At 47.5% G+C, this 70,926-nt stretch overlaps 2 protein-coding genes and 2 long non-coding RNA genes across 4 annotated transcripts; all 4 read left to right on the top strand.

Moving 5' to 3' along the window:
* Positions 1 to 18,768: 18,768 nt before the first annotated feature.
* LOC311204781 (hydrocephalus-inducing protein-like) lies at positions 18,769 to 26,243 on the top strand (the record flags this gene model as incomplete). Its single annotated transcript, XM_084281140.1, has 5 exons — positions 18,769 to 18,891; positions 19,816 to 19,980; positions 23,510 to 23,662; positions 24,807 to 25,045; positions 25,967 to 26,243. 5 exons carry the CDS (start codon positions 18,769 to 18,771, stop codon positions 26,241 to 26,243), a joined length of 957 nt encoding a protein of 318 aa, XP_084137266.1.
* A 2,251-nt stretch (positions 26,244 to 28,494) lies between these two features.
* On the top strand, positions 28,495 to 30,079 carry LOC311204783. The gene is made up of 3 exons (XR_014618115.1): positions 28,495 to 28,597; positions 29,095 to 29,232; positions 29,958 to 30,079. It is a non-coding gene; the product is annotated as an uncharacterized lncRNA (long non-coding RNA).
* Positions 30,080 to 34,140: 4,061 nt separating this feature from the next.
* LOC311204780 (hydrocephalus-inducing protein-like) lies at positions 34,141 to 37,625 on the top strand (the record flags this gene model as incomplete). Its single annotated transcript, XM_084281139.1, has 5 exons — positions 34,141 to 34,194; positions 35,469 to 35,646; positions 36,120 to 36,250; positions 36,925 to 37,058; positions 37,454 to 37,625. The coding sequence occupies 5 exons, from the start codon at positions 34,141 to 34,143 to the stop codon at positions 37,623 to 37,625; spliced, it is 669 nt and encodes a 222-aa protein (XP_084137265.1).
* An 858-nt stretch (positions 37,626 to 38,483) lies between these two features.
* On the top strand, positions 38,484 to 39,376 carry LOC311204773. The gene is made up of 3 exons (XR_014618113.1): positions 38,484 to 38,530; positions 38,647 to 38,868; positions 39,302 to 39,376. It is a non-coding gene; the product is annotated as an uncharacterized lncRNA (long non-coding RNA).
* The last annotated feature ends 31,550 nt before the right edge of the window (positions 39,377 to 70,926 follow it).

Genomic DNA, 70,926 nt, shown 5'->3' with positions numbered 1-70,926 from the left:
ACTGAAAAGGGGCTGTCCATTTCCCCCTGTGTCCCATACTTCAGATACTTACTTAGAATTTCTAATTGACCTAATGGAAACACTCTAAAAAGAAAAAAATCTTTTCTGAGAATATTACTGATTTCTTTTGGTTTTCATATAAGAAACAAAAAAATGCTGTCTTTTGGAATTATAATGCAGTAGGGATAATAAAAGAGAACTGTAGCTTAGTCTACTAATACTCAAAGTGTTACCCTCCTTATTTTATTTGGTTTGTTAGTTCAATGTGACATTAATTTAGAAGATTATGCAACTTTAATATTTTTACACATCTCTTTTTTTCAGTCACTGTTAAAGACATTGAGTCAGCATTTCTGTTTTCAGTTCTGTTATTCAAGGATCAAAATGGCAAAAAAATTGAAATAAAATACCCCAAAGTCCACAATTTTAAACAATAAATAGTGGGAAAAAAACCCAAACCCAACAGTACCAATATCTCAATAATGGATTGAGGAAGATATTGGTACAGTAGACATTTTTCCTGTCTGACAGACAAAAAATTTCATCATGATCATTTGGTGGTGGGAGGACCTATGTTCTCAAAAGTCCTAAATTAGTTAATTGCCAAATGTTTCTGACTTCCCAAGATCATAATTTTCCCATGTTTTCCCATTTCAATTCTTATTCAGCTGTTAATATTTGTCAATGGGAAGTGATGTTATGTGGTTTGAAAGAGACTTGCAGGTGCCATGAATTAAATTTGGATCATCCAGATGATTGACATTTCCCCTTTCAATGGTTTTGGTCTCTGGTAAAAGCATCCCGAGTTTAGCAACACAAGTCAGCTTTTATCCTGGAAACTAACAGCCACTGCAGTTCTTAGTAAGACATCTTGAGTACAGGGCATTACTATATGCACGTGGCTTCCAAAAGGGATCTTGCATACATCTGGCTGAGTAGAGGCTTGGTGTCTGTGACTAGGCATTCTAGACTCCAGTAGAGTTAGATCATGGTACCTTGGTACAACAAGGTGCTTTGAGTAAAAGGATAACGTCACTTTATCTGACAAATAGGAAAATATTTTCATTAGGCTTTGAAATTGCTGATGTTGAATCTTATCATGGTTCTCTTTCAATTCTGTCTGTCTGAAGTTACTCTGCTCTTACACAAGTTCTTCATGTTTCCGAATTGTTTATCAAGATGAGAACCATCCCCCAGAACCATATTATGACCTTTAACATATACAGAAATTTACCATTTATCACAGGTTTTGTTTTCCCTCCCTTAGTCAATTTTTTCATGATATTGTGTCGTGAAATTCTCACAAAGGCCTCAATTAGTTTAAATGGAAAAAAAAAATAAATTGCTTCCATGAAATAGATTTTGAGCACAGAAACAGTCACAGTCCTCCTGTTAGAGATCCTCCTACTATATTTTCAGATTTTTACAGGCAGAGGGAAGCTTCAGAAATACCCCCCCTGAAAAACAAGTTGCACAGGTATGACTAAGGAGCACCCAGTAATTGTATAAAGAAGGCTTTTGTTTTTTAAAATACAGTAATTGCCCATTCACGGGTGATGATTAGTCAGGAGAGACAGGTGCTGGGGAATTAGAGGAGATGCATGACTTTTGAGGCATGACAACTGTATGGAGGGACTAAGATCTCTAATATCTTAAAAAACCACTAAGTACTAGTCAGTGTTCTTGACTTATAGAAAATACGTTTTAGGACCTTTACCAAAAAACCCCCATATATCTTTTCTTTACAATCCTGTAAAAACAAAAAATCTGTAACTGTGGGTGCATGGTGATTTTATCTTGAAGTCTTTCAACTGATGAAGAAAGAATTACAAGTACAATTAAAATAAACATTACTATCAGAAAAACTATGATATTTTAGGAAAAACTAAAATTTCCTAGAACCTCTTACAATTACAATATGATCAGCTGATACAATCCACAAAACATTTCATTTTCATCTACACTCAAATATTTTCGATAATGCCCTGTGATTAAAATGATAAAAAACACCCCCAGACAGTCTGAAGACTATCTGAGTGACAGCAGGTCAAGTCAGGTGGCCACAGTCAGAAGCAACATGGCAAAGACAGATTATGAAACAGTAAAGAAATCTTGACTCCAATATAATTTGAGTTAACTTTTTGGAGGTCTCATGGTTGTTTGTATATTTTATCTTATAAATTTGAGGCATGAAGTTCAAAGTCATTTATATAATATTGAGGCCTGAGTTGAATATTGGATATTAGCGGAATTATATGGTTAATAAAACCCTAAATACTATGTGGTCTTCTAACCAAAACATCAAATAAGGTCTTGCTCATTATTTTTTTTTCAAATTAGTGAAAACATTTCCTTCATTGCTGCCTACTGCAAGCATCACTGGGGTTTGTGTAATTTTTGTCCTTGCCATTGCTAGATTCAGGGACAAAGAAATACATTTTTTATCTGGGGATAAAAAAATGGATAAAACCCAAAAAATATTTCAAAGTAATTACTCTGAGCTAATCAGATTTGATCTGTAATCTGGAATACTGTCTACTTGTTACAGATATTCTCCTCTCATTGAGCTAACTCTACCACAGTGAAAAAGTTATGAAAACTAGGTTAACACTAAGGACAAAATGGCTTCAACCCTGAATAGCGGCTGAACTTTCAGCCATACATCAGATTGGATACTATCAGCAAAATAATTATTTAATTAAAAGAATTTGTGTAGCTTTTAACAGCAACTCAAAACCCCAAGTTTCACACTGCCTGAAATAAAGGCAACAAAATAAAGTGCCTAGTTTCTAGTAAAGAGAGTATTCTCTCACTGACACAATGCATTTCAGTAACTTTTAGGGCTTAACCTTCACCCTATACTGTACCACAGCGTAGTGAAACACAGAGATACAGAGAAATGTGGCTAGCTGAGAAAAGACAAACCCTTTTCCAGAAAACTAAGCTTTAAATAGCTTCTTACCCTAGAAGCTACAGAAATGCATGAATCAGACTAATATATGCATAATGGACTAAAATTCATGTGAATTCATTCTGCAGAGTTACATTGTGTGTACCTAAACAGTCTTTGAGACAGAAGTATCAATGTAATTTAAGGAAGTTTCCCATTTACTGTGTTTTGTTTTGCATTGTGAAGACTTCCTAGAAAGTTTAAACTGGATTTTTGTAACAGGGGTTTTTTATATTAAACTGAAGTAGAAGATGGAATCACGTAATGCACTCCAGCTGCAAACAGGCATTGGGTCTTTGGAACCAGGCTACAGGGAGTCTGAATTTAAACAAAATAAAATTTTATGTGTATTGTGTGAAGACCATACGTGTAAGTATGAATTTTAGGAACATCTTGAGAAACCTAAAAAAAGTTAGCAATACTGTCATATTAAGGTCTAATATTTGAACTAGTCTGAAGCCAAGTGTAACTACTACATTCCCAATGTCATAAAACAATTTTTTAAGTTGATAGTTCACAAAATGTCAGATCTTGAGGTTTTTTATTAACCTATGAGTAAATGTTCTCTCTTGTATCCCTGCCCAATGTCATTGAGAGCAGAGGATTCCAGTTAGGGAAGGAATATGCCAAGGTGATGGCTTAATCAAATTATAATTATTTAAAAACTGCTCAGAAGCTTGAAATTGTAGGAAACATTTCTATGGAATTACTGAACACAATTCATATAAGACAAAATGAGTGATAAATACTTCTCAATTAACTAAAAGAACAAGTCCATATCATTTGTGCAACAAATATATATGTAAATATATTTACATTTAAAGATACCAAACTGGATACATTAAAATGGTTAAAAGATTTGATTCCGTCTCAGTTCTTACCTATGTGGGTATTTGTTTTTCTTAATGGCTATGAAAGAAAATATTGGAACTGAGTTCATATATGATAAATTAGATTCTAAATAAATAAGAACTGGGTTTAAACTTCTATCTGATTTCCTGAATTCTTGAGGAAAATGAAACATTAATTGTGCATTATTGATTCAACAAGGAAGTGCAATCATTCAAAATCTATAGACCTGCATATATCCAGTGAAGTATCTTGCTCACTACCTTCAAAAGGAAATGAATGAATATAGAGTAGTTTCTAAACCTCAGACTAATTCTATGAATGAATGTCCAGAAGTTAAGCCAGTCTTCACCGGAGAGTCTAAACATCTTCCTACAAACACACAAGAGCGCATGAATGTTCATGAAGCAAACACTCAAATAAGAAAGGGATATTTAACAGTGCTTGAGATTCTTCTGAGATTCATGCATTCACTTCCAGATCTCCCTGTGTTTTCTCTGGAAGTCTCTTTATGTTGGAGAAATATGTAGTTGATAGCTAAGGGAAGGTCTTACTGCAGGCATGTCTTTCATGTCTGAGAATGAAATGAGTACAGAGACTGGAAAATATGTAATCTCTCTAGATAGTGCAAAAGAAGGGGGGGAAAAAAAGTCCTTGACTTCAAGAGCCTTAGTAAATGATCACTTGCAAAGCAAGATATGCGTACAAGATAGCTCAAAAGAAATTGGTTATTGGTAAGTAACTTTCCCTTTCTTTGTTATCAGTGCACTTTTCAACTGGGAATAACCACGACGAGATGCTGACTCTAGCTATATTGCTTTAGCATTCTTTTAGTACTGATGTAGTGTCACTTTTTAAATCATTCCAGGCTAAAATAAGCACCCAACTTCTCTGGCTTGGAAAAACTGGCTCCACCATCTTCATCTTGTACCTGAGCTGGGATTTATGTAGCTTTTGGCAAGCACAAATGAGGCTTCTCACCCAAATACCTGAACATATATTTAAGCCAATCACATGCACACATACACACATATTTGCCAAATACCATTGATTTTACTGGCTCATTGTACAACAAGATATATAAAATTTGGTTTCATACCATTTTACTTCTTTTCATGCTGTGTGTATAAAAATCCACTATTTAAAAATATTTCTCACTTCAGAATATATTCTTCATGACATTTATGCTTGTCCACCTCTCCTCAGATATAATATAAACATGATAAATTTCCCATATCCATTATTTGCAAACCTGTATAACTTGTACTGATCTTATACACTTAGCTAAAAAGTTCTGATTTAGAAAGTTGAGGTTTCTTGGGAATTGTTTTACTGCTGACCTATTGCCTAGTGAGAATCTATGCTAAGGGGTACCAGAGTGACCATCCATTTTTTGTTCATGCTGATTCAAACACTTTAATGTGCATTATTTTACTTCTAGAGCTCACTGGGGTTCAACTACCACTGTTGAACATCTAATCTGCACACTTGATGATTTCATTATCACTAATTTGTACACAACTATGACCTTCAGTTTTACATCAGTATTTTCTAATGATTAATTTTTAAAATACATTTTGTAGTTTCTAGAAGATTCTGGGAAGCAGTGATCAAAAAGGGAGTGTAAATGCTCCCATAGAAAGGCTCATCTGCTACAGCCTTTCAAAACAGTATCTCCTCCAAGTCCACAGTGTACCTACAACAGGTGCTACACTTTGAAACTGGGAAAACATAGGTAAAATTCAGTGTATAATACATGATATTTTAAAATATTAAGCAAATCTATACTTCTTTAAGATTAAGATTTGAACATAAATGATGTCTGCAATACATTACGCATATTTGTGAGTTCTAAATGACATGTTAACAAGGCCTGAAGAACATATATATACTTATATGTGTTGGTGTAAACTATTTTGAGCAAGCAGAAATCTCTACATTGTTGATGATAACCAATCAAAACTGATCAATTCAGAGCAGAAACTGTGGTTCTGATGAAGGGATTGTCGTGGTTTCACTCTGGCTGAGAGCTGAGATCCACGCAGCTGCCTGCTCTTTAAAGGAAAAGAGGAGGGGGAGAGGTGTGTGGTGGGGGTGAGGAAAGGGAAGGGAGAAGGAAGGGGCAAATAACAACCCAAAACCAAGAAACCAAAAGCCCGTGGGTTGGGATAAGGAGAGTTTACTAGAATAGCAGAAAGGTAAAATATAACAAAGCTAACAGGACTTTAGAGCAAAATTATATGAAGCTGTTGATACCCAATGCAGTGTCTCACCCAACCCACAGCTCAGGCCGTGCCACCCAGAGCCGTCCCGGAACCTGATCATCCCCCCAAAACCGCACATCCTGGAGCCGCCCCGCTCCTCCTCCCATCAGCCCCCCTTTATACAGAGCAGGACGTAATTGTCATGGAATACTCTCTTTGGCCAATTTGGGGCACCTGTCCTGGCTTTGTCCCCTCCTTCCTCATTAATAGAGAAATATGAAGAGCTGAGAAAGTCCTTGACTGCTTGACCGCAACTAAAAACATCAGGGTGTTATCAGCACTGTTTTCATTTTAACTCTCAAACACAGCATTCCATCCGCTGCTACAAATGAAGTGAACTCCATCCTGACTGAAACCAGGACAGGGATTTGAAAAATGGGAAATTTAACTACAGAACTGTAGAATTTTTATATCACAGATTGTACCAGGAAAATGAAGGTTATCAACTGCTGTTCCAATTAATACTGTACTCCCTATGGGATGAACATGTGCAGAGGACCCAAAAGTTCTCTGTGGTACAGCATTAATCTTCTACATGCAGTACAGCTAATGTTGACAGAGCTGTGGCTGTTGTCAGGCCTACTGATGACTTTTGAGTTTTTGACTTCATCTGCCTTCTAGTGATTTGCTCTCTGAAGATAAGTTTGATGAGGAAAAGATAAAAAGTCATCAGCACCTTTAGTTTACAGAGACAGAAACAATGCTGAGTAATTACAGATTATTTTTCTCTAAGAATGTTTTGAGAAATCATATTCCTAAATAATTTCAGAAAATTAGGTAGAAATTTAAAGTTTCTTCAATAATTAGGAATTAGGAGAAGAAAACACTACAAAAGCTGATAGAAAGAAATCCAAAGTAGGATCACAACTGATGAATCATAGAATAGTTCGGGTTGGAAGTGACCTCTGAATATCATCTGGTCTAATCCCTCTGCAATGAGCAGGGACATCTCAAGTCAATCAGGTTGATTAGAGCCCTGTTCAATTATTCAGCCGTGGTTTGTTTCAGATTTAAGGAGAGGAGAATAAACCAGAAGAGATTCACACTGTTAGGCCAAAAACATTGAATAGTGCAGGTCATGAGTTCATTCAAAATGTGTTTTTTAGGAAGACACATATCAGACCACAATAAATACAGAAAATCTTCTATGCCATAAAAAGAACTGCTCAATCATTTTGATATTCTGGACAACTTCTTTTTCCATGGTTCTAATGAACCATGGAATTCTGATTCTATTATTAGCAAGAAATTGGTAACAATCGTTTGTACCCTTACATCTGAAATTTTATTTTGTGGATAAAAGCTGAACTACTTTTTTCTACATAGCTAAAAAAGGAAGGAATGAATAAACAAGCAACTAAAACAAGAAAGAGCAAAGAGAGAGATAAAAGAAGGGAAGCATTGGGACAATCCAAAGGACCTGAATTTCCCTGCATGGAAATCATAAATGTCTTAAAGAATTGGATAAAACTTGGATAGAAAAAAGGTAAAGATAAATTAATGAAGTTTAGGTGATGTCCATGTGGACATTTAGGATGGGTGACAGGTTTCTCAGACCAAACACCTCGCTTAGTATACATGAAAGCATTCCCCAAAATCTATTCTGCATTTATTCTCATTATTCCTTTATTCAAATGCCTCAGTTGGAAACAGACACTCCACAGCTCTGTGCAGTAATCACTTGAAACCACCATCGTCAGAATTGCAAGAAAATGCATTTCTCCTCCAGTAACAGCTGTGGGAGAGATCAAGGATTATCCTCCTAGATTTAGACCATGTCCACACCAGCACTAGTGTGTTACTAGTTACACAGCCCCAGCTAGGCAAGCGTTTGTGCATCTGGAGATGGCAGACTAACGCAGAGCTCAGAGTGTCAATTTATCCTGTGTGAAATGACCGGGGGAGGGAGACATAATGAACAGCTGCATTGAGCTGAGAAGCGTAGGAGAAGGTGAATGAAAAATAGGAAGATAAGGAATAAAGTGAGAAATAAGAAAGGATAGAAAATGAAAGGACTGTATTCATATGTAGAAAATGTGTGCAAAGTCACTTGCCATTAAACACAGTAAAAATGAGAAGGGACGTCATTGTCCATCTGACTCCATTTATCTGATAATCAACACTTTTTATACTCGTAATCCTGAACTCTCGTTTTAAACCCACATTAATGAGATGATCAGGCATTTCTACAACTGCCTTATGAACCTTGCCAAAGAGAACTCATTTTCTCAGATCATTTGCTGCAGTATCAGTCCATCGTCTCATCCTGACCAGACTGTCTCACCTGTTAGTATAAAATTATGCAGACAAATAAATTAAAGTGCTTTGACATTCCACTACTCTTTTTTTTTTTTTTTTTTTTTTTTGGCTGAGGAATCTTTGGTCAGTAACCAAATCAGCAGTTTCAAAATATTAGCATTTACCCATTTTAACACAACTAAATTTTCTTTCACCAATCACATAGTTTCATATGTACCCAGGTGTGACTTATGCTCTTCAACATCTTCTCATTCTGAAAATTTTTATTTGTATCTGCAAATCAAGACATTTCCTGTTACCGTCTACTTTTTAAACAAGCACAATGAGGTTCATTTTGACCTTTTAACTCAATGAGAGTTATGCCAGGAGCAGCAGTCTTGCATGACATTTTTGGGGAGGCTTGTGTTTCAGGCATACAGGGTTTGCTACTGTTAAGCCTCAGACTTCTGGTCTCCATCTCAAGTTTTAAAGCACATTACAGTAGGCTACGTGTGCCGACCCTAGCTAAAACTATGCCAGCATTTCCATAATAAAAGCTCTTATTTCCAGAGGTCCCAGCTGTACATTCAGCTGTAAAAATGCGCTAGGCTAAAATTGGATGTACAGGATTCAATGTGGAATTAATACAAATTAAAAAAACATTCCACTTGACTATTTCTGAGCTATAGCTTCTGAAAAAGTAACGGTTTGTGAGATTCCTTTTTGGCCTCTCATCTTGTAAATCAAAAAGTAATTTAACTTTTTCAAAATATTGATGTTATTACGTGATGAGACCAGTTCTGCTTCCACAGGAAGGATTCCTCTATACCTTAGACACGGGGATTTATTTTCATGTATACAAGAGGGCAGCATCTGTAGTTGTTTACCAAGAATTCAAAAATGACACACTGTCATCCTGCCTACACAGTTCACTGCTACTGATGTTTTATGCTCATCAGAATCCTACTCCTGCAAAAGCAAGGATGTGTACATCAATATATAATTTTGGTTTCTTGGCAGGGGGCAGAACTCATAACGCACTCTGTCTTAAACTAGCTGTGGAAACCTTGTTGCTTTTACTTTATTCCTTGTGCTTTGTGCTGTTCTTTTACTTCATTTAGAATAAAGGTAGAAATAATACTAAATAATAGATTAAATTCTGACAGGTCTTCCTATTTCTCCCTAGTTTTATCTCTGTAATTCCATGAAGCTCTCCTAGGCCCATCCTTAACGATCCCATGTAACATGCCTTGCCTGTGTCTTCTACAACCTTGAAGCATACAGTTCTCTTCCACTCAAGCATATTGTAAGGGCTCAGAGGACGTGTCTGTGTGCTCTTTTGCAGACTGGCATGATTGATCTGTCTCAAACACAAGCTGTGTGACAGCACCCCAGTAGTACTTACCAGCTTGAGCCTACTGATTTGTGGCTGATTCAGGGAGCCTCTCACCTCTATCTACCAAGTATCTCATCATCATAACCAGATTGGCATGGAGATGGATGTTCCTTTTGCATCTTGAAAGCCTCCAGTTATGAGGACTCTGACACGTCCCTGGGAAGGTTGGTCAAGTAAATCACTGTAAAGAAATGTATTTCTTGCATTGAACTAAAACATCTCTTGGTGTAACTTCCACCCCCATGTGACTGCTTGTGAAGAGAGAGCCTGCATCCTATTTTCAGTCACCTGTTAAGTACTTTCCTGAGAAAGAAAGGTCCATCAAGCTAAAGTATGATATCTAAGCTCTGGATCAGCGCAACACTGACAGGAAGGAACCTCAACTTTCACCCATGGCAGTGTGCACTTAGAGCCCAGAAAGCCAACTGTCCCCTGGGCTGCTTCACAAGAAGTGTGACCAGCAGGTCAAGGGAGGGGATTCTGCCCCTCTGATCTGGAGTGACGCCCCCTGCAATGCTGCATCCAGCTCAGTGGTCCCCAGCACAAGACAGGCGTGGAGCCCTTGGAGCAAGGCCAGAGAAGGCTGGAGCACCTCTGCTATGGAGGCAGGCTGAGAGAGTTGGGCTGGTTCAGCCTGCAGAAGAGAAGGCTCTGGGGAGACCTTATAGCGGCCTTCCAGTCCCTGAAGGGGCTACAGGGAAGCTGGAGAGGGACTGGTGACAAGGGCAGGGAGGGACAGGACAAGGGAGAATGTTCTTAAGCTGGAGGAGGGGAGAGTTAAATTGGGTATTATGGGAAAAAAATCATCTTCCCAGGGACAGTGATGAGGCCCTGGCACAGGGTGCCCAGAGAAGCTGGGGCTGCCCCTGGATCCCTGGCAGGGTTCAAGGCCGGGTTGGATGGGGCTTTGGGCACCCTGGGCTGGTGGGGGGTTTCCCTGCCCACAGCAAGGGGTTAGAACCAGATGGGCTTTAAGGTCCTTTCCAGCCCAAAGCTGCCTGGGATTCTGTGATTATTTTTTTTCTTGTCTATTCTTATTTGTAGCATTTCCAGTAGGGATTATTTAATCTTATTCCCTAGGTTAATGGAACTAAACTGGTGTAGAAATAACCACAGTAAATACACTACAAGTGCTTTGCAGCCTTTGTGTTCCAGGGGAAAGCTGTGTCTGGCTTGGCAAAGAGCAGCAGTTGGATGTGACAGCAGTGTGCAACCTTATTGTTGCTTTGGTGTTGAACAGGGGTATGCAGTGATATGGGGGTGCTTACTTCCTTGCAGTGTCTTATACTTTGTCATCTTAGATTTGGTTTCTTAACTTCCAGATAGAAGCTTTTAAAAGAAAATAATTGAGTACCCAGAAGCTGCTGTTCAGAGACACCTGCAAACAATGGATTTCTGTGGGATTGGTGCATATAAGAGAGCGAAGACAGAGGCCTCTTGTAGGTCTGACAGAGGACTAGAGCTCCTTTTCTGTGGGCTACAATATTCCACGTCATGACCTTGTTTCGATTATAAATGTAGGAAAATTCTGCTGTGTCCCCCAGATGATGAAGGGAACACAGAGCCTGGGTTTCAGTCAGATCTCTGCATGCCAGGTGAGTGTAACTGGCTTTATCCAATAACAGAACTGTTGAATTTTGTTCGGAATGCAGCTTCAAGCTGCTTCTCCAAACTGTTCATCCTCAGTGAGTGGGGTTTCAGTTATACTAAGAATGTGCTTGTCTGAAATGTTTGCCTCATCAGATGAGCTGAACTGTGCTGCAGATGGCCCATGGATTTATTTCCTTGTCATGAATCATGAGGGGTTTGTCAGTGAAGTAAACTCATCAAATACTCATTTCATGATGATCTGTAATGCCTGTTTGTCCTTTGCAGCTACCTTAAAATGAGATGTGTGTGCCTAAACTATCACAGATAGTTTTTTGTTCTTCTTGTGAGCCTTAGAGAGAGCTCTTGGAAGAGCTCAGAACTATTTCTGGACTTCTACAGAGCATTTGCCTTTTGTGAAGTATGGGAAATACCTGTACCGACCTTTGTGCTCCTTTAGATTGAAAAATAACAAATTCCCACAGGGAGAATTTTCCAGACTTTTTCTTTTCCTCCTGGAGCTGTCAGTGTGTAGAAAGGGGGTTGAGCACTGTGTAGGTCCAGAAGGGCAGAGAAGATAGAGGATGGTGAACAGGGACTCTCCACAAAGGTAAAGAACCTGCAAGAATTTAACTGGGGATGGTTCCCTCCATGTGCATGCATGTGTATACCTATGAGATTTAATCTCCAGACCATGAGATCTGAGCCTTTCACATCAGACTGAGCCTTGTTCTTCCTCTTCACCTGTTTCTTGCTGTTTGTGCTTTGATCCAAGCTGTATTTGAGGAGGAACTGTCACAGAAGCACAGCTGCTTTTGGAAATAAATCAGAAATTGATGAATTCCTTGGTATGTTTTAGTGCAACCAGTCAGGAAGTTTGTGTCATTTCAGTGAGCCTTGATAGAGTGTGTTGAATGCATCACTTCACCTGTCTTAATGTTGTTCTTCCAGAATTCAGGAAACATGAGACCTTCTGGTCAGTTAATGAAAGGATGTGCTTTTCTGAGGCTGAGAGCTGAAAATGAAATGCACTACTGCAACATCTCTAAGTGGCTCCCCAGGAGCAGGAGGCGTGTGAAATGATTGACCCATGTTGAGGGACAGGCTGAATGCTGTGCTGTGATTCTGGCTGGCTGAGGTGATAGGTGAAGCGTGGTTCAGATTGTTCTGGCACAAAATTAACTTTAGGTGAAGCCACTTCAGAGGGGGCACTCAGCAAATTGTGGAACACTTTAAGGAAGGTCCTGAAGAACTGTTCCCTGACTCTGTAGTGCCTGTAGCCTCACTAGTGCCAAAATCATTGATGTCTGACCGCTGTATGTGAGTGGAACCTTGTGGTGATGTGCAGCTGGACTCTGGGACTTGCTCCCACTGAAGCCAAAGGGAGTTTTACTCTTTGGAGAACTCTGCTTATCAGGAAAGCCGATGCTCTCCTGTCTGTCAGGTCAAACTGGTGTCCTTAAAAGGAAGAGGAGGAAGATGTTAATTCCACGTGTGCATGTATTCTGACTGCTGTAATCCACATTTGCTCTTGGGATGCTGTCAGAGGAGGCTTTTGGATGCTGTTTCCTAGTGTTCCTGGAAAGAAATGGGATTGTAAAAATGTTGCCAGATAATGCATTTCCTGCCCTGGGAGCTTGCTCTGGTGGTAGTGTGGTGAAAGTCCTCAGACTGTCCAAGAAAATGCTGCAGCTTTGCACATCAGCAGCTTAGCAAAGGATGTCAGGTTTGTCTGTTAGATGGTAGGTGCTGCTTTTTCTGGTTAGAATAAGTCTGAGCTGCTATTGAACTTAGGGATATCTCAAAGTTTAGCAATTTCTATGTTGTATAAATGAACTTTGGTTCCAGCCCTGTTAAGAGGGAAATTTGCCATTAGTTGCGTTGGGAGCTTAAGGCTTGAATGCAGAGAGTGCCTGTTTGAACACTTGGATTATTCTGGTGTTAAAGAAAATTTATCTGAATTCAGTGCTTCTAGTTTAGAAGCAAAAAGGACATTGTTTTGGTGCCTTAATCATGAGCTTAGAATATAAATGACAGAGATGAAATCGCTGACATTAGGTTTTGCAGGTACCATTTGCTCTTTGGTAACTGGGGCAGCGTTGTGTTCGATACCATCATCCTGTGTTTTTCAGGAGAGCAGCTCTGAATGGCTGGAGAAGTCTTCAACATCAGACCCTTGCAGCCATATGCTGTCACTCAACAGTTGCTGCAGGGGAAGCCTACGTGTGCTAATGGAGATGCCAAAACTGATCTAGGTCATATTCTAGATTTTACCTGTCGACTCCAGTATTTCAAGGTGAGCCATGTTTGCACAAGTACTGGCGGTGTTTCTGCCAGAGTGATGGGATTCTTGGCATGCTTCTGGAGCCTAGTTAGAATGCACAAGATCTTTACTGGCAGTAAACACCTGTAAGCATTTAGAGCTGGGTGTTAAACAGGTGCTTATTCTACCAACCTTCAACATAGTTCTCTAAGGAAGACGTTGATTCTGCCATGTGATGACATCTCTTCAGCGGTGCCCTCTAGGGTTTCTGTGACAGAGCCTTACTGGGTGCTGATAGGCAGGAAGGAGGCAGGAAATATTCATTTCAGCCTTGCATTCTTTGACAACACTATGGCTAGGCCAGTGCATACAGATGCATACATGCATGTGTGTGTAAGTCCTGTCCCCTTTCTCACCTTTAACTGTATTGGAAAGTTTAAAAAACCCCAAACCAAACTAACAAAACCATCAGTTTTAGAGATGAGTGGCCCAGAATTTCCAGGAAAAATGCCATTACAGAACAAATGTAAAATGGCCTCAGATAACTTTTGTCTGGAACCAGTTTGATGTTTTGTTCTTCTACCAAATCAGTGAATTACAAAGACTTGTGCTGAGTAGCTTTTTTAACACTGCTTGCTACAGGTCAGTGTCTTTTCAGCCCTTTTATTACATGAAGAATTTCCTTGTAACTGTGTGGTATGTTCAAAGATGAAACGAAGCAGTGGTTTGGGTAAGGTGCACTGGAGGGCTTGGAAAGTTTAGAAAGCAAAACCACAGCTCTACTGTTATTCCTGTGGATCTTCAGTTGCCTTTGCCATCCTCTGTGTGTAGAACCTGTTGTTCAGAGGATTCTCTGGGTGGAGAAGAACATATGATTTAGAAAAATATTATATACAGCATATTATTTAGAAAAATACTTGAGAGTTTCTGGCCCTTCTGAAAGCTTGTGTGTGGGAGCCTTCAGAGTTTATAAGATATATGTAAGACCAAAAAAAAAACCCCAAACCTTAAGAGATTTCTCCCAAAATTTTATTCACAGCAACCAGAACTGCAACCGCCTGCCTTTTGCACTGGTGCCATGTGCTCTGGCCAGAATGCTATGGGCACATGGGAAAACTAGATGCCTTTTTATGAGATGCTCTAATGCTTTCTTCAAACCCATCTTGTCAGTGCCTTGGACTTCATCCCCTGGGCTGGAATTGAAGACAGTTCTGTCCTGGAGGATCCAGGTGTTTCAGGGAAGCTGGTTTAGTGAGTGCCACTCTGGCTTGATCAGCTGTGGATGAAGCCTTGCTCAGTCTTGTCTGTGGGATTTGAGTGCCCCATGTGCTACAAAATACAAGCACCAGGTGGCAGCTTAAGTTCAGTGCCTCAAGTTCAGAGCACTTAGCTGGAGTAACTGATGGTTTGGGTTTTCTCTGCTGAAGAGTTAATCTGCGAGTTTCCTGTATCATCCCGTGTTTGACAAAGGGGTTGGAGCTGTGGCTGTCCCAGTGATGGCAGTGATGGCGAGTTTCAGAGTTTGGAGCTGATTTTAGGGACAGGAGAGGAGGTGTGGTGGGTTCAGGGCCCCGTGTTTGGTTTAAGATGTGTTGTTCTTGGCTGTGTCAGCAGTGAGAAGCTGATACATTCCTGTGTAGAATTGTTGCTGATCTTGTTGTGGTTGGTGGGTGTCTGTGCGCTCCCTAGGATTCTGATAACTGTGTGGATCCAGATCTCCTGAGAAGACGCTCAGCCACTCAATGGAAACGCTGGCTCCAGCTGAGAAGAAGGGAACCTGAGGGGGGTTACTCCATTGAGTCCGCTTTTGTGTGGGCATCTCTACCCATGCGTTAGAGATGGGGAAACTGAGTCACGGAGCCATCGCTTGTTTGGGGCCCCTCATTGAGCCAACTTGGGGGCATAGCTTTGCCCTATCCTGCCTGACACTGTGCCCTAAGCCCCATCTGATAGCTGCTGGCCACCTCCTGTCCCCTTGAATGAGGGCAAGGGGGTGAGGGGCTGGTTTGAAACCCGCCGTGGTTCTGACACCGGCTCTTACCCGCCCGAGCAGCAGGGAGAGCTGAAAGCTCTGCAGTTCTCTAACTCAGCCAGTGCCTTGTCTGTCTGTCCTCACAGTGGCTGCGTCATTGGACCAACGCTCCACTTCGATGTGCCTGCCCTCTGCTTCGGTGACGTCTCCTTTGGTGAGTGCGCCCTGGGCTTGGACCGTGGGCCGAGAGGTCCATGCGTTACCGAAACAGGGCGCTTGGAACCTCAGAGCACCCAGAATGTGTGTTCCTCTGCAGCAGCAGCCTTCAGGGTGTTAAAAGCAGGACTGATACCCTTGGCAGCAGAATGGCTGCAAGGGTATCAGTCCCTGAAATGCCCCGGGAATGGGAGATGGGGAAAAAAGGGTGATGCTGGCGGGGGGAAGAAGGGCGGTGCCTGGGAGGGGGAGAAGGGCGACGCTGGGGTTGGGGGAAAAGGGAGATGTTGGAGGGGGAGAAGGGTGATGGAGCTGTGAACCAGCCTGGAGCTGCTCTGGATAAATGTTGGGAGGACAGGAGCCATTCAGTCCCCTGAGCCTTAGTGTGAAATGTTAATTAGTGCTGGGAGGGCACCTTGTTATCACATACCCCATAATATGCCCAAGCCATAGCTCTGCGCAGAGCTCCTTCCCTGTGTGCCCCCACCCCGAAAGCCCAGTTCTGCTGTGCCAGCAGCGCTGGTGGCTGAGCATCCAGAGCTCCATTGAAATGCAGGTTCTGGTTCTCCATCTCTGCCTCACAAAAGGCTTTTTACTGAGATGAGCTGAAGTTTTTAATGGGAAATCAGTTGTGGATTGATGGAAGGGCCATTATCGAGATGGGCCAGCCAAACCAGATGTCTTCTCCTGGGCTGGTCTCCTGCCTCTGCAGAACATCCCCACTGAGTGGGGTTATGCCACTGGTGCGGCAGGGAAAGCGGGTGTCAGAGCTTTTTGAGCAGTAATGAGACGTCGCCGTTTGTTAGGGAAGGTGAGACACGGCTTCTGCTGATTTCTCAGCCAGTGTCAGGCTCAGCTCCTGCCAAGTGGGCTGCAAACCTTCCCGTGCTCCATCTGGTCACCCTGAAACAGGAGATGCCGTAAGGCTCCAGCTAACAAAACTGCATCAGAGGGCTTTGCATCGGGCTGTAGCTCCCCATTTCATCCATCCCTGCTTTTACTGCAGCTTCTCCTTGGTGCCAACCTGCTCTTCCGTATTGCAAACCATAGGGGGTGTTCATGGGGAGTTTTACGGATCCGATTCTGGGAGTAAATGCTCTGTCTGGCTGCTCACTCTTACGTGAGACGTAACCGGTGCTGGTGTCGGGGCAGCTGAGAGAGAAAAACTCATGGCTTTGGGCATCAGAGCTGCCGAGGAGGGATCTCCATCACCAGCCTGGCACAGAGCTTCCATGGCAATTAATTCCTTGCTGGGCTTCTCAATTAGCTGCAGTTGAGATTGAAGAGAGCCAAAGTCCAGGCGCAGTTTTACCGTGAGAGGCTGTTCAGCCCAGGAATGGTGGGATAACGGGGGCATAAATCCCTCTGTGTCTCTTCCCCAGGCTTCCCTCACACCTTGTCCTGTCGCCTCAAAAACACCTCCTTGGTGCCCATGACTTTCCACCTTCGCATCCCCGGGGACGGCTCGGGAGGGCCCAGCGTTACCAGTGCTGCTTGGCTGTTGAACAACGATCCTGAGCCCTGGAGATGGGGAGTTGAAGGTTCCATCAGGCCGTCCGAATTTACCATCGAGCCTTGCAGCGGGACCATCCGCGCGCTGGGATCCAGGAATATCAAGGTGTGGGGAGAATCCGTCTGGCCGTGCTTCAGCAGATGGAGCTGAAGCTTCACTGGTGGGGAGGGTCCGGGGGGGCTTTAGTGATGGGAGGCAGATAGATGCACTTCTGTTGTTTGGGTTGGTCCGGGATGTTTGTGAAGGGGCATCGGTTTGTTTCCAGAACCATCCGCTGAGCATCCTGTGCCCTACGGTCAGGTGCGGAAGCCACGTGTGTGCCTGAGCGCTGCGTGGAGCTGTGGCTTTGGCTTAACCGTGGGCAGAGGAAGGATGAGGACAGCGGGTGGCCATTAGAGAGATGCCCTTGTGTAAAGCAGTTTGCTTTTCTTCCCGGACTTGTTTTCCCTCTCCCAGTGAGCAGAGGAGCTGCATTCACTGCAGCCATCCCTAGGGGGGGCTGAAGCAGCTCTGCCACGTGTGACCTGCACCCAACTTCTGGGGCCCTTGGCATTTGGCCCTGGCTGTAAAGCTGAACTCGCTGGGTTTGAGGTAATGCATTGCCCCGGGATTTATGCTGTTGTATCTGAGATTAGAACTGAGATTAATTTTAATACAGTGGTGAGCAGAGCAGTTGTCTGATTAGGCTTTAATTCAGCTTACACACACCCTGTTAACCACACAGGGTGTTGAACCAAGCAGATGCTGTCAGGAGACCTTTATTGCTCTCAGACTCTGCTCTACACATGGAGCAGCAGAAGGATGAGGGGAAAATCCTTCTCCTTACCATGGAAGGAGAATCAGGGGACGCCACACACGGAACGATAGTTTTTGGGGGTGGTGAAGGTCTTTGACGGTCTTCTCTGTCACCAGGTCACCCTGTGCTCCAACACCGTGAAGAAGTACAAGCTAGCGCTGGTGGTGGATGTGGACGGTGTCGGCAAGGAGGTGCTGGGGCTGCTCCTCACAGCCAGGTATCGGCGCTTTCCTTTGCGGCGTGTCCTCTCTCCTGGTGCATCGTCTCTCCTCCCCTCACACAAAGGCCAGCTCCAAACGAGAAGTATTACTTAATGAGCTCGTTAAGCAGGGCTTTGAAAGCAGCCAGTGTTGAGGAGCATCTGTGCTCACCAGACAGGCACAGCCCCCAGCCTTTTCCTAATTATATTAATTAGATTAATTATAGACCTATTTCTTTGGTGGGTGAGGTGTAACAGACTTCCAAAGGGCTGTCTCTCTCCTCCTTCCTGCAAGCAGTCAGTGGGGGAACTGTGTCTGTGTTGCCACCAAAGCACAGTGTTCCTTTGGGATGTGGGGAGCAGCCTGGTGTCTGTCTGGCTTAACAAAGGCACGTGCTAATGGGGAAGGGGCTTAGGGCAGGACTGGTGCAGGAAAAATAACAGCAAGATCTTCCGAAGGAGAAACAGAGTCCTTGATGCTGAGGAGAGCTCAGGTTTTGCTGCTTCCCTCTGGTCCTTTTGAGCATGAATGTTCTCACACTTAAGCTGGAAGTCATCCCTGCTGCAGCCAGGCTGGATCCCGCTGTGCTGTGGGTGTTGGTGTCATTACCAGTAGGATGCAGCTCACTGGTGCTTTTCCGCCGTCTGGTCAGTGTCTGGGCTGTGATTTTATTTTTAACAACCACCCACTGCATAAGGCAGGGGCTGGCTCGGACCTTCCATCGCCACAGCAAGCAGTTGAGGCTCTTCAGGCCCCTTTTCTGGAGAGGAGGGAGTAGTTTCTGCTGAGATACTGGGCCATACTGCACCAATCCTTGGTGGGAAGGTTCCTCCAGAGCTCAGGGCTTGCTGTGGGAATCAAAGGGAATACAGGAAGCTGAAGGTGATTTATTGCTGTCGGGGTAATACATGTCTGTCTGACAGTGACAAATGTGTTCCGCTCCTCTGTGCCCTATTCAAGGAGGAAACAAATTCTACGTTCTCTCAGTATCTCTAATTCCCTTTGGGACATCTCTTTGCCTAGATGCATCGCTCCTGAGCTGGAAGTGCGGGACCCCACTGTGACATTTGGCCGGTGCTTCCTAAACTTCCAGTACGAGCGGCCGCTGACCCTGGTGAACAAGAGCCGCGTTCCAGCCTGCTACAGGCTCCTTCCTCAGGTTTGGCATCGCATCTGCCCTCAAGAGTTATCCAGGGGTTTATTAAGGGGATGAAAAATAATAACAAAGGGGTGGGGTAAGACCTTGCTGGTTTATATTCAGATGGGTTCTTGTTTTCAGCAAACCTTTGGGTGTAGAAGAACCGCACCACCCCCCCCCCCCCCCCCGCATATAGACTTTGGGAAGAGGTTTGTATTCTAGTCTTTAGGTTGATTTTATGCAGGGTGTTGAAAAGCTGCTGTGAGGAGGCTGCTGGCATGGGTGTGTATGCCTGTGGGTGCAGCAGCTTTTGGACCCCCTTGGGATTCAAAGCCCATCCCGCTCTCCTAGCTGGGTTCCAATGGTAGATGTTAAGGAGTGCAGGTTTCTTCGGAGGTCACTCTGAATTTGGGTTTGATTCTGTCTCTTACAGAAGCACAAGCAGGGTGATGCTGTGCTGTACTGCAGCCCCGTGTTCTCTGGGATCATCAAGCCTTACAGCACTGTCAGGGTCCCGTTGGTGCTGGAAGCCCAGAAGTTGGGACATCAGTCTGCTTCTGCTGTGCTCGCTGTGCTTGGGAACAAGAAATCCCCATTGGTGAGTCCTCGAGGTTCCTAATTCCAGGGATCCTTCCCGGGGCTGCAGTACGCAGCCAGGGTGGACAAGGAAAGGGGTTCGTGGTACAAGCAACAGCCAAGGTCTAGAGGAGAGGAAGGCTGGTGGGACTTCTTGGGCAGGTGACAGTCTGAGAGTCCGATGTGGCACATCATTATAGATAGGGGAGACAGGATAACGAGCGCAGTCTGCAACTCAGCATGGTCCCTGGAGCTGAGACTCTGCTGCGTGATTAGGTGAGCAGGAGCTGCTGCTTCAGAGCAGGAACTTTTGTTCAGGAGGGCACTGGGACAGCCTGTGTGAGAAACCACGCTGAGAGCTTGGCCCATCACGTCGAGAAGTATCTGTCTTATCTGCGTAAAGCCCTGTGCATCTCCACACCCCTGGCATCTGCAAGGCAGGGACTCTTCCTTTTTCCAGCACAGGCTTGGAAATGGTGAAGCATTCCTGACGATGTTTCTGGAGCCTCCTGAAAGATGCTGTTAGCGTTCAGGCATGCACAGCAGCAGCAGTGACAGCAAGATGTAGGCAGGAGAATGCCTTGTGTAGTGTCCTGGCTTCATCTAGCTGAAATCTAGAACAAATGTAGTTAATTAAATTTAAGTTTAGAATGATATTAACTTTGGAAGCGGCTGTTTCAGGATGTCTTGCCATCTCTCTGAGCATGAAGTAGGATGCTACAGGAACCTTAAGCTTTCTGTACCCAAAAGGGAGGCTGGCCTTTTGAAAGCAGGCTGGGGATTGAAACTGTCATTAAAACAGATGGAAACAATGCTGCTCAATCCCTGGATGCCAGGAAACATCTCAAGCCTGGCCTTTGTGGCTGTGCTGGTAGGAGAGACAGGCAAGCCTGAAGTGGGACAAACCAGTTGCTTGGGCATAGACGGGGTGTTTCCCTGGAAAAGGGGGATTTCTGCCCTCTAGAACCAGCCTGCCGTTTAACTGCAGGTTCCTTGCAAATCTTTTCTCCTTGAGCTAACAGCTTCTGGGTTCAAAGCTTCACCTTGCCTAAAGTATTTGCCTTTGGAAGTGAACGTCATCTTCATTTTCCTTGTGCTTCAGCTGGAGGATCCCAGCTCTCCCTGGCAGGGGGTTGAGTGGCTCCACAAGCCCGTGAAGTCGGTCTTTAACATGCAGCATTTACGCTCCCTTGCCGCGAGCGCCGGTAGAGGCTTCCCTGGGTGTACTGAGCTCAGGGATGGGAGTTTCTAGCCATGGGGCGGCATTCTCCCTGTTTCCTATAGCCTAAGCACAGTAGTGGATTCATCTGAAGTTTTCTGGGCTAGCAGAGCATCAACTTGCACATGCTGCACTGGTGGCAAATCCTCCCCATAGGGATCCTGTGACGTCAGCCTGACCCCGGGGGAATGGCTGCAGTGCGTCACGATGGAGCAGAGCGCGAGCTGGCTCTGAAGTCACCCCGTCAGCGCGGATACCGAGTCTGCGGCCGCACCTTGCGTTGCGTTGAGTCCCTCTGGGTGTCTGTCGCTTGGTGTTGGGTTTGCAGCGGCTGCGTGCCAGCTTTGGTGTGGTGTATTCTGTCATCCTCTGTGGGAAGGAGCTGGTAAAACCCAGACCTGGGGTTACTGGTGGTCACTTGGACCACGGCTGTCTGCCAGGGACAGATGCTCTTCTTTCCTAAAGGATCTACCGTGATGTTATGGTACCCAGAAGCAAAGCCAGAGTGGTGCTGGGGTTTGTACGTGCAGCAGTATTACCCAGAGCAAAACTCCTGTCGCCTTTCACGGGTGTCACATTGCCCGTCACGCTGTTGAACAGGGTTTTTCTTTCCCCCTTGAAGAAGACAGCAGATGAAGAGTTTCGTTGGCTTTTTAATAAGCCTTCTCCTTGGTGAGGATTCATTGTGTTAGTGCACGTTCCCTCGTTAAAACCAGCTAGCCTGAGCATCTGCCAGATGTTATTGTGTCCACCTCCAGAGGGCTCTGCCCTGCCTTTGCTGCTTCCACCCCACTGCTACCGGGAAGCCAAGGCAGCTGGTGAGACACAGCTCTTCCCTCCAGCTCCTTCTTCCTGGCAGCTCTGGGCAAGCATCAGTAAGACCTCAGCTCTCCCTACCTCCCTCCTCCCGGAGCGATGAAACATCTATCATCACACAGCTTTAGCTTCCTATTTTTGAGGTACCAGCCTTGGTACGTGGCTTGTTGGGGGTTTTTTGGCTCTTGCACAGTGTGCTGTCAAGAGATGAGTGTTTACAGACGCTGCTCCTTCTGCCTGAACTGGACTAGTGATTCTGACAGCTGTCAGTGCCTTTTCCTCGAGTGGGCCATCGTTAAAGGTTTTCCATCACAGAGGCTGGTTTGTCCTGAGGTTAAATCCCACTCCGTGTCCTCCGGTGAATCGCACAGCGATTGTCAGTGCTGGGAGTTCTGTGTGTTCGGGTTCTGTTGAAAGGTTGAAGTGTTCTTAGGAGCTGGGCTTGTTCAGCCTGGAGAAGAGAAGGCTTTGAGGGGACCTCATTGCAGCCTTCCTGTCCCTGAAGGGAGCAGAGGAACAGGAGGGAATCAGCTGTTCCAAAGGGCAGACACTGGCAGGACAAGGGGGATGGAGTGAAACTGAATGAGGGAAGGGTTAGATGAGATATCGGGGGAAGTTCTTTCCAGAGAGAGTGGTGAGGGCCTGGAAGGAGCTGCCCAGAGAAGGGGTGGGTGCCCCATCCTTGGGAGTGTTCAAGGGAGTGTTGGATGGGGCCCTGGGCAACCTTGTGTAGCTCCAGGCATGGAGGTTGTTGGCCCTGCCTGTGGCAGGGTGTTGGAGCTCTCTGGTCCTTGAGGTCCCTTCCAAGCCAGACCGTTCTATGATTCGGAACTGGTGAAGTCCAACCAGAGCAGATGAAGTTCCCTGGTTTTTAGCGCTGTGAGAAGGTGGCTCAGCACAGGAACCCGTCTTCCTCCTCCTACCATGGCCTTTACAAGAAGAAAACTTGGAGGGTCTCAGGCTCTGGAGAGAAAAGCAATCCTGCTTGAGGGACAGAATGAATAATGAATCTCTTGTTCCTGTAGTACTGGGAGTGCCCAGAGGCAGCACCGAGAGGCAGCCAACGGACGTGATCTCTGCTGCCAAGAGCCTGCTTTGCTGGGGGCTCGCGCTGGTTTTCAGGGGGCAGCTTTGTGGGGGATGCGGAAGAAGTTACCGGCCAAGTGTGGCTGTCTGGAAGTCCTAGAGGACAGTTTGGGGCAAGATCCAGCGGGAAAAGGAGCGGGAGCAAGAAAAGGGGCAGGAGCAGGCATGGGGTAGAGGAAGGAGAGCTGAGCAAGGGGGAAAATACAAGTGTGGGGAGCTGGTTTTCTTTATCCCCCAGTAACAGGGGCCTGTGGCTTCCTGATGGGATCACTGTAGATCCCACACTTGCTCCAGGCCTTCTGCATCAGTGTTACAACACCTCAAACGACCGACAGCCGTAATCACCCTCCAGTCTAGGGGTGCCCTGAGAGCCATCTCTTCTTTAAACTTTCCCTTGCCTTTGTTTTTTTAATCTTCCCTACCTGGACAGGACATCAGCTTGAAGGCCGTTGGAGAGGGACCAGTTGTCCACGTGTATCCCAGCAAGATCGATTTTGGCGATATCCAAGTTCTGGCGGACGCTTCTCGCACTCTCTACCTCTCCAACCAGAGTGTTATCCCTGCGTCCTTCCGGGCAGAGGTGGTAAGTATCTGTGGGGATATTTCCCAACAGAAATGATGGCTCCATAGCAGCCTGGGACTTGATTTTTGCACGTGATGTTTCCATGTCGCTATCTGAGAGAGCAGCAAGGTATTCCACCGCAGCGCAGCAAGAGAAGCCCAGCACTGGGGGACCCCTCAGGGAGGCAGGGAGTTTTCCTGGATGGTTGAGCAGAAATTGATGCCAGGTCCTTTTCACAAGTTCTGGCTTTACATTGTGGGAGGTGTTTTGCTCTGAGCTGTGTATTTGGAGCTCTGAGATGAAGAGAAGCCCGTAGCCTTTTTCTCCTGAAAGGAGCACGGTTTTCCTGATCATCTCCCTGCTCTCTCTGCGTCTGTTTCAAGCTCCTCCTGGTGATGGAGACCATTGCTCTGCTGCCAGCTTGCTCCCTGTGAATGTGACTTTAGAAGGACTGGGGGGTCCAGTGCCCTGATCGCCCCATCTGTAAAGGGCAATCTGGAAAAAACAAGAGGAAGAGAGAGGAAGCTGGGGCCGTGCCCACAGGGCACAGCTGGCAGGTTTCTTCCTGCTTGTTTCTTCACTGCCCCTCTGTAAACATTCAGAGCTGGATTTCCCGAAGCAGAGAGTGCCAGGGCACCTCACTGCGGCTGATGATCAGTGGGAACGGAGTGCTTCAGTCCTGGGGGGGCTGTTGGGAAGCACTGCCCAACTCTTGGGGAAAGAAGACTTTGGGCATCAGGATTTTGCTCAACCCGTTTGGCAGAGTTTATCCTTCAGGCTCTCGGCCATATCCCCCGGCTGCATGGCTGCTGCAGTGGGGTTTGAGCAGTCCTGGCCTTGAGCCTTTGTGCAAACCCGTCTGTGGGGAAGCCAGGAGAGATGCAGCTTGCCTTGGTGTGCTCTCCCTAGGGGAGGCTGGAGGGGAATAAAGCTTCTCCCAAGGATGAGCATCCCTTGGGCTGGGCAAAACAGGGTTAAAGAAGTGGGTCTGTTAAAGGAGGGTGCAATACAAGCTCCAGCATAGTTGCTGTTTCCAGATGCTTGGATTTAGGGAAACGAAGCCTTTATGGATTTACCCTCATGTCTTTAGTCCTTTCTCCTGCACCCCAGAAGAGAGCAGGGTCCGTGGTGTCCGTGCTCACTTAGCGTCTGCCGTGTCTTACAGGCTGGCAAACGCTCGCGCTGCAGGATTGAGCCCAGTAAAGGAGTGATCCCCCCCGAGACCAAGGTGGCTGTGACTGTCATAGCAAACTTGGATGACATTGAACAATTCAAGGACAAGGTGATCGTGTCCATAGAGAACAGCCACAGCTACAACGTCCTGATCCGGGCTTTCGGCATTGGCACCACCATCGTCACGGACAAACCACTTGCTCCGGAGCTCAACTTGGGCCCCCACTTCAGGTAAGTTATCTGTCTGCTCCGGGCTCTACTGTGGGCCCAGCAAGGAGGAGTTCTGCTGAAATCCTTGGGGCCGGTTCTCCTCCAGCACTCCAAGTTCTGGCTCGGTGCCACTGAAGCCCCAGGAACTCCTTTAGAAATGTTTTCTGGGCGGTTTTCAAGTTGTTCGATTCCCTCAGAAAGCCACTGAGCCAGACACCAGTTGGGAAATGTTTCCCGACTTGCCCTGGGTCAGAATCCATGTATTTTCTGGCTTGATGGAGTTAAGATTTGGAAGAAAACAGCAGGTTCCAGAAGCCTCCAGCAGGGAAACGTGACATTACAAGTAGAAACACAGTACACAGTACTTTTTGCAGTAGCCTTGCTGGCTTCTTCACTGGCTGTGGAGTATCGTCTGGCAGCGGCAGAGAACCTTGGCAGTAGCTTGTTAGCAACTCCTTGGCTAAGTTACCAGCGCTGTTCGGTTTCCCTTCTGCCCCAGGGAGTCCGGGAGGAGCAGCAGAATTTGTCTTTGCCCTGTATCATCTCTGAGCTTGCTGTCTCTCTCCTGTCCCCTGCCAGGCTGCTCTCTATCAGATGTAGATACTCTTTCCTCCCTTCTCCTGCCTGTTTTCCTTGCTGTCTCTTCTGCCAGCTGCCACAGCACGGAGCAGCCATGGTGGCTGCAGGACCGGCCCTGAATGGAGGAGAAGTCTCCTGAGGTTGGGTGGGTTGGTCTGCGCAAACAGACCGGCTGCTGGATGCTGATAAACTTAGGGGCAACCAGGGTCTGGCTCTTGGTGTAACTTTGAGCTGGGTCAGTGGTTTTGGAGGTGGATTTGTTGCTGGGTGAGTGGTCAGATAAGGCCAGCGGGGCACTGAAGCCAGGTGGGTGCTGGGAAGAGGCAGTTCCTGAGCCATTTTCCATCTCTGCTTCTCTTCTAGCCTACGTCCCTGTTGTTACCGCTTCAAGATAACGAACGCAGGACGACGCATCCATCAGCTCTATTGGAGAATGGAAGGTTCCCCCCCATCTCCCCGTCGTGATTGTCTCCCTGCCACCCAAACCAAGGGCAAAGGTTCCTCCAAGACCTCCAGACCTGCCAGTCCCGTGTTTAAGCTTCAACCCCTGACAGTGGAGCTGATGCCAGGCCAGACTATGGAGATGACTCTGGAAGGCTCCTCCAGCACTCCTCAGGTGAGGTTCCCCCCCGGGTGCTGAGCTTTCCCCATCGCATCACCTCCACTGGGGCTTCTCCTGCAGCCCCTTGACTTCTCCCTGGGAATATGAACAAGTGCTTTCAAGAAAATATCTCAACGCCCCGAGTGACCATGTCAGCACCAGTTGCACTCCTTGCTGGCCACCATCAGTTCCCAAGGGGTTTTTTTGGGGTGTTTCTATAGCTACCATCAAGGCAACTTGCCCATACCAAAATAGGGGCTGAAGGAACAGGGGCAAACAGTGGGTTACAGGGAAGGAAGGGCAGAGAAAATAAGTTAGGCTTAGCCTAGGAGCAGAGGCAGGGAGTGGATTGAGAAACCGCGAGGTAATTTCTCTGGGGGAAGCAGGGAGTAAAACAAAGGCCCTGGGAAGGGAGGGGAGCGTCTGGGAGCAGCGTTATTTTCCCTCTGCAGACAAACATGGGCAGAGGGCTTGCTTAGAGCCCAGTCCTGGAGGAGAAAAACGAGCCCAGCGCAGCAGCCAGAATGGTGGGAGTGATGTTCTCCATGGGGGAAGCTGCTCCCAGGGATCATTAGAAGTGACAGTTCCACTTGTATCAGTATTCCCAGAACAGCTCACCCCAGGCTCTCGGCCGGCCCCGTGTCCCAAGGGCGGTCAGGTCCGGCAGCGCCCTTGGATGGCAGCTCAGAGCGGGGGTAGCTCAGCGGGATCGCTGTGTCGTCTTCTTCCTGGCCCCTTCTTTCCAGGGGAAGCTCTGCAGAGGAGCTGCCAGCTAAGCCTGGGGCGCATTCCCTTGCTCCAGGCTCACTGGGCACAGATGTTTAGGCGAAGGTGGAATAAATCTGCATGAAGCTCCTGCTGTGTTTTGAAAGGTGTTTTGAAAGGGTTGCCTCGGCGGAGGCTCCAAGATGTGATTCCCGGCTCAGTTGGTTGCGGTGGGACTGTCCCCGTGCAGTTGTGAGTCCCGAGGTTTTGCTGAGGTGGAGAAAAAGGTCCAAGAAAGAAACTAAAATGCTTAGGGCATTGGAGAGGGTGTCTTGCTTGGAAATCTTGAGAAGGGCACTGGGAAGCCCTGTGAAGGGCACCTGTGAGGCAAGAGCATGGGGAGCAGATGTAGCTTTGGGTCTTGAGAAGTTGGTACTCTTGAGGTTGGTCAGAAGCCCAACTCCCTGCGGTGCACGTACAACCCAAGAGTTGTGAAGGCTGTAGGCTCCCGAGAGGAGTTGGCTTGTGGAGCTGTACCAGAGGGGGAAGAGTGCAGAGAAGGGCAACCAGGCTAGTGAAGGGGCTGGAGGGCAAATCATACGAGGAACGGCTGAGGGAGCTGGGGATGTTTAGCCTGGAGAAGAGGAGGCTGAGGGGAGACCTTATCACCACCTACAACTACCTGAAGGGAGGTTGTAGAGAGGTGTGCGATGGTCTCTTCAGCCAGGTGACAGAAGATAGAACAAGGGGAAATGACATGAAGCTGTGCCAGGGCAGGTTTAGATTGGATATTAGAAAAAAATTTTTTACTGAAAGAGTTGTCAGGGCCTGCAACAGGCTGCCCAGGGAGGTGGTTGAGTCACCATCCCTGGATGTGTTCAAAAAAAGGGTAGATGAGGTACTTAGGGATATGGTTTAGCATAGGATGGGAATGGTTGGACTCGATGATCTTCAAAGGTCTCTTCCAACCTTGAGATTCTTGTGATTCTTGTGAAGAGTGGAGGGGGAGGAACCTGGGGAAGTAGAACCATGAGAAATCAAGGGAATGGGTTACCCAGCAAGGCTGTGTAAGCCCCTGGATCCCTGGCAGGGTTCAAGGCCAGGTTGGATGGGGCTTTGGCCTGCCTGGTCTAGGGAGGGTGTCCCTGCCCATGGCAGCGGCTTGGACCTAGATGATGTTTTTCAGCATGATGATCATGCTGAGCAGCAGGGCACATCGTGGCGATAACAGTTTGCGGGAGGGGGGGGATTATTCCAGTTCCACCTGACTTTGTGGGTGCCTTTTGTGGACGTTGGGGTGTAGCACTAAGGATTTTGGGAGAGCAGAATAAGTAGGATGGAGCATGAAGAGAGGACTAGCAAGGAGACCAGTGACTGTAGCTTTATGGCAGTGTAATAGTTGTGGAGGGTTGATGGCCAAGATCCCATGGCATGGGTTTATCCAGGCTATCAAATTCCTTCTGTGTCCACGGCTTGCAAATTCCATGGTGTTTTCTGGGCTCCCTGCTGGCACTTGGTGGGTGACGTGTGACTCTTGCCCACAGGTAGTGAAGGAGCGGCTGCTGTGTCATGCCATCGTGGGGAACCAGTTTGGGAAGAGACGGATAATGCAAGTGGCTGTCACGTGCGAGTTCATTGCTCCCACCCTGCAAGTGTCGCCCAGAGCAATGTCTTTCCGGGTGGAGAAGGTAGGTCTCTGGGTTGGGTCCTGGTGTTTAGTAGCATGGCTGAGGACTGAAAGCCCACGGAGGGGTGTGATGGCCTTCAGGGAAGGAAGTTAAACATCTTCTCCAAGTCCTCAGGGCTTTGCCATTGGTTTGAGCAGGACCAAGCTATTGCCATCAACACTGAGATCATCATTTCTCCCCTGTGGGGTTGGGTCCATCTCTCCAGCTCTATTTTGCCTGTGTTGAGCTGGAGGCAGAATCGAGCTGCTGAGCCCATGGCCAGGTGTGTGGGACCCACAAGAACAGCATGGGCCTCTCACAGCCATCCTCCTGTGTAGGGACTGGGGCGGGAGAGCAGGTCGCTGTGGCCGAGCGATGCCAAGCGCCCTCCTCACCCCCCAACCCCCCCCGTGAGGTGGTCTGTGAGCAAAGCGACCGTGTTTTTAGAGATGGGACTGCTTAACTTCACCGAAGGGCGGTGAGGCACCCCCCTCCCTGTTTTTTCCCCTTGTCTTTAGCAACCCAGCGATGTCCTGAGCCTTCAGTACAAGCCTCTCTCTTTAAAAAACACCTCCTCCCTGCCGCTCAGCATCGTCCTGATGGTAGAGCAACCCTTCTGGGTCTGCAGTGCGTCCCAGCAGCCCCTGCCAGACCAGGTGAGCAGCCCCAGACCTTCCCGCTGGTGGGGTTTGAAGAGGGAGGGGGGTGGGGGTGCGTTTCCGTTGGGAAGCCCTCCAGGAGAGGTGGTTATTCCTTTGAATTGGCAGTCAGTTGGCATGAACAGCATCAGGTTTGAAAAGGAGAGAAAAGACCACCTCAAATGGGGAAATACCTCCTGGCTCTAAGACAACTCGGAGCAGGAACCTAGGTGTGGGCCAACCGTGAGGTGAAGGTGTCTCTTGGAAGCCCTCCTTGGGTGACCTGAAGAGCTGCTTGCTCTCTTTGGGGGCAGCTCTGCCCTTGGGAAGGCCGAGGCGCTTGTCACCTGCGCTGCTGGCAGTGGGAGGTGTCAGACATGGGCTCTGCTAGAGACATGTTGGAAGCATGGCCACCGTTGCCATGCAGGTGATGAGCCCTCTCCAGGCTGAGGGCACAGTGCCCTAGGGCTCATGTTGAGTGTGAAGACAAAGGGGTTCCTCTAGAGTCAGGGCACGCCAGGATTTATTTCCCTCTTGCATTATGGGTGCAGAGCACAAGGGGGTGAGCCTGAGAGTCTCAGAGAAGAAAGTTGTGCTGCACGGTCAGGGGCACGTTGTAAAGAAAACGAAGGCTGAAGCAAGAAGCCCACGTTGGGGTTGCACTTTGAACACTGAGGCGTTTTGTGCCACCAGACCGCGGAACTTCATCACACCAGTGGTTAATACTCGTCATCTTCTTGCAGCCCATAAAGCTGGGGACCGGGAAGGAACTTAATCTCTCCATCGGGTTTAACCCTGCTTTTGAAGAGGGTTGGAATAGTTGGGAAGCAGAGAAAACTCTGAAGATACAGTTTCCTGAGCACCCTCACGAGGAGCAAGTCACCATTCGGGGAGAAGTCTTCTTCCCAAATCTCCATATCCAGACCACAACCTTGGACTTTGGCTGCGTCTTGAATGACACTGAACACGAGCGCCACATCCAGATGACCAACTGCAGCCCGCTGCCCGTCCAGTACCACTGGCTGTTCCTGATGGACGACTCCACAAGGCACCTGAGGTACGTGTACCTCTCCTTGAAGCTCTTCGTCCGCTGTCCCGTTTGTCCTTTGCAAAGCCTGAGATGGTTTGTGTAGCATCCGACAAATCCCTTTCACTTTCCCTTGTGGAAAAAGCACCTCCCAGCTTCAGGCAGGGAAGGTGCCCAGGGAGTGGGGCTTTTCCACAGCTTGAGGTGGGGATTTCCACGGCTCGAGGCAAGCGCCACCTTGAACTGAGTTCTCATGTGTTCAGCTGCCCATGGCATTCACACAGCGGCTGTTGTGTGTGTTCCGGCGCTCGTTGTGTGTTGTGTGTTCCGGTGGGTTCTGCTGCGGCTTTGGGTGCAGCAGTAGGTGTCAGTAGGAGGACTTGTCCCCACGTCCCTTGGCACCAGGGCCACCCAGTACTGGCCTGTGCTTTCCAAGCCCAAGAGCAATCTCTCAGTTGTGCTGTAGCGCATCTCTAAAGGCGTTTTCGAGCGGTTCTTCCCGCTGTGGCCTCTCTTGCATAGGTCAGAAGTTGACTCTGGGCAGTTTAATTGCAGCAGCCAATGGTTTTTCCATACAGCCCCGGGAAACGGAGCGAAGTTACCCATTGAGGGGCAGCTCTTCCGAGTCCTAGAACAATTGGCTCTGCTGGACGCAAGCCCGCAGGTGCTGGTTCTTCCAGCAGATGCCGAGTCACCCAGCTCTGTTGCCTTGAGGGTCGTGAGTGTCCTTCTGGCAGGATCCTCTGCTCCAAAGGGTTTGGCATTGCCCCTTTGCTGGCTCGTTAGCGCTGCGGCCATTTAGGACAGCTCCCTCTTCTGCTCCGCATGTTAATTAAGCGGTAATGTGCTCTCTCAGGGTCCCTCAGGAGACACCATGTGATCCTTGTGGCAGAGCTGGAAATGAAGACGGTCTCCAAGCTATTAACACCTCACATTGCTCACTAAGAGCCCGGCAGAAGGGCAGCATGTCAGATCTATTTTTCTGGTCCACGTTAAGCACTGTTGGTATTGTAAATTATCAGATGAAACTAACTGGGTGTGACATGGAGGGAATCAACCGTCAGGGCTGGTGACGGTGAGATGGACAGAATGGTGGTCAGACCGGTGTGTGGCTGGAGAGTTTCCAGGCACTCCCGGTGCGTGTGTCCCATTGGCACAGGCACCTCCCTTCTCACCCAGAAGAAGTCAGGCTGCCCGAAGGCAGCTGAGGTACCTGGGTGTCCCGTGCAGTGCTGGGCTCTGTCCAGTTGAGGCACAGCAGGCTGGAGGCTCCAACCCACCCCAGCCCCGGCTCCATTCCAGCTCTGGCTCCATCCTGCCTTGTTACACGTACAAAAAGCCACCAGCGTCGCTGCTTGCTCGTACCGACCCGCGGCTGTGGGTCACTCTTGGGGAGATGTTCTTCATCTATGTCTGGCTGAGCCACAGAACTTCTTGCCGTGGCTCTGCAGGTGGGGAAGGCATGGTCTGGGGTGGCAGGTGCTTTTGGGAGGGTGCTGCTGGGTCTGTACCAGCCCATGGCTGCCTGGCTCTGTCCCTTTGCCCTCCAGTCTGGGCTTGTTGCAGGGTTCGTGTGTGTCTCCCTTTGCTGCCACGCTCCCCACCCTGGTGAGGTGTTCACCCCTGTCCCCATCTGCTGCTCCTTGCACCCGGCTGCCGGCACTGCCGCTATACCGGCATCGTTCCCAAGCATTGACCTGCTCTGACCCACTTATGGAGCTGCTGAGCTCCCACCTTGGTGCCGGATCCTGCCAAGGAGCTGCTCCTGCTGCCCTCCCTCCTTCCCACTGCAGCTCCACCATCAAAGCTTTGTTATTTTCCAGGTTAACTCCTCCAACACCAAATTCTTTCACAAAAGCCAAACCACCAAAGGAGGAGGGAGCTCAGCTGGAGTGCCCAGCACCTTCAGAGAGCATCCTCGGGAATGGGAGTGTGGAGGAACCACTTGAAGCCCTGGCAGGGGTGGGGGATTCTGTCCCACAGCCACCAGATGCAGATGACACCCTGGAAACAGAGGTAGGTGATTTTCTACACCTCCCACCAGCGTTGCCTCCCCCAGCTTACGCATTCATTACTGAGTATGGGAGAAGATTTTCCCCATGGTCTTTCCACTTTTAGGCAGGGTGGCTGCAGGATGAGACTGGGTTTGAGGAAGAGGCCCTCCAGCCACGTCTGTCCTTTGCTGCAAGCAGTGGCTCCCTCCTCTCCTGCACCCATTTCCACACCTGATGTCTCAGTGTCTCTTCCCCTTCCTCCAGGTTTTCCACATCCTGCCGCTGTACGGCGTGCTGCAGCCGGGCGAGAGCGAGCGGGTCAGGGTCACCTTCTCTGGCCATGCAGACATCATTGCCCGCGTCACGGTGCTGTGCCGCGTGGAGGGAGGCCCGACCTATGAGGTTGCGCTGCGTGGGGAGGCCTCGCTCATCCACTACCTCCTGGACAGCACGGAGATGGACTGCGGGCTGCAGGTACCAGGCACTTCTCTTGGCAGGAATCCTTGAGACCATCCCTGGCAGGTGGCTGCCCACCGAGGTCCAGGACTCTCACTGGCTTCTTTGGTTGTTTGGCTTGGAGGTGCAGCTTTGGGGCGACAGGTCCTGTGTCCAAGCTGGTTTTAATGGTCATCTCCATTGCCCTTCCTGAAGCTGGGAATCCCTCCTCTTCAATGAACTCTGGCTCCCAGGGCAGGCGGTGATCTCCAGGGAGTTGTGCCCTGAGACATCCATCTGCAGATCCGCTCCCGGATCCTGGGGTCCAAGGAGATGGTCTCTTTCAGTGCTCTCCATAGACCAACAAAAGGAACCAGGAACAATGTTACTGTGGGCTTCAGTCACCGTGTGAGAGAATGTCCCAGAACAATCCCCATTTTACCTCTTTTCAGTCAGCCCCCCCAACATTGCCAGCTGTTGGCCCTGTACATCTTGCCCCGTGTCCTTGGTTTGCTGTCCCTGGAAGCTCTGCAAATCCCTTTCCTTCTGAAATGCCTCCTTAGTGCCTCTCTGTCAGTGCCAGCAGAATCCAGGCATCCCAGCAAGTACGTGGCTGCCTCGTAAAGACAAGTGATGCCCTACAAGTGGGTCAAGGGATGGTGACTGAGAGCACGGTGGGCTGGCCATGCTGGATGGGGCAGTTGCCTTGATCTGTCCTGAATTTCCTTGGAGCCTTTGCAGAGGCTCTGCTCCATCCAGGGCTCCATCCAGGGCTCCATCAATCCGAGAAGCGGGGGAAGTCCGAGGGAACTAAGCTCACTGGAGATGGATTAGAGACTGAATAGGGGCTCGGCCAAGAAGGTCCTTGGCACTAGTTAAGGGTTGCTGTCCAGACCACTGAGCACCCCCAGCTCAAGGGGGCTGGTAACAGAAGAAGCTTCCTGGTGGGAGCCATGGTCCTCCTTTGTGTTTCAGCTGGCTGTCAGATGACGCCTTAAAGTGCTGAGGACTTGTATCTTAAAATCCTAGAACAGTTTGGGTTGGAAGGGACCTTAGAGGTCATCTTGTCCACCTTCACTGAGCAGGGACATCTTCCACTAGGTCAGGCTGCTCAGAGCCTCATCCAGCCTGACCAGATGTTTCCAGCAGTGGGGCATCCCCCAGTTTATTACTGAGCTTTTTGTGGTGGTTGCTGCACCTCTGCGCGCTGCCATAAATCCCTGCGTGGGTTCCTCAGGTTGGCCTGGGAGAGTCAGGTGCCCGTCCCTCTTCCTCTGCCTCTCTCTTGTGTTGTGTCCATCGGCTCTCATCCCAGTGTCAGCAGGAGGAGATTGCCAACATCCAGATGTGTGTCCTCAGTTTCCCGCCCCTCTGTCTTCTCTCCAGCTGTTTACCGAAGTCACCAAATCAGAGGTCACCCTGCGGAACAGCGGGAAGATGGGATTCACCTACGTGGTGCTGAGCCCCAGCATGGCCACCACGGACAGTCCTCAGCCTGGCGTGCCCCTGGTCCTGCCCAGCACCGTGAGTAGCACGAGGGGTTGACGCTGGCTCCACATCAGGCTGCCCAGGAGGGGGTTATAGGGGAGGAACAAAAGGTTGGGCAAGCAGAGTCCTAGTTGTACCAGGTGAAGTTGTGCTGGTAGCGGCACTGGAGCAGGATGGTGCAAGGTCTCCTGAGCGTCTCCTTCCCCTCAGGGTTGGGTGGTGGGACAGGACTTCCTCCAGGTCCCTGCCTGCCTCCTGTCAGCACTAAGGATGTAAATAGTCCCTCTCTTGGGCACGCAGCTCCTGTGTCGGAACTCGCGCCGGCCCCTCGCTCCTCCAGCTCGTAGCATCCCCTGTCCCAGTGCCTGGGTTCTGCCTGGATCCCTCAGCTGAAGCAGCATTCCTATCCGTGTCCCTCCTGGCAATGGGAAGAGGAGGCCAAATGGCTTTCATATGTCCTCGTGCCAGTCTCCAGGGGTTTCACTGCTCCAGAGGACACGGCTCTGCTTGGCCCTGGGCAGTTGCTGCTGTGCAAGCAGCTTGGCAGGACTTGCTTTTGCAGATGCCGTGTTGGGAGCTGGAGTCCGGGGCTCCGGGGACCAAGAGGCAGGATGTGTCCTGCTCAGCAGCTTCTCCCTGCAGCGTGGGGGGGCGAGCAGGGAGCTGAAGGTCCAGCCCAGTGAGCTGAGAAGAGCTGTGTCTGTGCCCTTCCCCTGAGCAGTGTTGCCACCTGTTTGTATTGGCTCTCAACCTGCTTGGCATGAGCCCAACTCCAGGCTCAGACAGCTCTTCTCTAGGAGCCCAGTGAGGAGGGGATTTGTGGGGAACCCCTTCATCCCTGGAGCTCGTCCGAGCCTCTGCCTCTGCTTTTCCAGGGGTGTAAGTTTGCAGGTCACTGTGAGTCTAGATCGTGCCATGTACCCTCGGTGTAACCACCCAGGCAGGAGCTGTTGGTTGGGCTCATGAGTAAGAAGTCAGGCTCTTGGACACCAGCCTGGGAGCCACTGCAGTGCCGTGACAGGAGCTGCTGGCCCTGCTGAGAGTTTGGGCACGCCGCTCCTCCTCCACAGCAGCTGGCAGAAGGGCTTTTCTTTGCTGCTTGGGTCTGGCAGAGGGTGGGCAGTGTTGGCAGGAGGACAAACCACAGCCCTGTGTAGGAGACTTGAGCTTTTGGATGCAGGGAAGCTGGAAGGCGATGTGTTGTGTGAGAACCTGCAAGGTGCCTTCTCATCTCAGCTTACCGGTGGTCTGAGCCACCCCTCTGCCAAGCCCTCTGGTTGAATTCCCCTCCTCTTCTTCCACACCTCCAGGGTTACATTGGACCTGGCAGAGAGCAAGTGCTCACTGTCTATCACCTGCCGGGAGTGCCTGGAGTCTTCTGCCGGACCTTCCAGATCCAAGTGGGTCACCTGGAGCCAGAAGAGATCAGGCTGAAAGGAGAGGGGAATTTTCCCAGGATTTATTTGGACCTTCCGAGGAGAATCAAAGGTGAGCACTGTCTGACTGCTCCTCGGGGAGGTCCCCTGGGGGTCTTTTTCTGTCCCCCTGTGTCGTCATGCTCATAGGGCAGCTCACACCCACCTCCACCAAGCCTGGAGGTTTCAGGGCTGTTGTTCTTCTGGTTGCTTTCTAGAAGCACATGGGCTTTGCTCCAGAGAGCCATCCTGGCCAGTGTCATCTGTTGGTGGCCTGGATAAAGGGGACAGCTAGAAAGCAGTGTTGGGGAAAGCTGTAATGTGGGCTGGCAGGGATTTGGGCAGGGGTGGGGGGGATGAGATGCTCCCTTGTGTGGAGGAAGATGGGTGGGAGAGAACATAGAAGAAAAGCAGCATCCTCTTTCCATGCGTTGCTGGAGGAATGTGTTTGTGGGAAGGGCCAACACTGGGGGTGTGGAGCTTCCCAGCTTTAACGGGGACGCCGCTGCGCCCACACTTCTATTTGTGGCTGTTTTCTTCCTTCAGGAAATGAGAACTATGAGCACATCCTCAAAGAGGCAAAAGAAAAGCTTGGAGGAGGCAGCCAGAGAGACGACGCGGTGGTTGTCGGGGAGGCCACGGCCAGCGAGCCACCCATGGACGACTCTGGCACTGTGGTGAGACCGGCTGCTGCCCTGTTTGGCAGGGGCCACCCTCTCCCTGTGTCACTTGTCCCCCTTGCAGCTGGCTCCCCTGGGCTGGCCACAAACATGGGGCTCCTCTGGTAGTAGTCCTTCCCGTGGGTGCCTGAGCTTCCTGAGTGCCCGAGTGGGAGGTCCTGAAGACTGTGCTCAAGCAACTGAGATGTGTCTCCAAGAGCTGTCAGCGCTGATGTGGTTCCCTCATGGAGAGAGCTTTTGTCTGAGCTGCCCTGGCAGCAGCTGGGGACAGGCAGCTAGTTGGAGCTCTGGCAGGTCCTTGACTTGTTTGGTCAGATCAGCTTGCATAAGGGTGGCTGAGCAGGCGAAGGTGCTGGAGTTCATCTCCCTTCAGATATGGTCCTGGCAGATTCTGAGCAGCTGGACAGAAGGACCCCATCATAGACTGTATTGGCAGGGACATGCAGAGGCCATCTACCCCCTGCAGCGAGTAGGGACACCTTTAAGTAAATCAGGTTGCTCAAAGCTTCATCCTTGAATGTCTTCAGGCATGAAGCCTCCACCACCTCCTTGGGCAAGCTGTGCCAGGGTCTCACCACCCTCAGAGTGAAGGACTTCTTCCTGCTTCTTACCAAGAGCAGGGTGGGATTAACTTCCCTTTGCTAACCAGCCACTGTCTTTGTTTTCCTCAGCTGGACGTTGGGCTGCAGATGGAGATGGAGAACATGCTGATAGAGCAGCACGCCCTGGAGCAGCAGAAAGCTCTCTCCTCCGGTTCCCCAGAGGACGCTGCCTTTGACCAGTGTGCTCGTCGGAGGCTTCTCAAGTTAGTAGGGCCCCTGTGCTCTGATGGTAGCGCACAGTGGTGCGCCCCTGCTCCTGGGAGCTCCTTGTCTCTGGGAATAGCTGGGGACTTGAGAAGGGGGTTGGTCCTGACAGTTTGGACGTGCTACCATTGAGCAGCCTGAGGACTTTTTTCCAGTGGCTTTTCACAGCGGAGGAGTTGTGCCCAGTGTCTGTTTAAACTCATTTTATTCTAAGAACCTGTTAGTAGCTGATAAAAGCTTGGACCTGGGTGCCCCGTGACGTACCAAAGTCTTCTTAGCAGAAGATCAGACCTTGGGCTTCATGGGCTGGAGTTTCTCCAGCAGTGACTACAGAAGCACCTGCTTTGTTTGCATCCTCCTCCACCTTAAGGACTCTCCTTGCTTCTCCTTCCAGAGTGGAGCTGCCCGAGTACATCCTGGACTTTGGCCACGTCGTTCTTGGTGACATCCACACGCACGTCGTGAAGATCACCAACCCCGGGCAGCTCCCCACGTCCTTCTGCGCCGACGGACGGGCTCTGTGTGGCACCGGTAACCCATGCTGGAGAGACTTCCCGCGGGCTTGAAGGACCTGTCTCTGACAGATGAGCTGGGGCCACGGGGAAGGGTTTTGAGTGCTCTTTTGCATCGTTTTCTCTTCCTTCCTCCCCCTGCTCGGTGCTCTGCAGCCAGAACTCTCCTGGCCCGCAGTGTGCAGCCACCTGGGCTGCCCTGACGCTTCATTGCGGGGGCTCCGTGGGCTGATCACCTTGGTCACCTCTCAGCATCTTCTGCTCTTGGCTACCAGGAGCATCTCCTGAGTGTCTTTGTGCGCTCCATGAGCTTGTGTTGGGAGCAGATGGGACCCTTGGTGCTTTGGAAGTGCTTTGTTTAGAGTTCGTAATGGCACAGTGCTGCTTTAGCCTCTCTTGAGACAACAGCCTGTGAGGTCAAAACAGGCTTTCAAAACAGGTCCTTGAGGACCATCAGATGGTGACTTGCTGCGTCTGAAGGGTGGTCAGGTGTCTCCTCTAAATTGTCTTCCAAGCAGCACCACAGCACAGGGGAATCTTCCCTGGAAGTTCTTTGGAGAGATCTGCGCATCCTTCCTGGGGGCCTGGTGAAGGAATTGCTGGTGCTCCTCAGCTGATGGGTTTCCGTTTTACCCTGCGGGTCTTGAATTCAGGCTGTGAAATTCCTTTCTCTTTGAGCGGTGACAAGAGAGAAGGAGTGGCTGTCTTCTCTGGAGACACAAAGGGTCCTTCTGCCTGACAGTCCTGTGGACACCCATACGGTCTGAACATACTTGTGACCAATTTCACGATGCTGGTGTATCTCAGCTGCTTTATTTTCACCCATTCAAGGTTTTAGTGTGGATCTGGGCTGCGTGAAGAACCTGCCCTTCTGTGAGACAGAGACCTTTCAAGTGAGCTTTGACCTGCAGAGTGCCAACCTGCCGGTGGGAGAAGTGAATGTTGTCCTGCCCATCAAGGTACTGCATCCTTCCTCACCTCCCTGTGCCAGCACGGCCTTTTGAGGCAGCTGTCAGGTTGGGGGCAGCAGCAGATGTTGCCTGGACCTTCAGCTGGATGCTCTGCCCCTCACTAGGCAGAAGAAGGCCCCACATTTCCCATCCGTCTGCGTGCCAGTGTGGCTGAGCCATCCGTCTGCGTGTCCAGGGACAGACTGGAGTTTGCTGCTGTCCAGTGTGGACAGAGTCAGGAAGCAACCATCCAGCTCCACAACCAACTCCAGGTCCCCTGTTCCATCACCGTGAATGAGCCCATTGTGAAAAGGAGGAAGAGACGACGCGGGACACGTAACTTCTCGGTTGGGTTTTCTGTGCCTCTCGTGCCTTTTCTGCCGCTGTGGGTGCCTCACCGCGTGGGGACGGCTCGTGGGAGGGAGATTGGAGGGTATGGAGCAAGGCTGGTTCACCTGGACTTGTGGAGCAGCTGATGCTTCACTTCTCTGCCACCTTCACCCATTCGTCCTCCTCCAAGTATGGTGCCTGCCCGTGTGCCTGCCCTGCCCACAGGTTTTCCCTCCAGTTCTAGGCTGTAGTGGCCACATCTGGTCTGGATGTGGGTGCTCTTGGCACTGTGACGGTGTCTCAGAGCCCTGTGGGAACTTGAGGGTCTGTCCTCACAGCCCAAAGAGACCTCACAAGGTTCCTTCCTGTGCCCAGGTGGACAAGTATTTGCCACTTTACATTAAACAAAAGCTGCTGAGGCAGTGGAAGAACAAGCGCTGTGTCTTCCAGGTGCTGCCCTCGGCCGGGACCCTGACTCCGGGACAGCGCTACAACGTGCGAGTCAGGTTTACACCCCGGAAAGAGGTGAGATTGACGTGCGGAAAATAGACTCTATAACTTGCTGAGAAGTATAAGCTGCATCCGAGTCCTCATCCTGTTCCTGCAGCCAAGGGGGAGGCTTAAAAATATCGTTCAGATCCTGTTCTGGTACCTGGTAAATTTTATCGGGTCTGGTACACCTCTGCCCTATACTGCACGTCGAGCAACACCCCCTCAGTTTACCTTTGTGTTTTTTATTCTCCCTCTCGAGTGCTAGTACCATAGGATCTTGTGGTGGGACTAATCCACACTCCCTTTGCCACTCTGGATGGTTTTGGAGGGTGTAAAACATATCCAGATATGTAACTTCATCCCATTTTCCTTCTCTTCTTAGAAATAACATCAATTGTAATAAGGTGTTATAATCTAATGTTCCATTGAGCCCCATCTTCTAATTTATCCCAAGGCCACTACTGATTACAATATTTCATAAGTGTTTTCTTCTTTTCAGTGCCTCCTGATCCCACCAATTCCTTCCAATGGGCTAGCATACACCCTAGGGGATTCTTCTTAGAGGCTCCACTTTGATTGTTACCCATCATTTTAGGATTAGACTGCGACGGTTACAGTTTGAACCTTCCCTTTCTAGTACTTTCTGTGGGGACGTAGGGGGAAAACTGCGCCTGCGCGTGTCCAAAAACACAGTTAGGTGAACACGCAGTCAAGCAGCAGAGCAGTACAAAGTGGCCGGCGCTGGTGAGGGTGAGACCCCAATTCCCTTGCCTGAATCACAGGATGCGCCTACAACTCCACGAGTGGTAAATGTTCCTTTCTACAGCACTATAGCCAGGCAGTAGGGACAACGTCCTTGCTATGGCTGTAGTGGTATATTGTTCCCTTGCCATTAGACTTTCAGGTTGTCATCGCCTTCCGAACGAGTGCGGCTTTACCCACCGGAACAACCAGACAGGTGGGTGTTACTGAGACTAAAAGGTCTCTTCAAGCTCAGATAATTTAGAAAAAATCTAAATTTTCCTTTTCTGTTGTTTTAATTCTAGGCAGAGGACCCAGGCTTCTGCTCCAGCTGATGCGGATATGTGGGAGCGACGCTTTAAAATTGAATGTTTTGTATTGTCAGCACTTATTATTATTTTTATTATTTTTCTTATTGTGTCTTTTTTATTGTTGTTATAGTTGTGCATAGTAATAAAGTTTTGGTTTTGTTCAGTTATACAGTTCTGTGCACTGAAAAAGATTAGTTTCGTTTAGTTAATCAAGAGTTTCTATCTGTATCTCTATTGGACATCAGGGGGAGAAAGTTGCTACACCACGTGACTCATAACTTTATAGGAGACAAAGAAGGGATATGGTTCACAGGAACTGTTTGCATGCGATTCACCACATCTTGGATCAATTAGATTAGACACGGTGGAAATATTTAATTTCCCACATATTCCTTTCTCTTAGTTTTATTGCTCTTGGAGATCTGTATTAAGTTTTTGATCTCAACCTCCATCTAATATCTACCACAAGTTCCAACCAATCTCTTCACAGGGATTCGGGACTACAAATTGGGGCCCTTTCCTTAGTTTACAGTAACTTGATTTCACAGTCACTCACTCATGCACACCACAGCAAACACCAAGATTTACGCCAGACAGCAAGTTTTACGACAAACAGTTGACATTCTATTAATTAATTGTCTGTTAAACTCTATCTATATCCATCCCCTCAGCATTACTGCATGTCACTGAATCACTGGTACCAGCAAGCAGCCCCAGCCCAGGCCCCTTCCCGGGCTCAGCGGGGCTGTCGCCCATCGTGGTTCACCGCCCGTGGTCCCTGCGGTGCCGGCACGTTCCGGGCAAACTGGGAATCCGCTTCAATGGTGGAGCATTCCCAAAGGTGGTTTGAACGTGGCCACTGGGACTTGGAAACTGGTGGCTTGTGGACACAAGAGCTCTGGCTCCCAGTCCCGGGGTGTTGCTGTTGCTGGCCAAAGGCGGAGTGGAGATGACACCCCTGATTGCGAGCGGTCGGGAGCTCCTCGCCCCTCTGATGGAGCGATACAGAGCGGATGTTTGCCCGAGGTGGCAGTGCCAGGACTGTCTGGGCAGTGTAACCCTGAAGGAGGAGGAGAAGCAGCCCCTGAGCCCACCCATGGGGACCTGCACTCCCCCAGGGCGAGCTGAAACCCCTGTCAGTCCATTTAAATCCATGGGATACCCAGTTCCACCTGATGCCAGGAACCATCCCAGCCCCTGCTGCACATCAATAGCCGTGGGTGGGACCCCACAGTGCAGCAGTGGGAGGGTGTGGAATAAATGCCGTGGGGTCCCACCCACAGCAGACAGTCCTCCACAAAGTTCTCCAATGTGAGTCCTTTCCCACAGGGCTTTACCTGTTCAGCAGCTGCCCCGCCGTGGATCACAGCTATGGCAGGCAGTAATAAATCCCAATGTCTCTCCAGTCCTCCATGGGGTCACCAACCTCCCCCCAGCAAATCTCTCTCTCGCTCATCTCTGTGGGCTGCAAGTACTGGCAGAGGCTTGCTCCAACGTAGGGTCACAGCATCTTCTTCTATGCGTCTCCACCTGTTCCATCCAGCGTGGAGCCTCTCCACTGGCCACAGGTGGGGTCTTGGCCTTTTCCATGGACTCTGTGGGGAGGGGGGGAGGGGAAACACCCTCTCCACAGTGGGTTTCTCCACAGGGTGCAGGGGCATCTTTCTCCAACACCCGGGGTGCCTCCTCCCCAACCCTCCCCAGCCTGCGTGTCTACGCAGCTCGTTACATCTCCTCACTCCCTTCTCTGGTGGCAAAATGCAGCTGCCAGCAGGGTTTTTTTTCTCCTATATGTGATTCACAGAGGCGCTTTGGCCCAATATTTACACTTTGGGGCCACAGAGAATTCCAGCAGCTCCTCACAACAACCATTTTCTACAGCCCCTAGCACCCAGCTACACAAAACTGTGACACCGGGGGAGCGGCGCGCTAATGACCCGGGGTTCATTAAAGTTGTTTTCATTAGGCGCTGGGGTGTGGTGGTGACAGCAGCGACCTCCGCGCCACTGACGCCTGGCGTGGTGCGGGCGCAGCATGACAAGGGGCCATTGTCAGGGCACCGGCACGGCCCTGGTGCAGGCATTGCCCAGGGTGACCTTGTCAGGCCGGGGAGGGGCACAGTGCCCGGGCATGAGGGGCCCCCGGGTGCCACCCACGTCCCTGTCCCACCGGTGACCGGAGCGCCTCTCCGAAGCCGGGGCTGCCCTGGGCCAGCAATGGTGCCGGGAGCCCCTTGCAGAGCCCAGCCTGCCCGCGGGCACACGCTGGGTGCAATAAATCCCTGGCAGGCGTTAATTGGAGAGCACCTAATTGGGAGTGGCATCCTCTCTTGCAATGCTCTTGGGGCCAGACTGCTCCATGCCAGGCCCTGACCATGGTAATGGACATGAGGGCAGCACCCATGCCCATCGTTGGAGAGAAGCTGCAAAAGCAAGAGAAAAAGTAGAAAAGAGGGTCGTGTAGAGATGTGATTTGTGCGTCACGGTAAGGAAGGTGCAGACAGGAGGACGCCCCTGGGACAACCTTTTGTATAGGAATGTTGTGGTTCTTGTAGTAATGAAAAGTCCAGAAACCTGACTGGAGGCTGCTGCCTCAGCCAGGAGAGGGGATAAAAGCTTGCTCAGTTGTTATTAAAGGTGTCTTCGATCCACCGCGATCGCAGTCCGGGCCTTTCAATACGCCACCAATGGCGCCCAGTGCGGGGCACTGACACGACTCGCTGCGATCCGGTGCCGCGGCTCAGCTGAACTCAGGGCAGAACGCTGACAGGAAGCGCTACCGGCGCCCCAGTGCCTCTCGCAGGAGGAAGGTGAGCGGCTGAGAACTGTGGGGATGAATGTGATCAACAAGATTGTGAAGGAACATGGGAAGAAAAGGGATAGTGGAGAGTTACAGCAAATTTTTCTTTGGCCTTTTAAAAGTGATCCTTCCACAAACAGTCACAATATTTCTCATGCAGAAATCTGGGATGAAGTTGGGGTCAGATTTGGGACGGTGCCACTAAAATGGCTTTGCCAAAAACGTTATCATTTCCTCCAAGTGGAATTGAGCCATGAAGGTGAATTCATGTTTTAAGGAAATGTGGGTGGAACAGGAGGCTGAAGAACAAGCAAAAAATGTGTGTAGAAGAGTAAAACCTATTACCAGGTTTATTTTTTTTTTCTTCTCCATCCAAAATACTCTGAGGTAGGATGGTCCAGGTGAAAATGAAGCTCTTTTGATTTCAGCAATGCCTCTCTGGAACCATCACAGCTGTGTACATCTAACTTTCCCTGAGGGGTTGATACCCATTTCAAGGAAATCCCTTTGTGCTAGGATGCAGCTAGGCTGGCTTGGGTTATCAGTTTCCAGCAGGTGTGCTGCTATGTTCTGAGGGACATGATCTGCTTCAGCTGGGTAATACTACTTAAGCTTATCCAAGTGTGGCTGGTGAGGAAATAAGCGCACCTTTGTTCCCTTCTAGCTGCAACAGCAGCATGTACTAACTGTACCTGTTTCTAAACCAGAGTACCTCTTCCTATATTCAAGTGAGAATCAATTGTCTTGTCTGCCAAAGCCAATCACCCCTGCAATATTTCCAGGGCACAGGGGAGCTGCCTCAGTCCCCCTGTCTCCTGTGGTGTTTGATTGATGTGCAAGAGCCAGGTGCCCCAAGCAGCCCATCCTCCCTGAACGGGCAGCTGTGGAGCCCCTGCAGCCCCCTCACTCGCCCAGCCCTCACCGCTTTGGTGACAGAGATGAGCTGGTTGAAGCTGATAAGAACGATGTTGAAGACAGAGGCAGTGCACACCAAGTAGTCCACCACCAGCCACAGCTTGCACAAGCCCCAGTCTCCTCCACTCACTGGGCACCACGAGGTCCACTACTTGAACCAGCATTACATTCTCCACTTGGATCTGAAGGTCAGTAGCTCATACTCTCTGCTGGTTAGCGATGGTGGTTTGGACCACCACAGAGTCTCTAATTACAAGAGTTACTTCTCATTAACATGGCCTCAGGTCATAAGGAAATAGACTTATTTAGTTGGGCAGCCGCAATGAGTGGGGAACTCCAGAGGAGAGATCTCTATCCCTCTGGGTCAGTTCTCTCTCGACAGTGGATTGAAAAGAAAACAGCACAGATTCTGTAGGAAGACAAAGAGTACTATCAGGATTGTGTATAGGCTGATAAATAAAGCATATGCTTAGGTCATGGATGAATTATGTTATGCCTCTGAGTTAGCTAGACCACAGTAGGACTTTATACACAACAAAATTGAAACTACCCATGGCGTATCACAATGTCATGGTCTCTTACTCCTGATTATAGTATGCCACAGTTCTTATCCTGCCATGGACACTGAGGATGAATAATACTTCTTTACTTTGCCCCTCAAGTATTCTGAACACATTACAGTGCAAACATGAACGTGAGAGTTTGGAAGTGATACATGGCCCATTAATTAAAAAAATAACATTATTTTTTGAGCAAGATTTTATATCCTTTCTCCTTCTTCTTCCCTTCTCTGCTGTTCTTTTTCTCTCCTTCTTGCTAGAATTCTCTACTTATGTTCAGCTTTTCCTCAAACAGCCTTTTACCCCTGAGGCACTAGTAGATTTCAAACCAGGAAGCCAGAGTCTTTTATTTCTGTTCACTGTCTCCTGGACATTGCAGTGATTACTAATCAGGTGTGGTGTCAATCTATTTTCTAAATAGGTGCCTTCCTTCATAAAGAACCATCATAATCAACACTATTGGCCACAATACAGATAAGAAAGTTCTGAGTACTAGAATTATCTTTCTCAACTGCAGCTTGAACTGTGTCAGCAGTACCAGCCCTATTCTTGATTAGGATAATTAGAATCCATGAAACCACTAAAAAAAGCAAGGTGGCTTATTAAAATTGGCGTTTCAAATTTGAGATCTGTGTCTTATGATCGCTCCAACGTAGAGAGAACTTCATCTTCTTATAGTTGAGCATGTATGGAGAATGACTGTAAATCATCAAGTGTTGAAACCTGGGGCATACCCTTGATTAATGAAGTGGATGGCATGATGCCTCTTAAGCCATGGAAAAGCGTGCTATAGTTTATGTGCTTATACATTTTTATGTTCTATAGTTGACTCACTCTTTAACTTTTCACATGCCAATTAATTGTGTGGTTTAAACATCTTAAATAGATGTCTTCATCTGCAACCCATTAATTTATCTTCTACTGATGAACAGAGATTTTTAGCAAGAATGCTAGAAAAATCAAAGTTTCAGAATTCACAAAGTAACTTGCATTTGCTTATGGAGCTACTTAATTGGGTAAAATTAATCTTTTGCCCTACCTGCAATGAAATATGTTGGACCTTCAGAGAATACTATTCTTCTGTAGAATGTCCAAAGCAAAACCCAACCACCTGTTCAGAAAAGCTTTAACGTTACAAAGCTCTATTTTTTTCTATTGGTCAGTTACCTTAAGGTGACCTAAACTCTTATTCCAATGAAAAAGGAAACTAGCTGAAAATACTTTGTGTAAGAATACCCAGCTTTCTGGCTTCTGGGTCTTGTGCTAAAACATGCCTGAGCATCCTAGTAGAACTGATTTTACTAAGGGCAAAGAAATTTGATAAATAGGTGCATCTTGTAGATGGGCATCTCATTGGCAAACCTCCAGTTGTCTGGGATTTCACCTGTTAACCAGGACTGTTGATAAATGATAGAGCTTGGCAAGTTCCTCCGCCAGCTCCCTCAGTACTCGGGTGTATCCCATCCATCCCCATGGATTTGTGAGTATCCCGGTGGCATAGTAGGCTGTAGACTGCTTCCTCCTGGATTATGGTAGTTTCATTCTGCTCTCCATCCCTGTCTTTCAGCTTAGGGGGCTGAATGCCCTGTGGACAACTGGTCTGGCTAATAAAGACTGAGGCAAAGAAGGTATTAAGTACCTTAGCCTTTTCCTCATTCTTGGTGGCCATGGTCCCCTTCACATCCTGTAAGGGACGGAGATTCTCTTTAGCTCACTTTTTGTTGCTAATGTATTTATAAAAACACTTTGTGTTATCTCTTACAACAGTGGACAGACTGATTTCTAGCTGGGCTTTGCTTTTCTAATTTTCTATCTGCATGACCTAACAAGATCCCTGTATTCTTCTTGTTTTGCCAGCTCTTTCCTTTTCTTTTCCTGAGTTCCATCAAAAGCTCCCTCTTTATCCAGGTCAGTCATCTTCCCCAAAGGTTCGTCTCATGGGGACAGCATAACATTATTTATGATTTATGCTATACTGTAGATCTCTTTTATGAACTGTATTTAGTCAACAGGGGTACAATTTGGTAACTTTCTGACTTATTCTTTCCAGCTAAAGGAAATACGAATTGTTAGAGGGTTTTTTATCAATAATATATGAAAATATACTTTTATCACCTAGTTAGTAGCAATAACTTTTTTACCAACTTTTGTGGGGTGTCTTAAATTCCTCAAAGGATCTCCATTTCTTCTGCTCTTCTTAAATGAGAATCGCTTTGAAATGGATGGAAGTAGAATATATTATCCATTAAATTTATGTTTTCACTGTCAAGTATTGCTTCATACTTCTGTCTTTAACATGTTAGGGGTTTTTTTAACTTTATATGTAATAACTGACATAGCAGATTAGCAGTTCATCTGGTGTAAAAGCCTTTCTCCATCAGTGACTGATAGAAGATGTTTTAAAAGAAACTTCAAAAAAACATATAAGACACAATTGTAGAATTGCATACAACTGAAAGTTGGAGCTTCTTTCTGGTTTATGCCTTGAGGCACACCTTTCTATTTGTTTCTTTCTGCAGATGCTCTTCTAACATTGAAAGAAGGCTGTACAGAACTTACTTTCAAAGAGTCAAAATTTAACAGCAGAAATATCCTTTGTCCTCTGAATTTATCTAAGAATTTTCTGAAGAAGGTTGTTTTTCAAATCTCCTGTGTATCAGAGACTAAAAAATACCTGCTGTGTAATGGAAGCTGGTAGAAGGCTCATCTATCTCTTCATACAAAATTCAATGGTCAGGAGATGTCATTACAGTGCAACACAGTGTGTAGTGTGTTGTTTCTTCAAACAGTTAGTTGTATAAAACTGTCTCCTTAGCCATCTTATCTTTTCTGTCTCTTTACCCTTGTGTTGTTGCTTTCATTTATCATCACTTTCTTCATTCCCTGAGACTTCAGGATTTTTCTTTTCACTCACAAATGTCTTCATCATTTCTGTGTTAGTCTTTAACATCTAGCAATTGTTTTCTTACCCTCAGTCATTCTAATGAACAGAAACATACTTTAGCTGCACAAAGATCAAATATATTAGAGGCTTGTTTTGAAAGCATTTTGAAAGCCACTACAGAAAGGCTACTAAATGTTGAGAATAAAAATTTCTTAACCTTCACAGAGCCTACCACGTGTACAACTTTCACACCCTGCTCTCTTCACTGCCTAACAAAATTGTACCCTTGTTACATGTTTTCCTTTATTGTCTTTAAGGGGAAAGAATCCATCAACATAAATCTTAAATATCTCCAAAAGTACAAGTAAAAATACATAAATATATGTAACAGATGCAGAATTGCCTCCTGGGATGCATGTATTATGCATACAGAACTGTCATAACATCCTTCAGACAATCACATTTTTTCCTTTGCTCATGGTCTTTACACCTGTCTCGTTTTGACAACGCACCCGGATGTAATGCGGATACTAAAATGTAACTAACACTATAAAAACATATTTTCCACTTTTTGGAACGTACTTATTCATACAAATATAGGATCAAATTAATCCGCCTCGACTAGAAAAAGCAGTAACCACACAAAAGCAATTTCCTTTATATTTTGACCAATATTCTGAAAATAGAACTATGATTCTTCAGAAACAATTGTCTTCTGGGCAAATCAATGGTCTAAGTCTAATCCATAATTTTACAATATTGTTAATATCATAGCTTTCACATTGAAGGACAGAAAAAAAGAAAGCAGCTTTTATTTTCATCACAATAAATCTAATTGAAATATTATGAATATTGAATGAACAATGAACAATCCTATTTAGATGTTGATTAATTTCAAAATCTTTTTAGCAGAAAACATGTAGATTTTCTTTCAATTTAAGACCTGTTCTTTTCATTGTATTTTTTTTCTAATTCAAGATTAAATTATTTTTGATATTTCCTCTACATTCGTCTTCCAACATCTGTTTGTCTTTGGTTCTGCGATGTATAGCAGCAGTGGGGAAATGGAGTTTCTCTGTTAAGGAAGAAGGGTGAAGCTGTTCTAGAGCACCTCTAGAACCACTTAAAAATGCTGCCTGTCTGACCTTCGATGTAAATATCATCTTTAAGTTACAAATCTGCTTTTCAGTTGCCTGTTGGCTGTTGATTTATGTGATAAAACCAAATAATCATCTACCTTTCCCTTGACATTATACGTTCATATGTAAATAAGTGGAGTGGAAGTTTCCATTGGATAGTCAAGGGGTCAAAACCGTATTTGAATGTAGAACTAAGATGTTTGGAGTATGAATGCTGACAAATAAGAATTGGTAAAATGCAATCTCTGCAAACATGCAAGGAGTTACATATTCCATGACAATACAGAACCAAAGCAAGAGCAACACACTTGTACACAGGGGTGGAGTTGGAAAATTTAAGAGATCTTAGATTATTAAAGATTTGTCAGGTCTCTTATGAAGCATGCTCTTGGATAAAGTTTCTGGAATTCTGCTATACTTTTCAGGTTCTGTGTTTGGTTATGATACCAAGATCCTTCAGATGGCAGTGATTTCCCACTGATGCTCCAAGTGCAGTATCTACTCTATAACCTAGAAGGTAATTCTTTTAGTTTCTTCTGAGAAACCTTTATATAAGGCTAACCAAGAAATATTGTTGTTAATATTATTGTTGTTATTTAATCTTGAATGTACTCAATACAGCCTGTGCATTGCAAAAGTATACAGCAGTTACAGGTTGTTCTTCATTCCCTGCACTAGGTATGGATCTTTGAAAGTGATCTTTTGAAACCCTACAAACATTTGGAGCTCAATTTAGATCAAACAAACTTTACAAAAGTTGTGCTGAAGTCCTCGCTGCTGGTCTTGGATGTGCCCAGTCAAAGGTCAGAGACAATACATAGAACCAGACAACAGTGTCAAAGCAAGTAAGCAGATAACATCTGATACTATTGCTTTATTGAAATTTAATACACTGGGAGTGTCTTTGAGAATGGTTCTGGTTTTATTTAACAGAAATGACCACAAAGTTAATGACTTACCTTTAAAACAAAAATAAAATGCATTGATTTGGTGATCTTGCATAGAGCCTGATGAATAAAAGAGGTTGTTTTGGGCTTTGGCAGACTCTGAGCTGGTCAAAGATTTTTAATGTCTTATCAGTTAAATGCTTCAATTACATTAGGTAGGATATTGCACATTGCTGAGTAGTAGATGAGCAATAACTAAAATTATTCCATAATTTCAGGAGGTAAATGCATCACTTTTTCATGATTTTATTTCATTTCACTGTGGCAGAAAAAATGACTAAACATCACTGCCTCTGTCTTGGCAGATTCGTAATGTGTATCAGGAAAGGCACAGATACTGTCCTCAATTTGTTTATTTTTAATTGTAATTGATTTCTAAAGATATACATGAGTAAAAACATTGTGAGGACAGTTCTGTTAATAAGTATACATATACACTGCAACCCTTCATATCAACAGCATTAATAAAATGTTAACAAAACTTTATGGGGAAATTATAACAATTTTAACAAACCATTTCTAACTAATGTTTCAAATTTTTATTATATTGCATATATAATAATGTGTAGTGCATTCAGATTAACTATGCTTAATATCGCAACTCTTCTCCTGCCATACCTTTCTTCCTAAGTATGTGATATGAACCATGACATTACAATCTTAAAGCTGTAACAAGAATGAGTTATGTTTGTACTATTTCCCATTCTCATTATATTCTTTGTCACACAATGAATTAATGTTGTGCCATTCTCTGTTCTCCTTACAATCTTTTCCTTATGAATGGGGTATCAGAATTTTAATGTCTTTTGTAATCTCTGAGTTATAGGAGTGTCTTACACTACCATGACCTTGTTAATATTCTGCATTGTGATTGGCTGGTTGCACACTGCTGTGTACGAGGGTACACTGAGCAGCCAATCAAGTGGTTTTGACAGTGGCTAATTCAAAGTGTTCCACTAAGCTGAAGTAAAGCCCACAGACCTCAGTGTGTTATTACTGCTAAACCCAGCTAAACACAAGAAAGTGTTCATTCCCTTCCCAGGCATGAATCAAATATCAGTATTTCAGCCACTGCAAGTTATGAAGCACTCAAGAGAATGATAGTATGCAAGTGCATACACTTTCTGCAAGTCCTTTTGTTCTTCCTTTGCTTTTATGGTTTCCTCAGTTTTAAAACCTGTTGTGTATTTCTCCACATTAAAGAAAAAATAAAATTTAAAAAGAGACCTCTAAATTTCTATTCTTAAATCAAAAGAAATTGGCAGTTAGGTTTTGGCTGTAACTGCTTGCTGGGTCTGGTGTACTGAGTGTGTGATTTTGACAGGTTAGAAAGGTTAATATATGAGTGCACGTCCAATCCTTTTTTCCACAGCTGAAACTCAGAAATAGAGTATATCTGCTTTCGATTCTCTGTGCTTACAGCTACGATTCTGCACATTTTCCAGTTATATATTTAATTGTCCTCTTGTCTTTTTAGGATCTTTTAGATCTCCCTTTGTGTAGTATTTATGATTAATTTTTAAAAAAATCTTTATATTTAAATCATAATGTACCCTGATATAAGTCAGAACATATTGCAGAAACCTGGAAAAACAGCATATAAATTATAAAAAAGATTCATGTTTATCAAATATGCTTTTCATGTTAGTTGATTCTTGAAAGCATTTTCCAGTTTACCCAACGTAAATTATATATACGATAATGAATAAATGTGGATTTTCTTTTATTTTTTCAACCTATCATATAGTAAATACATGTTCATAACCCTAAGGAGGTGCTATTAAAATTTGGTATGTGAGAAAACTCTAAATCAGTTAGGAAAATGTTAATACTGGCATGCTGAATATGATGACAAGTAAATTGGCATTTGTCAGTCAGTACCATGTTGGAATAATGCCAATAACTTAGTCTTTTTTTGGAGAGTGTAATTTTCCATTTAACAGAAAAGTAACTATAAACAACAAACAGTCTTTTACTTAGGTGCTGCTGAAACCCATAACTACTAAATCACAACCCACCCATCATTCTGGGATAGACAAGCAGGTTGCATTGGTTAGGAAACTGTTATTAAGAATTGTGCAAAACCATTTTGACCGTATGGAGACTGTGGGAATGAGAACACTTGCTTAAGAGTTTTAATGTAAAGCACAGCAAAGGGTATATAGCACATATAATTCTTTGCCTGTTGTCCAGTTGTATTTTCTGTCCGGGGGCAGTAGTGGAGTGGTGTAAGAAACACTGGTCAGCGGTGGTTTACACACTCAGCTGCTTTATTTAATTGTTTTCTCTTTGGAACTCATTGCTGTGCATTCTCAGCATCTCGCAGATTTTAAATTAATTTATCCTTATAATATTCCCAGTAAGGTAAAGAAATATGTTACAGCTGGCGAGCTGAATGTAGATAAAATTATTCGCCTGACTTGGCCTAGTAGCAATGTCGTTAACTTTGTCTCTTTACACACAGTCAGGTGTGTGAAGGAAAAGAGTCTGGAACCTAACCAATGACCAGATAGGAATATAGGGACTAGCAGGGAGGGTTATTTTTATTATTTTTAAAGGATTTGAGGAACAAAACTCCGTTGTAGAAATTTACACTTTGGTCAGAAAATGTACAAAAGACCTTTAGTACTGGAAAAACAAATAGGTCAATTCAGATTGTGAACAATCTCAGTAGGCATGTATTTTGGAAAGACATTTTGCTTTCTCTCTTCTGTATTAGCCTTTAAGAATAAACTACATATAGACAAGAAGTTCCTTTCCATGGTTGCATTGCCATGTCATCTGTGGAGATAGGACAAGGGGCAATGGCTGCAAATTGGAGCACAGGAAGTTCTGCACCAACATGCGGAAAAACTTTTTCACAGTGAGGGTGACAGAGCCCTGGGACAGGCTGCCCAGGGAGGTGGTGGAGTCTCCTGCTCTGGAGGTATTCAAGTCTCGTCTGGATGCCTATCTGAGTGATATGAGATAGGGAACCTGCTTTGGCAGGGGGGTTGGACCCGGTGATCTCTCAAGGTCCCTTCCAACCCCTACAATTCTACGATTCTATGATCTCAGGGAGAAGTGTCCTGGAAACTAAACCTACCCCTTGCAGTTGGCTTTTTTCGGTAGAAACAAGGGGGCTTGTGATATGAGATCACAAAACATCATTAAAGGTTTATTAATTTATGCAAGAGTCAAAGGGCTATGGCCTTCACAGATTAGCTCATTTGTTACTACATTGATGTATAAAAATTTATCCAAATAGTATTTTTCCCCCTTTGTTTTCCTCTTTTTGCATATTCAGTAGTTACTTACACTCTGGTCCTTTGCATTTCAATTGGATGTTCCTGTCAGCATTTAATTACTAACAAAGTCAACTGTGTAACAAAGTCAAGTGAGGAATATGTGTAAAATTTTAAATTTGTCTTTGGGGACTTGACTTAATTTGATTTGGGTAATGTAGTTAAGCTAAATGAAGTTCACATAACATAAATTCTGTCCCAGAACAGTGGTGTCCACAACTTATGTGAGGATGAAAGTTCATGTGTTTTGAACTCTGAAGCAGTCCTTTTACAGGTTAAGCTCATAATTCTGGGATTTGTTCCTATTGTAACAACTAACGTTATCTGTTTTATAATTAGTACCTTCTAGCAGATAGAACATGACTTTAATTTCCAGAATTTTTGGTGCCCAGATCTGGACTACTTGCCTTAAATGAAAGCCTAGGTGGTGTTTTTATGCTTTTTCCCCCCCTTTTTCATTTACATGAGTTGTTGAGCTGAAAACTGTACTCTCTAGAACATTCTTGGTGCTATGTCCCACCTGTTCTTATGCTTTAAATGTTGTGCTTGATACTAAAATCAGTTCAATAGCTGGTTGTATTAAAATGGTTAAGAGCTAGGACTCTAGACAGCAATAGTTCAAAAATATGTGAAAGCAGTGGCTAAAACCAAAGTAGAGCACTGAAATGCCAAGGCAAAGGCTACTTCTGCATCCTTAAGCCCACCCTTTTCCATAAGGATTTTCATTTACATGATTGATGGCCTTTTTTACCCTACATCTTTTTCATCTGTTAACCTCTGGTCTTTCTGAACTGGAACAGGAAAACTAACTGTGAATTTGTAAGATAGGGGATAAAGCACAGAAGTATGTATAAATGGGAATTTATTGCCAGATATCAGAAGACCAGGCCGACTGAAAAAGACGTAACACGGGGTACATGATGTGACTAGAAAAAATAAGGTTGCTTACTATCCGATTTTGTTTCTCATTTTTCCTTTTTTTTTTTCCTAATGAGAGTAAAATAATTGCATTCAGAAATCAACTTTCTCATTTGCCTGAAGGATTTATGCTTACATTTACTGAAGTGATGACCACAAATGGAGCTTCTGTGAAGTATATTTTCTCTTTAAAAAATAAAGGTGAAGGAAAACAAACGTGTCTCAGTAGCCTTGGCATTCAAGTTAATAAACATAAATGTCTGCTGAGTTTAGGAAGTTCTAGATTAAGCCCAACAGTATATAAGCTTTAATTGACGTGACTGCTGATGAAGCATAGGTCTTGCCTGTTTTGTCTGTTCAGCTCTGATTTAGCCAATTGTATAGCAGCAGAAGGCTCTGAAGGCTTTGCAAATTATTCAAACATAAACTGTAAATATGGAGAGAGGGAGAAATCATGGACATTTCTTTCATACTTTTTACTCTGCTTCAGAAAAGAAGATTTTTTTAATAAGATCAATTCTGAGTGTGTACGGAATATATGCTGATATATATTACATTAATTATGACTTAGATGTGTGTGTGCATGTAATTCTTTTTTCTTGAGTGACATCAAACCTTTTAGGCTTTCTACCTAATAGTGGCTTCCTTTAGCCACAAGTCTTCCCATTTCTGATGTTAGAAAAAAATTCTAGGACAAGTTTCTATGCAATGACAATTTGCCCAACATTCTGAAAGTGAAAATTCTTACAAAAGTAATGACCAAAATGCAGCCCTCTCTGGTTAGAAGTACAGTAATGCTGCACTTCAGCATTTTACGGTGTGAACTAAAACAATAGATCTTATTCAGTTGAAATTGTGAGGGGAATTTAGATAAGCACAAGGTAATTATCCAGGTTAGAATTTGGCCGTAACACAGGAGCTGACACCTCCTATCAAGAGGTATGTAATCACATTGTGTGATTTTCTGCAAGAAATACTATACAGAGCAGCACTGATTTTCAATGCCCTTGTGAACAGTGTTTCACAATATATGTTATTTTCAAGACTCTGAGAAAATTCTCCACAACTGCTTTTAAGATATTTCCCCTAGTGCAGAGATTTTATTTTTTTTTAAGCACATGTTCTGAAAAGCACTGACAGCCTCTTCAGCAAAGGAGCCAGGATTGTCAGCCATTGATGAAAAAAATAAAGAATCTGCTTTGACACCCCAGAATAAGCTTCTGGCAAAGTTATGTCTTTCTTTTAGATGTGGATAAATCACACGGCTCAGAAACTGCATCATACATTATGCCTGAGTTATAAACAAATGCTGCTGAGGTAAGGATATTTCTCAGTCCAATGTACTGAATCTCTAGATGTCACTTGCCTGCATCAGGGTAATGTTTGCTCAAGGCTTGGCTGTGCGTTCCAAGCAGCTTATATGGATCTTCATGAGACCCAACCAAACAGATGTCTGCATTACCATACAGTCCTTTCTTAAACACCTGCATTGCTCCACCAGCGGCACCATGTTTAGTGCTCTAGAGGAGATCCACTGTAAAAGAGAAAGAGCGAAGAATTTGTGTCCATATCTGGTGCTGTTCATTCTGTAACCTCTGTAAGGCCTGTGATCATGACAAGTGAGGACTTTCTTTCCCATGTCTGTGACGCTTGATCACTGTGAGTTTTTTCCTTTATGTGGTTCATGGTTGCTGGTAGGGTCTAACTCCCAGATGGTTATACACATTGAAAAGCACCTATGGACAACTGAATTGCAATTTTCATTTAAAAACTGTTACCCACATATAAGCAGACTGTTAAAACAGTTGTTCAGAATGTAGAGTGCTTTAAGACCTCTCTGTTCCAAGATGCTGAAACTCATTTCTCCCACTCAGGTAAATTACACCATTGCTGTCCATATCTAATCCATCACAGCTAGCATCTAAGAGCAATCAAACCCCAAACTGCCAGGAACTGTGGCTCCACATGCTGTCTAAAGCCATTGTTTTTTCAAGTCTACATAATATTACCATAACCACAAATGATGCAAAACTCAGTAACTGTGATTTATCCCTAACAAAAGAAAGCAGAATGTGTATTATGTACCTTTCTGTTCCATACTTTGGTTCACCCACTATGTTATTTCATGACTTCTTCAAGATTTCATGTTTGCACTCTGTTGCCAGATACCCTGTTTTCAAGAGACAGGCGAGGGAGGTTGGAAGTGAGCAAAAGAATGAGAACTCCAAAGGTGAATTAATGAATGGTGATGTTCAGCTGGCAGACGGCATCACAAACATCTACCTTTTTTAAAAACCTTTGTCAAACAACAGGCAGTAGATTTCAAATGCATGAAAGAACGTATTTGTGTCTTGTTATATAGGGTGAGTTTTGTTGAGTGTCAGATTTTAGGGAAAATGGGAAGCATAAGTGTTGCCTCTTCTAAATTCAGATATCTGTATGGGAGGCATCTAGTTAAAGTCAGTATCCATTCTCTCACAAGAATAAAGGAAAGAGCTGAAGATCTCCAGAGAAAATCTCCTCAGAATCTGATTTATTCTACCTAGGTTAGAAACTTGTGTAGATTATATTACAGGCTGGAAGTGTCATTCTCTTTGTGTTAATGACAGAGGTAGGTAAGACAGTTTAGTTAGGCTAAATATCTAACTTTTTCCTGAGATGAAGTTAAATGGCATGGATATTAACCTCACCTCTATCTGTTGTTCAGTTTCCTTTGAGAGTAGAGTGATTCAGACCTGTAAGACAGTTGAAGTATGAAGGAAAGACAAAGGAAGCCAAACCAGGCAAACGTCATGATGATGACCAAGAGGCACAGGTAGTGAGTCAAGAAATAAAGAGATGTAAAAAAGGGAAAATTAAGGTATCACATATAGAACATTTTAAAATTGGTAACTCCAATAAGCATTTTGTCACTGAAAATGTAATTATACTGACATAATCTTGTGAGACAATAGAAGTCCAAAGAATAATTTAAGGCCAAATGCAGAAAGAGAACAGAGACATCTAATCCTTTTGTTGGCCCTTTAGAAAATAAATTGATTTGGAGTTCATACAGGAAAGGGTAGCACAATCTACCTCTACATACCCAACTAAAGATGGTATAATAAAAATATGAGGTTTCCTAAATAATATCAGGGGCTTTCCAGAACAACTCAGACACACATGTGGAGTATAACCTGAATAAGTTCAAGACCTTAAGGAGAGCTCTGAGAATAGACCAATAGTAATGATTGCAAGCTTGCCTTCCAGTATTAGGAGCTGGTAAGAAAAGGGGGAGAGGAGCGCTGAACAAAGTAGGCAACAAATCTATGGATGAGTAAGAAACCGTTTGCTTTATTTAGGCTTCAACTTAAGCAAATGATAAGAAAAGAAACTGGTGCTAGTTTGAGGTTTCTAATAATGTTCTTTGGTTTGGTTTCATTTGGTTTGTTTTTGTGTGGTTAAAAATATATAGGAATAAAGTGGGGCAGTAGTCCTAAAATCAGATCTGACATTTGCAGGGAATCCTATTGCATCCAGTAGAAGATTCTCACAAAAGAAAGTATGGAGGAAGATGAAATTACACAGAAACATGTAAAATGTTTATAAATTCTGTAAGAAACAGATGAGACAAATGAAGTGCGTTTATTAATTCTGAAATGGTTGGCACAGATGAAACAGACTGGAGTGAATCTTGTAAGTGAAATAAAAATCCAAGGTGTCCTTTCAAGTGTAGAGGTGAAAAAAGAAGATGCCATCCAGATGGATCTTGACAGGCTTGAAAGGTGGGCCCAGGTGAACCTAATGAGGTTCAACACTGCAAAGTGTAAGGTGTTGCACTTGGGCCAGAGGAAGCCCAGACATAGATACAGACTGGGAGAAGAGGTCCTTGAGACTAGCCCTGCTGAGAAGGACCTGGATGTTCTGGTGGGTGAGAAACTTAACATGAGCCAGCAGTGTGCTCTTGCAGCTCAGAAGGCCAATGGTATCCTGGGCTCCAGCAGAAGAGGGGTGGCCAGCAGGGACGGGGAAGTCATTGTCCCTCTCTGCCCTCGTGAGGCCCCATCTGGAGTACTGTGTCCAGATCTGGGACCCGCAATACAAGAAAGTTGTGGAACTGTTGGAGAGGGTTCAGAGGAGGCCACAAAGATGATTAGAGGTCTGGAGCATCTCCCCTACAAAGAGAAGCTGAGGGAGATGTAACTTATTGTTTTTAATCATTGTGGGTACTTACTATGTGCCAAGAATAGGCTGTGAGGTTTAGTTTTCTTGCCTGATAGTTTAATAATGAGGCAGGACCTCCAGGCAGGGACAGGGAGGGGACTCTACCCCTGTGAAAGGAAGGGGTTCAGGTGAGCCACTCCAGGCACCTCATCCTTGCTTTGCAGCCCTGGGGCTGGAAGGGGATGCAGCTCTGGCCTATGGCTTTCACAAACCCACCAGAGATGGGATTCCTCTTGCCCCAGTCCTGGTGGGCACAAAATAGGCACCTTCTTCCTGGGAGCTCCCATGGGAATTACTGGGGGTGGAGGAGAGTTGCCAAGATCTCCTTCTCCATGAGTGTGGATTTCATGTGATGGAAACTGTGTGTCACCTTCATTCATCTGTACCCAAAACTGAAGACCAGGAATGACACTTTGGGAGCCCATGGAATTCAAATAAAGGTTTCTCCAAGGCGGTAAGGAATGGCCCTTCTTCATCTAGCAAGAGACAGAAGCTGGAAAGGAAAAGGCCCCACCCCACCACCCCCCCCGCCCTGGGAATCAGACCAAAGGGAGACTTGTCACCGGTAAAGGATTTATTGCTCTGTGCTCCCCAGCACTACAGATGGGATCAGGACTGTGCACATCCAGGGAAGCTCAAGGATTTTGTTTAGATTTACCTGTCTGGAAGAGCAATGCATTATTTTTTTTTCTGGTCTTACTAGGTGACTTAAATCACACAAGAAACCTGAACCTACTCACATGGGAAAGAGATAAGTCAGGCACTAATTAGCAGAAAGAGACTGCATTCCCATTATTGGTCACTCTATCTGCCCATTTCTCCCATTTTTTTTTTATGTGAAGTAGTTGGTAGTGCAAAACCTAAGGAGACATTCTGTATGGCTTTTCAAAATGATATAGATATTTTGTTCCCTAACTTTTGCCTTTTGACAGGGTCTGAATAGCCCTTCAAACCCTCATTATGTCTTCTATAAGGAAAGTGATCTCTGGGCTTAAAGGTATCCATCAGCTCCTTCAGTGCAGTTAGCCCTTGATAGGATTGACACTGTCATAGGAATGATAGCTGCTTGATTCCCCCTGTAATTAATTTAATGGGGGAGAATAAAGAGGTTTTGTGGTGAGGGGAGCGTCCTTTTCCTGTGGATGACTCCCCGGTGCTATTTTGCTGCCCCTTGGGCAGAGGGCCTGCCCCCCAGGTCCCCTCCTCGTCAATCCCCATCCCTGGAGTTTTACGTATAGGCCTGGCCCGAGGAGTCTGCTTGGGATGGCTTTTGGGGAGGCACAGGAGCCCACCGACACTGGTTACCAGTGTAGGCTTCACATAAGGCAAGCGGGAGCAGCAGCTACAGTCTCCTCCTCACAGAGGAAACCAGCTCCAGTGCCGGGATGCCCACACTGGGAAGTGATCTGCAGCAAAAAAGGGCCAGCAAAGAGCCCTCTTTGGGGCTTCTTGAGGCCCAGAGAAGCTCAGGCCTGTGCCAGGAGCCAGCCGCTTGTTGGCGGCCTGCTGAGGTGGCACGGGGTGAGCCAGCATCACCTGCGGCTGATCTTAACGAGGTGCCGAGGCCCCACAGGCCCCTCGACTCGACCCCTCTGCACCCCCACCCTCAGGGAGGCTTCTCAGACCCCTGTGCACTCAGCTAGACCCAGCAAAGGGGGCAGAGCGAGGCACCTGGGCCTGGTGCCCCGGTCTGAGCAGTTGGTCCTACGGGCTTGGCCATTCATGGCTGGAAATTGGGCAAAGCTGTCACCAGAAGGAATGTGGCCGCCCAGAAATCAGAGGTGCCGTGCAGACGTGGTTGTCCAGGCCTTGGGCTGCCAAGAGTGCCAGAGCCTGGCACTTGTCATGGAGGGGGAGAGAGGCACAACGGCCGTGTTACTGATAAGGGCAACAGAGACACCAGGGCCGTGTGTGGTGCTGTCAGGAGGCAACTGTCATGATGATGCTTGTGACCAAATAAAATCCTGGACTCCTAGACTATACTGAGTGGGAAGGGACCCTTAGGGATCATGGAGCCCAACTCCTGACTGCTCACAGGGCAAGCCAAGCTTTCCCCTAGCATATTTCAAAAACATTTCCATCAGAAACATTTCTGGTGGTGAGAAAGAATAAGGCCTGTTGAGCTTTTACATTTTTATTACCATCAACACTGGAAAGAGCCCCTCTACGTCTAATGTTCTTCCACCTTGCCCATCGCAGCTTCTCTGCCAGCGAGTGCCTGAAGGGTGACAGTGTCACTTCGCTTCAGGAGGGGGAGCAGGGGCAGGAGCAATGGGAGAGAAAGGCAGAGACAGAAAAAAAATAAATATTAAAGCACCTACTCACATCCCACCCTCTTTTTCCCAGGATCCACTTCACTCTCTCATTTTCTCCTTCCTCCGATTCAGCGGCACAGGGGGACAGAGAATGGGCATTGAGGTCAGTTCATCACACGTTGTCTCGGTCGCTCGTTCCTCCTCAGAAGGAGGACTCCTCACAGTCTCCCCTTCCTCCAGTTTTGGGTCCCACCCATGGGGGACAGTCATCCGTGAACCTTCCCACATGAGCCCTTCCCACATAGCTTCTGATCATCACCAGCTTTTCCAGTGTGGGTCACCTGAATGGGGTGCCGTCCTTCAGCAACAGACTGCGCCAGCGTGGGGCCTCCACAGCCCTGCCAGCAAACCTGCTGCAGCACAGGCTTCCTAGGAGGTCACAGCCTCCTTCGGTGTCTGCATCTGCTCAGGCGTGGGGACCTCTACACTCTGTGAGTAGAATCACTGTTCCACATCATCCAGCATGGGCTGCGGGGGAACAGCCTCAGTCACCATGGTCTTCTCCACGGGCTGCAGGTGAAACTCTGCTACAGGGCTTGGAGGACCTTCTTCACTGACCTTGTATTCTGCAAAGTTCCTTACACTTTCTCGCTCCATTCTCTGGCAGAAGAAAAGCTGATGCTAATTTTTATTTTTCTACTTAAAAATATTGTCACAGAGCTGCTCTTCACAATGCTCTGCTCCACACTGCCAATCCATTGTCAGTGTCCCTCTGCCATGGCAATGCTGCTGACCAGTTCTTCTGTGACATCCCCCAGATCCTCAAGCTCTCTTGCTCACGGCCCTATCTCAGGGTAACTGTGGTCAGAGCTTGTTTAGGTTTTGGGTGGTTTGTGTTCATCGTGGTGTCCTGTGTTCAGATCTTCAGGTCGGTGCTGAGGATCCCCTCGGAGTAGGGATGGCACAGAGCCTTTTCCACATGCCTCCCTTACCTGGAGGTGGTCTCCCTGTCTGTTAGCACTGCCACGTTTGCCTACCTGAAGCCCCCCTCAATCTCCTTTCTATTTACAGATTCACAGCTGTTGCAGTTTTGTGTAGCTGTGCTGCTGAGATGGCTCCTGCAAGCAGCAGCCAGACGCTCTCTGCAGGACCCAGAGAGGAAACATCGGCCAATTCAAGGCCAGAGCTGCTGCTGACCAGGGCTGAGCCAGTCGGTGATGGTCACAGCACCTCTGGGAATCACAGTGAGGAGAAAAACCCCACAGGCAGGTGGATTTTTCCACCAGAGAAGGGAGTGAGAAGATGTAAGAAGCCAGGGAGGAAGGAGGGAGGGGGAAGGAGAATGAGGCCCTCCAGGTGCCGAAGAGAGAGATTCCCCTGCAGCCCGTGGAGAAGACCATGGTGGAGCGGGTGTCCCCTCACAGCCCATGGATAAGGATGGGGAGCAGAGACCATCTATGGCCTGTGGAGAGGTTGATCTACGCATCAGCAGGTTTGCTGGGGGACTTGTGACTCTGTGGGGGACCAGGCTGGAGCAGTCTGGGCCCGAAGGTCAGCACCCATGGAAGGGAGTCCTACTGAGAGGCCTGTGGTGAGGAGATGACTCCCCAGTAGAGAGGACTCATGCTGGAGAAGTTGGAGGACTGTCCCCTGTGGGTGGGACACCACAGTGCCGCAGGTGAAGAGGGTGGATGTGTGGAATGCCCCCCCAGCTAAGAAGGAACTCAGGAGGAACAGACTGAAAACCCCCATTCCCCATTCCCTGCCCCACCCCACCCCATGTTAGGGGGGGAAGAAGAGAATAAGATTGTGAAAGTACTTTAGGCTGCTAAGAAGAGAGGGGTGAGGGGAAGGTGCTTTAAGACCTGGCTGTGCTTCTCATTATCTTGACTCTGGTTCACTGGGTGTGTTGTTGTAGTAGTAATAAATCACTTTTATTCTGTGCTGAGTCTGTTTTGCTGAGCCAGTCCTCTTTCTACTAGAGCTCTGTTCACTGACAGCATCTAAAGGGGGGGAAAAGAAGTAGAAAGGTGAACAGGCCACTGGGGAGAACCATCAGCCAGTTGCTATGCCACCCTCTGCATCATCATCGTCAACTCTAACAGTGTCGAATAAACAGGCATGTGGCCAGACGCACCTCATCTCCCATCGAGTTCCAGAGCTCTACCAGTGGCAGACCTGTTGCACTGTCATAATTTGTGACCTGGAAAAGACAGACCGACATCAGCGTGCAGACAGACACCAGTCCTGGTCGCCAGCCTGAGTGATTCTCAGCGGTGCCCTGCCCTGAGCCACAGAGTTGGCAAGGCCAGCGTCAGCCACTGCGCTGCCGATGCTGCACCAAGAAGGTCTCAGCACCAAGGTTTCTCCACCAGAGCCCTGCCCAGCAGCCGGGCGTCCAAGCTGGGCCTTTGTTCTGGCCTGGGGCACACACAGGATGCTGGGGGAGAGGGGCCAACAGCAGCACTCAAAGCAGCAGCAAGGCTTTCCCAGACAGCTCCCACTGACCTGCGCCAGCAGGACTGCGCCTCTGGTCATCTCCACAACAGCGGCGTCCGCTTGGGATGAGAAGTGATCCTCGTCTGTGGAGAGAGCAGAGCGGGAGGCAGCAGATGAGATGGGGCCAGGCTTCACAGGCCAGGAGGGACTATGCAACCAACCCTGCCTGACCTCCGACTGCAGCCCAGCCAGAGAACCCTCCCCTGCCACTGCTGGAGGCATTTGCTGGACCCAGCCTATCGAGCTGGAGGTCACACAAGTATTATCCCTGCTGTGCTGCTGAAGGGAAAGGACCGAGCGCTTTCTAAAGCCACCTTCGCGTGAACACCAGCAGCGGGTGAATTGGGAAGCTTGAAAGGCAGAAGAGCAGACTTCTGCAGTACCTTTCAGCTGCCATTGCTGTTTTGACTCTGACTAGTAGGAAAATCTCAGGTGTTTGTCTAGCAGATTAAAAGCTAAATTTGCCTTGGTAACTCCTGCGGGACAGAAGGTGGCAGAGTAGCTCCAGCTACTTCACCTATACCCTGCCCGTCCTGCCAACCTGCTGCTCAGTAAAGTCATTCCTTCTCTCCTCCCTCCACACAGGAGAAAGCCTGGCCCTTCCCCATCTCTCCTCTGGAGCCTGACAGGTTGTGCCACACTCGCTCGCACATTTGGAAGAAAATATGTTTCTCCAGCCCTTGCTCCAGTCCCTCCAGAGGCTGCGCTCCACAGGGGAGGGAGAAGGCTGAGACAGAATCAAGGCTGGTACACAGCTGGCACCCAGGGAAACCTGCCAGAGCACCACCCAGGGTGCGTCTCGAGAGCTCCGTTACCTGCCAGAGGGACCACGTTATCCAGTAAAACTTCTGATGCTTGGAAAGGCAGCGATAAGAAGTCAGACCTGAAAGAAAAGGGAACAAACCCAAAGAAGTTGGATTTAAGTTTTTCCTGTGTCCTTGAAGGTTACAGCAATTAATCAATTGCTTTAGCAGGAATTCAGTTTAAAGTAACGACCCTCCAAAGACCCCAGACCACACTCCCAGCAATCCAAGCGGCAGCAGCAGAGGAGCTACAGACCTGATCTTCCTGAGCTGGTGGATCTTCACTCTCTCATAGCCTCCGTAGTCCACGTAGCGGAGCTCCACTTCACCAGTCTCCTCAAAGTACCTATTGACTTGAGCCCGTAACCACGCCCCATCCAGAGCCGGAGCCGCGCAGATCGTGCCAACTGCAAAGCAGAAGAGCTCAGGGTGAGTGGATGCCCAGAAACGAGCCCTTCGGGTGGATCAGCCGCGCTGCGCAGCGACCTCCTGAGAAGCAACAGCATTCCTTCTGCTGCTCCCATCTCCCTTCCACACCCCTGCCCCTCCATCAGACCCGCCTGCAGCTGCGACTCAGCAGAGCTGCCTTGGACTCTCAAGTCTGTCTGCCACCACCATGCTCAGGGGCGTCAGGCTTTTGCACGACCCTACAAGTTTCTCAAGTGAACAGCGTGTCAGCAATTGAGTTACTTGCCTTCTACTGGAGTTGGCAGAGTGGGAATATCTGGATGGGAGTAGCAGACATTCATGTGCTGGCCAAGTCTACGCAGGACACAGAAAGTGGGGTGTGTATGCTGCTGTAAAAACATGTGGCCAGCATTGACTTGGTTTGACACCACCACTTCCACAGCAGTTCCCTCTGGGAGGCACAGCTGTCACGTGGAAGAAAGAAAATCTTGTTAGAGTTCACCGCAACACAAGCTTCATTCACAGCCACTCCATGGTCCACCAGTGTGGCCTGAGGCTGACAGCCACGGGTGCAAAGTCCCTGCCACTCCAGCATTTGACTTCCAAAGGCTGCTCTGGATCAGGAGCATAAAGCTACTCCATGCTGCTCTCAAGGACATCAGAACTGGGGCAAGGCCACTTTACAACAGGAAGATCAGTCTGGCCCGTTACAGTGACACAAGCCAGGCAAGAGAGAGCTACACAAAACCAGCCTGGCTGTGAGGGCCTCTGTGAACCAGCCACCTGCATCGAGCGTACTGTGACAGCGGTGACCAACAGCAGCCTTTGCCCCCGACATCAGCGCAGCCAGAGAGCTGGGACTTACCCAGGAAGTCGTCGGGAGAAAACGAGGGATTGGTGGTGTTGGTGGAGGTGGAGTGTGGACGTTGGTGAGGCGCAGACTTCTGAACTTCTGGCCAATCAGGCTCAGTGCTTTTTCTACTTGCTGAGGGAAGCCTGGAAGATAAACGTCCCGTAGAAAGTCTGTGGCACAGCTATGCTGAGGACACCCCCCACCCCGTGAAGAAACAGAGCTACCAAAAGTTGTCTGCACCACATCAACAGCTTCAGGTTCCACAGACCGGCCGTGTAGGTGGCTGTCAGACCAACGTGAGACACTCAAGACCACCAGGCCCCAATCGCACCGCTTTAGCTTCCAGGATGAACCCAGTTCACTGGCAGGTAGTTTTCACCCACAATTAATGTAACATCCTTCACAGGCAAGGCTTGCATTTGCAGATACGTGCTGTTTAATTCCTTGCCCATCTCATTCTGGCCCCCGAGCTACATACTGGACCACAAGCACAGAGACGATTCGCTTACCTTCAATGTGACAGACTTGAGAGTCACGCAGATGAGGTGGTGAGGAGACATAAATTTTGGCCCCAGATGTTTGCTTTAGGAAGTTCATGAATCTTCCTTGTTTGCCAATCAAGCGGCCAACTAAACCCTTTGTGAAAGAGAGGAAAGCAGCAGTCAAGAGGAGGAATGGAGGTCAAACCACACTCCCTGCTGGGGCTTATTTCACCCATGTGCCCAGTTCCTGTAGTGCAGGGCCAGGCAGGATAAGTAAAGGCCATGCTGGACCAGTGCAGAGCTGGTCTGGGATAAGTCAGGGTAGATACAGGCCAGTAAATACCGCTCATTTTTCATAGATTCATCTTCACATCTTGGAGAACAACATGGATGGAAGATAACAGGGAACAATGAGCCAGTGTTACCCTGAACACAGCCCTGAGACACCTCTTGCTTACAGCTGGGACTGGCTCTTCACCCCTGTTGAGCCTAACGCTATGCAAAACACTTCAGTCCTTGTTATTTGCTGTTGATCTCCCTGGGATGGCTCTGAGCCAGCACCAGCCTGGAAGAAGCAGGAGATGGGTAGGGGGCGCAGGGCAGGATGTGTGAGCAGGCCAGCGGCTGCTTACCCTTGGGACCTCTATTTCCCAGCTGACCAGGTCGGGCTCGGTGGAGGTTTCTTCAGGCTTTGACTTCTGGCGCGTCACCATCTTCCCCATGGCACAGCCACTGCCCACAGAGTCCATGGTTTTGACATGCAAACCTAGGAGACATGCACACGTGTCAGCGTTCAGACAGCCCTCCTGAGCCAGCTACCAGACAGCAGGCCAGGAAAATGCAGCGTTTCACAGAGCTTCTCCTCTGCACTCAGCCAGGAGGCTCCTGTATTGGGGTCTGGGGTATTTCAGAGAGGGGAAAGTCCTGCTGCACGTCACCTACCCAAAGTTTCCTTTTAGACCTGAAGAAAAGGCTGCACAGCTCTAGGAATGCAGCAGAGGCCTGAGTTCAGCAGGACTCCTTCCAAACAGTGCCACGGTGCACGAAGTCAAGCCAAGACACAAAGTCAAAGCGACCAGCGTGAGGAGAGCCACGCTAACAGAGCTGCTGCAGAGAGGGACTTTGCAGTTCCCCGTGGCTTCATCAGGGCTCTTCACAGGGAGTTCAGCACGTGGGGGGCCATGCCAGCTCTTCACACGGAACTGACAGGGTTCAGGGCACTTGATCTGCAACCGACTGACTCAACCACAGCTCCTCAGAGCACAACTCTGCCTCGCCCAGCAGCACCTCAGAAACCTGCTGCCATCCAGCTTCCATTCAGCAGCAGCCCATAGAGAGAGAAGGACCCCGTGCTTACTGGAGGCTGCCTCAACAGAAGCAGAAACCATTTGCATGAGCAGGTCTCAAACCAGCGGGGTGTTCAGCACCCAGACACGGCCCATTTCACTGGGCTACTCAAGCACATGCTTCACTTTGGACAGCAAACTCCGTGCTGAAAGGGGACCAGCCCATTCACCCCTTTGCAGCAGACCCTGAAATTCACCCAGCTAACACTGGAGCCAACAGCAATGGGAATTCTGAGAGCAAATGCATACCCACCCGTACAAGGGCTAAATCTTCCTCTATTGAGGAAGTTAAACAGGGAGAGGATAGATCTGGACATGTTCTGAAGCAGAAGGGGTACAGCACATAAAACTCTTGGTCCCCAAGGATTTTGAAATCCCTTACCTCCTGAGGGACCTTCACCCATCCCTGCTGCCCTGCTACCGCCACGATGCAAGGCCAGTTCATCCTCTTTCTGCAGGCCTTCACTGTGGGGCACGATGCTGCCTTCAGGCAGAGCCAGGGCGGGAGGTTTTTCCGTTGGTGCTGAGCTCTGCTCAGCAGGCACATCTTGGCTTTCAGATGCCTTCAGCAAGTCCAGCTGCTGGCCTGATTCATCAGACCACGACATCTTCTCCAACGGGGCCTTCACACTCGTCCCACCTTCAGAGGCAGGTGCACAGCCAGAGGAAGCAACGCTTGCCAACTCCAGGGGCAGGGAGGCCGAGGTTTCATCCCCTGGGCACTGCTCTTCCTTGGAGGCTGCCTCTCTGGCCTCAGTGCTCGCTGCTGGCGCTTCTTTCTGCTGCTCTGCAGCAGCTCTTTCTTCCCGACTAGAGCCGGCAGACTTCTTCCTTTGGCAGTACAGCCACCAGCAGCCAGCAAGTGCCAGCACTCCAGGTATGGCACACAGCAGGACTCTCTGGAAGCGCCCAGCCATTTTACACAGCCTCAGGGATTACAGCTGGGAGGAGAAACAAGAAAGCACCTTACAGTCATCACTGGGAAAGTAACACAAAGGCTGAAGCTACATAAATGCCTGAAGGTGTTTCTGTGAGCACCAACAGGGTTGTTTTCCAGCTGCTCCTTCAATTCACGTCCCTACCAGAGAGCACACAACAAGTTCCTACCTAAGACTGGGGATATATGGACATTTTGCACCAAGACTTCTGGATTTCACCTTATTTCACCTTTATACTTCAAACAATTTCACCAGGCAGAATCAAGGCAGACCAGAGAGCCCTGGGGGTGTGACTGGAAAACACTGGTGCCCAAGTTGGCTTTTCCTCCTTCTACTGAACAGGCTGGGAAATCTCACGCCTCTCAACTCCTGGCTACAGGGCTGGTACTAAGGCCAGGGGTTTGTCTTGGACGACAAGGGGATGTTCTTTGGTGACTCCAACCTGTTGGAGAGGGACAGGATCCACCTGTCTAAAAGGGGCCCTCAGGAATCCCAGACCCAGGAGGTAGGATAAAGTCTGGAGAAAGGGCAGACTGAGTAAATACCAGCTTTACCATCTCTACTGTCACCTGGCTGAGCCATCAAAGAGAAGACTTAAGAAATGAAGAAGAGAAGAGAAGGAAATTCCTCCCAGGCTTCCCAGGGAGGCTGGGGAGTCTCCTTCTCTGGAGGGTTTCAAAACCTACCTGGACGCTGTCGTGTGTGACCTGCTTGAGGTGATCTCCCCCGACAAGACAAGAGGTGATCTCCACGGACAAGACAAGAGGTGATCTCCCTAGACAAGACTGGAGGTGATCTCCTCTGACAAGACTGGAGGTGATCTCCCCAGACAAGACTGGAGGTGATCTCCCCAGACAAGACTGGAGGTGATCTCCCAAGACAAGTCTGGAGGTGATCCCCCCCAACAAGACTAGAGGTGATCTCTCCTGAAAAGACAAGAGGTGATCTCCCCAGATGGGACTAGAAGTGCTTCCCCTCTGGAAAGTGACCTCCCAAGTAATGCCCCTCCGACAGACGTCACTGGTTGGTCACCAGAGGTCCCTGGCAACCGTTGCTATTCTAGACCTTTGTTGGGTGTTTGCTTGGCAACAGTTGGTTGCCTTGAGACAGGGGGGCAGCAGGTGAAAACCAGGATGCACGTCTTGCAGGTGGGGACAAAGCCAGGAGATTCAAGACTCTGTCAAACTTGAGATTTATTAGTCCATCTGCAGCAGATACAGGACTGATTTTTTAATTACTATTTTTTTAAGAGAATAGGCATAGCAGTAAAGTCCTAGTAATAAAAGAAGCGAGAATGAATGAAACCTGAAGTATCTCTGTTCATCATACTCACAGGACCCGTGCTCTTTAAAAAAGGTCACACAACCCTGGACTCACACCCATATTTCTCCCATTTCTCCAGCTCCTTCATGGCCTCTGCTGCGCAGCCCCGTCCCTGCCCCCAGCACAGCTCCTCTCCTCTTTCTAGCTTTAGCCTTACCAAACACTGGGATGTCTGACCTGATACTCCCAGAAGATTTGAAGGGAGTGCTGTAACTGCTTTCCAGACTGGGAGGGAATCCGTTCTTGATGCTTTCAGTTGCCTCTGCCGTGTCCTGTGTTTGTTCTGGCATTTCTGGCTGTGTCATGTTTTTCCAGTAGATCAGTCATGGTGGGGGAAAGCCTATCGAAGGGCTGACCTCATCAAAACGTGCAATGGCCACAATGAGTGTTGGGTTTTCAGCAACATCAGGGCAGGTGAGAGGGAGTTCTCCTGATGGGCGTTCAAAGCACGTGCGAGAATCATGTGGGGGGTGGGGGAATCCCCATTTGGAGCCCTGGTACTTTTCTGTCCTGCCTGTTGCACGTTCTGCTCCTAAAGCTGTGAAGCTGAAAGGGTTTGCTGGTCTCTTAGAATCAGGAATCACAAGAATCACAAGAATCACAAGGTTGGAAGAGACCTTTGAAGATCATCGAGTCCAACCATTCCCATCCTGTGCTAAACCAGATCCCTAAGTACCTCATCTAACCTTTCTTTTGAACACATCCAGGGATGGTGACTCAGCCCCTCCCTGGGCAGCCTGTTCCAGCCCTGACAACTCTTTCTGTAATAATTTTTTTTCTAATATCCAATCTAAGCCTGCCCTGGCACAGCTTCATGCCATTTCCCCTTGTTCTAACTCCTGTCACCTGGCTGAAGAGACCATCACCCACCTGTCTACAACCTCCCTTCAGGTAGTTGTAGGTGGTGATAAAGTCTCCCCTCAGCCTCCTTTTCTCCAGGCTAAACATCCCCAGCTCCCTCAGCCATTCCTCATATGATTTGCCCTCCAGCCCCTTCCCCAGCCTGGCTGCTCAACTAGAAGGGGCTAAACGTGTCCTTTCACAGGGATAGTTCTGATGCTTTTATTGGAATGTGCTTCCGTTAACTGCTCAAGACCTGAACAAGTCATCTTCTGTTCTCTGGGCTGTGATTTGGCAAGGGGTATCAGGAGTGTAATTTCCACAGTCCCTCTATTCCTTCCCATGCCCCTGCCTGGGTTGGCTGCCAGTGTTGGCACTCCCTCCCTCCCTCCCTGTGGATGTGAAATCATTCTGACTCTGTCAGCTCACGCTTTAAGACCCATCACTGTCATCTGGGTGATTATAAAGCTTAGGGATCTTTCTTACAGAAGCTCATTTGGATTGTTTTTGAAACTATGGGCTTTCACCAAAGGTGCAAGCAGGATACTTCAGTGGGCTTGTCTTTGACAGGAAATCCTGGTGCCCAAGGGCTGCCAGTTTGGTCAGGGGGAGCCCGAGGGTCCAACTTCAAGTCACCCAGTGACAGCAGTGATCCCACCTTGGAGAACTTGAACAACCTTGGCTTTGAGCCACAGCAGCGTCTCTCAGATTGATGACCCAGTAGTAAGAAATGCTTTTTTCATTCGTGGGGGATAAAGGATGGCTGGTCTTCCATGATGCATTTTTGTAACGTCAGTTCCCATCCCGGGCTTGCCCAGCCTCAGGCCGTCCTTGTTCCAAAGCCCATTTACTTGCAGTAAGCACACTGACCTTTCAGGAGGGGGTGATTTCCCCTAGGTGGGGGACAGTCCTGGTTTCACGCCAGGATAGAGTCAAGTTTCTTTCTAGCAGCAGGTGGAATGCTCCTCCCTGTGCTGAGATGGGGGGAGGAAGGGAGTAAATTTACTATTAAAGTCAAGTCTGCAAAGAAGGGAGGGATGGGGGGAAGGTGCTTTAAGACCTGGAGGAGGAAAACAGAAGCCCACTCCCCAGTCCCTGCCCTTCCCCATGCCATGTTGGCAGGGGACAAGGGGGG

The sequence above is a fragment of the Gallinula chloropus genome (assembly GCF_964237585.1).
Source record: "Gallinula chloropus genome assembly, contig: HAP1_SCAFFOLD_78, whole genome shotgun sequence".
NCBI lineage: Eukaryota > Metazoa > Chordata > Aves > Gruiformes > Rallidae > Gallinula > Gallinula chloropus.
The sequence above is the reverse complement of the archived record's forward strand: the minus strand, read 5'-3'. Positions and strand labels throughout refer to the sequence as shown.